Raw genomic sequence first — 72,089 nt, forward strand, 5'->3', positions numbered from 1 at the left:
GAACACAAACTCTTGTCGCTGAATGCAAAACTTATTGCGAGGGAATGCAAACTATAGTCAGGGAATCCAAAACTTATTGTGAGAGAATGCACACACTTGCGAGGGAATGCAAAACTTATTGCAAGGGAACGCAAACTATTGCGAGGGAACGTAAAACTTATTGCGAGGGAACGCAAACTATTGCGAGGGAACGCAAACTTATTTAGAGGGAACGTAAACTATTGCGAGGGAACACAAAACTTATTTAGAGGGAATGTAAACTATTGGGAGGAAATGCAAAACTATTGCAAGGGAACGCAAAACTTATTGCAAGGGAATGCAAACTATTGCAAGGGAATGCAAAACTATTGCGCGGGAACGCAAAACTTATTGTGAGGGAACGCAAACTATTGCGAGGGAACGCAAAACTACTTCGAGGGAACGCAAAACTATTGCGAGGGAACGCAAACTTATTACGAGGGAACGCAAACTATTGCGAGGGAACGAAAAACTATTGCGAGGGAACGCAAACTTATTGCGAGGGAACACAAACTATTGCGTGGGAACGCAACACTTATTTAGAGGGAACGTAAACTATTGCGAGGGAACACAAAACTATTGCGAGGGAACGCAAACTATTGCGAGGGAACGCAAAACTTATTTAGAGGGAACGTAAACTATTGCGAGGGAATGAAAAACTATTGTGAGGGAATGCAAAACTATTGCGAGGGAACGCAAACTATTGCGAGGGAATGCAAAACTTATTGCAAGGGAATGCGAACTATTGCAAGGGAACGCAAAACTATTGCACGGGAACGCAAAACTTATTGTGAGGGAACGCAAACTATTGTCGCTGAATGCAAAACTTATTGCGAGGGAACACAAACTCTTGTCGCTGAATGCAAAACTTATTGCGAGGGAACACAAACTCTTGTCGCTGAATGCAAAACTTATTGCGAGGGAATGCAAACCATAGTCAGGGAATCCAAAACTTATTGTGAGAGAATGCACACACTTGCGAGGGAATGCAAAACTTATTGCAAGGGAACGCAAACTATTGCGAGGGAACGTAAAACTTATTGCGAGGGAACGCAAACTATTGCGAGGGAACGCAAACTTATTTAGAGGGAACGTAAACTATTGCGAGGGAACGCAAAACTTATTTAGAGGGAATGTAAACTATTGGGAGGAAATGCAAAACTATTGCAAGGGAACGCAAAACTTATTGCAAGGGAATGCAAACTATTGCAAGGGAATGCAAAACTATTGCGCGGGAACGCAAAACTTATTGTGAGGGAACGCAAACTATTGCGAGGGAACGCAAAACTACTGCGAGGGAACGCAAAACTATTGCGAGGGAACGCAAAACTACTGCGAGGGAACGCAAAACTATTGCGAGGGAACGCAAAACTATTGCGAGGGAACGTAAAACTTATTGCGAGGGAACGCAAACTATTGCGAGGGAACGCAAACTTATTTAGAGGGAACGTAAACTATTGCGAGGGAACGCAAAACTTATTTAGAGGAAATGTAAACTATTGCAAGGGAACGCAAACTATTGCGAGGGAACGTAAAACTTATTGCGAGGGAACGCAAACTATTGCGAGGGAACGCAAACTTATTTAGAGGGAACGTAAACTATTGCGAGGGAACGCAAAACTTATTTAGAGGGAATGTAAACTATTGGGAGGAAATGCAAAACTATTGCAAGGGAACGCAAAACTTATTGCAAGGGAATGCAAACTATTGCAAGGGAATGCAAAACTATTGCGCGGGAACGCAAAACTTATTGTGAGGGAACGCAAACTATTGCGAGGGAACGCAAAACTACTGCGAGGGAACGCAAAACTATTGCGAGGGAACGCAAAACTACTGCGAGGGAATGCAAAACTATTGCGAGGGAATGCAAAACTATTGCGAGGGAACGCAAAACTACTGCGAGGGAATGCAAAACTATTGCGAGGGAACACAAACTCTTGCGAGGGAACACAAACTCTTGCGAGGGAACGCAAACTATTGTGATGGAATGCAAAACGTATTGCGAGGGAACGCAGCTACTGCGAGGGAACGCAAAACTATCTATCTATCTATCACTCTTTCTGTTCTATCTATCTATCTATCTATCTATCTATCATTCTGTCTGTCATTCTGTCTGTCTATCTATCTATCTATCAGATAGCTGTAACTATAAATTATCTTCATCAGTGGTTATAAAGAAGTTTTCTCTAACAGTCTCATGGGAGCATTTGAAAGTGATGTGAATGATAATTACTGTAATGATACATTACCTTTTAACATTATGACCTGTCCAGAGTGAATGAAGGATGTCTAGAGAGTAGTGAGAGGACAGATGGAGGAGAGATCATGAAGAAGACTGTGGTGCTCCCTGTTTGTGATAAAAGACATAGGCCTATGCATCCAAACATACATGCAATACTACCTGGCAAGTGATATTATTTTGAGACAAGTTTTAGTCAAAAGAAAATTAAGGAATATAAATATATTACATTAGTCAATGCATTAGCATTTATTCAGAAATCCCAAAGCTGTGAGAACTGTGCTCTTGTACTCAAACTTGAACATTTCTTTGCTCTTTGATTTACATGTATCTGTGTCCCTGATTTTGTAAATATGTTTGTGGTATTGAGTTGTCTTTGAATAGTTAAAACAGTTCAAACTAAAACTCAGAACAGGATTGTTTAGAGCAGAATAAGTATGAAATGAGGCCATTTTACAAAGCAGAAAGGATAGAATAGTAGTGTACAACATGGCTAAAGGCCCCGCGGGGTACAAGGCACTTTTGATTTTATTTTCTCCCAAACCTACATAGCAACAAAAACTACCACAGCACTTTCCTAGACACCTGTTTGTCATTATGCACTGCAAAATATTTCTGATCCATGAGATCATTGCATGTAATGTCTAAAATGTGATTATGAGGTAATTTGATCTTATATTTTATCATGTTTAAAATGTTGCAAATTTATGTAGCTAATGAGAATCCCCAAAATTATGACATTTATTTTGAGACAAAATACTTACTTGTCATTTTCAGTTTTGTTCAAGGTGATTCAATCAAAAGGTTTTTAATAACGTTTGCCTTTAGCCCCATTGCACCCTACATTATTCATCCCAAATGGGAAATTGATGCATTACAGCAGTAAACATAAATATAGAATAGGATATAACAATAAAACAATGAATACAACACATTACAGAATCATCCAGCCTTAAATGTTAGGTAGGACTATATTGCAAATGTTTTCAATCTAGTAGGTCTATCTAAATGTTCAGTATCGTTGGGGAGTAATTAACTAAAAGTAGTGATGCTTCTAACATAACTATATTCATCAGTAGCCTAACAGCATTTTAAAAGCAGAAATGTGAAGCTTATAACTTTATAAAAGCACTTACATTAATTATACTGTTACATTAATAAAACTTGTATATTATTTGAGCTGTAAAGTTGTTTAAATTGTCATTTTTGCGGTGGACTACTGTTCTGTGTTACGTCATAATGGCAACGAAGTTAGTAAGAAAAGGTTAGTAAGAGATTTTATCACATTAAAATCATGTTAACACACATATTGTTTACGTCTTGTAGCTATACTTTTGAAACAGTGAGTATTGTAACGTTTACGGATTTGCCCCATTCACTTCCATTGTAAGTGTCTCACTGTAACACAGATTTTTATTTATTTATTTTTTGTGTGATTTTCTCCCCTTTTCGCCCAGATTTGTAATGCCCAATTTCCAATGCGCTCTAAGTCCTCGTGGTGGCGTAGTGACTCGCCTCAATCCGGGTGGCGGAGGACGAATCTCAGTTGCCTCCGCGTCTGAGACCGTCAATCCGCGCATCTTATCACGTGGCTTGTTGACCGCGTTACCGTGGAGACATAGTGCGTGTGGCGGCATCCACGCACAACTCACCATGTGCCCCACCGAGAGCGAGAACCACATTATAGCGACCTTGAGGAGGTTACCCCATGTGACTCTACTCTCCCTAGCAACCGGGCCAATTTGGTTGCTTAGGAGGCCTGACTGGAGTCACTCAACACACCCTGGATTTGAACTCGCGACTCCAGTGGTGATAGTCAGCGTCTATACTCGCTGAGCTACCCAGAACCCCAATTTTTTTTTTTAAAGAAGGAGGGACGAGTCGAAATTATGTGGTAATCAACATTATACCACAAATGCTGTCGATTGAGCTCAACTTGTATTAAACCTGGAATATTCCATTAATCCATCCTCTCTCATGGCTTTGGGAAGTCCATTTTAGTGAATCGGTTTGTTCGGATGGTTCATGTAAATAAACTAGTTCAAGTAAACGAGCCCCTGGACAGAAGTCGCTTTGCTCTATTTAGTGCAAAATTTTGTTAATTACTGCAGTTTGTGTTTATCATTATGTTTTCGAATCAGTTATATAAAATATTGTATTTAGTTGTATTTGTTGTATTTAAAATAAATGTACATTTTCAATTTAATTTTGTCACCCTAACTGAGATATACTTTGTTTTTGTGCACCACAATACAGCATTTAATTGGCACTATTGTTTTTTTTAAATATGTTACTTAAAGGCGCATTCAGTAATTTATTCTGCATTAAAAAAGTTTAACTCCTAAAGACATTAATTGTGATTTTGCAATATATGTAGGAAGTCGTGACGACTCACATTAAAATAAAGACTCCAGTTATATCAGCAACCTTATAAAAGCTGTTTTATTCTACATGGAGGGGGTCCACATATGGGGGCTGCCATATTAGGATCACATGACCAGCTGAGTACAACTCCCTTAATCTCAGTAACCAAAACTATTGATTTTAAATGATGCTGCATCCAAGCCACTAGGTGTCAGTGTAAGAACAAGATGACACAAAGACAAAAGTTACCAAGTGCAGCTTTAAATAGCTTCAATATACAGTAGCTAATTTTTGTTAGAGTACAAAAGAGTATCTTAGTCATTGAAGTTTTTTTTTTTTTTTTTTTTTTACCAATTCTGCACACAGAAAATGTGGCTTTTAAAATATGAGAATGATCATTTTTAGACACCCATTGTCACTGACCAATCAAAGTGAACATTCGGCCCACTGACCTAAGCCCCGCCCACTTAGATAACCTGTATCGTGTCGCTTTTCCGTTCTCGCTTGTTCGCTTTCAGTGCAATGGCAGATACACACAAACAGCACTGATCAGCAGCTCATCCATACCTCTCTCCATGACCGCAGGTGGTGACGCCGTCTGTGCATCGAGCTCCATCACATTCCTCCTGTCTGTGGCGGATAGGATGAGAGGATGGCGCGGAGGAAAGATGCTGATGCTGATGCTGATGCTGCTGCGGGCGGACAGAAGCTGATACACGAGGAGGAGGATGCAGAACTCTCCCTGGAAGAGATTTTACATCTGTACAAGCAGCCCATCAATGAAGAGCAGGCGTGGGCTGTGTGTTACCAGTGCTGTCGCTATTTATTGGAGGAAAATCGCGGTTCCGATGGCTTTGCTGGTTCCGATGGCCCGGGAGATGTGAGGATTTATAAAGACGGAGCTGTGCGGTTACATTCCGGAGGTGACTAATCAACACCATCCGCTTCCATTGCATACACCAACATGGGCTTTGGGTGTTTCTATTGATAATGCATGTTAATTGTCATAGATTTGGGTTGTTTTATGGTTTGCAACATTCTATATACATATTTATTTTTTCCCCACATTATTCTGCATCACAAATTATGTATAGTATTGCATTCACCACCTTATTTGTAGTATTGCATGTACAATGTTTAGGGTGCATAGGCCTATGTGGTATAATCCCCCCCCCCCCCCCCCCGTATTATTCTGCATCACTAAATATTAGAGGTCGACCGATAGTGGATTTAGCCTGTACCGATAACTAAGGTGGTGGAAAAGGCCAATAACTGATTAATCGGCTAATAGGTTTTTTTTTTTTATTTTCTTTTTTTTAATTGATTTATAGAATGATTTCTTAGTCTTTACTTACTATGACAGGCACAGACATTGAGGTTTAGTGCGCAACCAAAATCCCAATAATAACCAGAAAAATTCAGATTTGGTGCATAACACTGGACTTTTAACTATAAACAAGCCCGAAATACACCAGGGACTTGGCTCCGTTACAATGCTCAATATATAAGTATTTACCAAATGAAGCTTTTTATAGCCTATATATTCACCAGATGAAGATATATATATATATATATATATATATATATATATATATATATATATATATATATATTTCCCAAGATGAGGTTTATTGATGAGGAATAAAAGTAAAAAAAACTATCTGTAACTATCTGCAGAGATTTTTGCCAATAACCGATAGTTCCAAAAAAGCAACTATTGGCACCAATTAATCTGTAAAACCGATATATCGGTCTACCGCTACCAGATATGCACAAAATTTAAACCAGCAGGCTATATGCTGTATTGCATGTACAATGTTTGGGTGCATAGGCCTTTGTGTTATAATTTGCATCCCACCTATTATTTTTATTTTTTATCCCTGTTGTAATGCATCACCAACTAATCTTGCATTCACCACGTTCTATGCAGTTTTGCATGTACAATGTATTGTTGCATTTATCTATGTCTTATAAATTGCAACATCCTATATATGTTTAGACTTTTTCCATATTATTCTGCATCACCAAATATGTCATATTATATTAGTCTCATCATGTTATATGCAGTATTGCATGTATGTTTGAGTCCATAGGCCTATGCACTATGTAACATCCTACACATGTTTTTTTTTTTTTACTTTCCCTGTTGTTCTTCATCACAAAATATGCACAAATTTGCATCCACCACGTTATATGCAATAATGTATGTTGAATGTTTAGGTATATAGAATGCAATAATGAAACAGGCCTTTATCACCAGTAGCATCAATGGAATAAATGGAAAACTGGGCATGCATGACTCTAAAATTATTATTAAACATCATAAATTAAGCATAATAGAGTTTAAAGAAGATGTGAGTGGTCTCTGGTGGTCAGATTTTTTCTCCCCAATGCACAGAGGGACAAACATTGTTATGAACAGAAGTCGACCGATAGTGGATTTTGCTGATACGATAACTAAGGTGGCGAAAAAGGCTGATAACTGATTAATCGGCTGATAGTTCTTAAAATCTATTTATAATTTTTTTTTTTTTATTATTATTATTCTTAGTTTTCCTTACTTTTAAGGGCACAGATATAGATGCTACAAGAGTCGAGTTGCAGTTTTTTGTTCAACCAAAATCCCAATAATAACCAGAAAATATTAAGATTTGCTACTTAATGTGGGACTTTTAACTATAAACAAGCACAAAATTCACAGGGGACTCTTATTTTGAAATGACGGCGACTTGGCTGCATTGCAATGCCCTATTTTTAAGTTTTTGCCAAATTAAGCTTTTTATAGCCTATATATTCACCATATGAAGGATTTTGTATATATACATTTCCCCAAGATGATGTTTCCTTTATTATTATTCACAATTATTATTCACAAGATATGAAGTTGGAAACACGATGTACAGTATGTGCTGACGGGGAACCTTTTTTATATAATCGCATTTTACTTTGCATGCCCTCAATTCAATTTAGAACACTTGATTATCTAGTAAAACTATAAGAATAGATTTTGCAGATAACCGATAGGCCCAAAACGTAACTATCGGCACCGATTAATCGGTAAAACCGATATATCGGTTTACCTCTAGTTATGAACACTCATTAATCTATATTTAAGTCATGATCAGGGTCTGAATTTCATATTCGTATTCATAGATTCAATATTAGAGGTAGACCGATATATCGGTTTTAGCGATTAATTGGTGCCGATAGTTTTTTTTTATTTCTCATCAATAAACCACATTTTGTAAAATATATATATCATTTAATTTGGTAATTACTAACATACAGATCATTGAAACGGGGGCTTGTTTAAATCCAGCGTTATGCACCAAATCAGAATTTTTCTGGCTATTATTGGGACTTTGGTTGCACAGTTCTCAGTTTTGTGTCATTTTGTGCCAAGTGTAAACATTGTCTCTTCATTTGCTCTCCATTTAGTCTCAGTGCTGTCTAGGAGATTTCCTATGTGATTTTCTTTCCTGTATAGTATATCATCTGAGGAGTGGGGCTCTGTTGTCTCTAGGGCCCTGGTGTCACAGTAAATGCTTATGTCATTGTTATCTAGTATGAGATGTGGTGTGAAGATTGGATTTGTCTTGTGGAGAAAGCAGGTTTAAGGAGGAGTTGCTGTGCTTTGTGCTTTGTCAAAAATGTCGTGCTGACTCTAGAATGCTCAGAGCAGACAGAGCTGTTTCTTTGAATGTGAAAGGAAGAGTTACTGACAGATGTTTAAATAAAATTTCATGTGAAAGAAAGTGATATAATTTGTTTTTTTAGCCTTTTGATGATATTGCATCGATATAAAAATACATAAACTAGGAATGCTTGATCTATCATGACTATATCGGTTATCAACTGATGTTAATGTTTTTTAAATGTATCTGTATCGTTCGATACCAAAAGGAAATAATACAAAAACAGATTTTCAGCCTTTTGACAATATTGCACCAATTTAACAATACATAGATATAAACTAGGAATGCATGATATATCAGTATTATATCAATTATTGGATTAATTTTATTTATTTATTTATTTATAGGTATCAGTCAGTATTGGATATTAATATTAATATATATATATATATATATATATATATATATATATATATATATATATATATATATTATGGCATGCCATTCAGGAAATTATTGTATTTATAATATGAAGTTTGAGTATATGGAATGAAACTCTGAATATAAGGAATGGAATGAAACAGCTTTTTTGCAACAGCTGGTCATACTCCAAACAACACAAACAGTTTAGAGTCTATATCCCGCCATCTTGAAGATCATATTTCCATTATTGCAACATTCTTAGTGCTTATGAGTAATCATGTTCAACAAAATGTTGCAGAAAGAACATTATGCATCATTGTCGAAGGAATTTACAAATCTCTTAGGGAGATGTTGGCTGAAATAGCACTTCAGGTAGAAGCTGATATACAAGTGCATGGTATGGGTGCACATTAACAACCACACATGATAAACACAAGATGGCGCTTTGATGACGTCAGATTTCATCACGTTTATAAGTTTCATTCTATATATTCTGACTTTCCTTTTCAATAATCTCTGGTTTCATTCCATATATTCCGAATTTTATCCCATATATTCAGACTTCATTCCATATACTCAAACATCATATTATAAATATCATTATTTCCTTTTAAATATTTTCATGTTTCATTCCATATATTCAGAGTTTCATATCATATATTCAGAGTTTCATTCTATATATTCAGAGTTCCATTCCATATATTCAGAGTTTCATTCCATATATTCAAGTTTCATTCCATATATTCAGAGTTTCATTCTATATATTCAGAGTTTCATTCCATATATTCAAAGTTTCATTCCATATATTCAGAGTTTCATTCCATATATTCAGAGTTTCATTCCATATATTCAAAGTTTAATTCCATATATTAAAAGTTTCTCTCATTCTATATATTCAAATTTCATTCCATATATTCAAGTTTCATTCTATATATTCAGTTTCATTCCATTCCATATATTCAGAGTTTCATTCCATATATTCAAGTTTCATTCCATATATTCAGAGTGTCATTCCATATATTCAAAGTTTCATTCCATATATTCAAAGTTTCTCTCATTCTGTATATTGTTTCATTCCATTCCATATATTCAAGTTTCATTCCATATATTCAAGTTTCATTCTATATATTCAGTTTCATTCCATTCCATATATTCAAGTTTCATTCCATATATTCAAGTTTCATCCATATATTCAAATTTCATTCCATATATTCAGTGTCATTCCATATATTCAAAGTTTCTCTCATTCTATATATTTAAGTTTCATTCCATATATTCAGAGTTTCATTCCATTCCATATATTCAGTTTCTCTCATTCTATATATTCAGAGTTTCATTCCATATATTCAAGTTTCATTCCATATATTCAAAGTTTAATTTCATATATTCAAAGTTTCTCTCATTCTACATATTCAAATTTAATTCCATATATTCAAGTTTCATTCCATATATTCAAGTTTCATCCATATATTCAAATTTCATTCCATATATTCAGTGTCATTCCATATATTCAAAGTTTCTCTCATTCTATATATTTAAGTTTCATTCCATATATTCAGAGTTTCATTCCATTCCATATATTCAGTTTCTCTCATTCTATATATTCAGAGTTTCATTCCATATATTCAAGTTTCATTCCATATATTCAAAGTTTAATTTCATATATTCAAAGTTTCTCTCATTCTACATATTCAAATTTAATTCCATATATTCAAGTTTCATTCTATATATTCAGTTTCATTCCATATATTCAAGTTTCATTCCATATATTCAAGTTTCATTCCATATATTCAAAGTTTCTCTCATTCTATATATTCAAATTTCATTCCACATATTCAAGTTTCATTCTATATATTCAGTTTCATTCCATTCCATATATTCAAGTTTCATTCCATATATTCAGTGTCATTCCATATATTCAGTTTCATTCCATATATTCAAAGTTTCTCTCATTCTATATATTCATTTTCATTCCATTCCATATATTCAAGTTTCATTCCATATATTCAGAGTTTCATTCCATATATTCAGTTTCATTCCATATAGTCAAAGTTTCATTCCATATATTAAAAGTTTCTCTCATTCTATATATTCAAATTTCATTCCATATATTCAAGTTTCATTCTATATATTCAGTTTCATTCCATTCCATATATTCAGAGTTTCATTCCATATATTCAAGTTTCATTCCATATATTCAGAGTGTCATTCCATATATTCAAAGTTTCATTCCATATATTCAAAGTTTCTCTCATTCTGTATATTGTTTCATTCCATTCCATATATTCAAGTTTCATTCCATATATTCAAGTTTCATTCTATATATTCAGTTTCATTCCATATATTCAAGTTTCATTCCATATATTCAAAGTTTCTCTCATTCTATATATTCAAATTTCATTCCACATATTCAAGTTTCATTCTATATATTCAGTTTCATTCCATTCCATATATTCAAGTTTCATTCCATATATTCAGAGTGTCATTCCATATATTCAGTTTCATTCCATATATTCAAAGTTTCTCTCATTCTATATATTCAGTTTCATTCCATTCCATATATTCAAGTTTCATTCCATATATTCAAGTTTCATTCCATATATTCAGAGTTTCATTCCATATATTCAAAGTTTCATTCCATATATTCAAAGTTTCTCTCATTCTATATATTCAAATTTCATTCCATATATTCAAGTTTCATTCTATATATTCAGTTTCATTCCATTCCATATATTCAGAGTTTCATTCCATATATTCAAGTTTCATTCCATATATTCAGTGTCATTCCATATATTCAAAGTTTCATTCCATATATTCAAAGTTTCTCTCATTCTGTATATTGTTTCATTCCATTCCATATATTCAAGTTTCATTCCATATATTCAAGTTTCATTCTATATATTCAGTTTTATTCCATTCCATATATTCAAGTTTCATTCCATATATTCAAGTTTCATCCATATATTCAGAGTGTCATTCCATATATTCAAGTTTCATTCCATATATTCAGTGTCATTCCATATATTCAAAGTTTCATTCCATATATTCAAAGTTTCTCTCATTCTATATATTCAAATTTCATTCCACATATTCAAGTTTCATTCCATATATTCAAGTTTCATTCTATATATTCAGTTTTATTCCATTCCATATATTCAAGTTTCATTCCATATATTCAAGTTTCATCCATATATTCAGAGTGTCATTCCATATATTCAAGTTTCATTCCATATATTCAGTGTCATTCCATATATTCAAAGTTTCATTCCATATATTCAAAGTTTCTCTCATTCTATATATTCAAATTTCATTCCACATATTCAAGTTTCATTCTATATATTCAGTTTCATTCCATTCCATATATTCAAGTTTCATTCCATATATTCAGTGTCATTTCATATATTCAGAGTTTCATTCCATATATTCAAAGTTTCATTCCATATATTCAAAGTATCTCTCATTCTACATATTCAATTTTAATTCCATATATTCAAGTTTCATTCTATATATTCAGTTTCATTCCATATATTCAAGTTTCATTCCATATATTCAGAGTTTCATTCCATATATTCAAAGTTTCATTCCATATATTCAAAGTTTCTCTCATTCTATATATTCAAATTTCATTCCACATATTCAAGTTTCATTCTATATATTCAGTTTCATTCCATTCCATATATTCAAGTTTCATTCCATATATTCAGAGTGTCATTCCATTCCATATATTCAGAGTTTCTCTCATTCTATATATTCAAGTTTAATTCTATATATTCAGAGTTTCATTCCATATATTCAGAGTTTCATTCCATATATTCAAAGTTTCTCTCATTTTATATATTCAAGTTTCATTCCATTCCATATATTCAGAGTTTCTCTCATTCTATATATTCAAGTTTCATTCTATATATTCAGAGTTTCATTCCATATATTCAGAGTTTCATTCCATATATTCAAAGTTTCTCTCATTCTATATAATCAAGTTTCATTCTATATAGTCATAGTTTCATTCCATATATTCAAAGTTTCATTCCATATATTCAAAGTTTCTCTCATTCTATATATTCAGTTTTATTCCATATATTCAGAGTTTCATTCCATATATTCATAGTTTCATTCCATATACTAAAACTTCATATTATAAATACAATCATTTCCTGAACAGCATGCCATAATATATATACAGTGTGTATATATATATATATATATATATATATATATATATATATATATATATATATATATATATATATATATATATATACACACATATATATATATATATACACATATATAAGGTATATACTGTAAGCAGTAATTGCTGAAGTCATTGTAATTAGGCACTGGTTGCTATTCGAGGCCAATAATTCTTCTGCACGCTTTAGAGTCACTATCATATGCCTATGAGATTAAGCTGATTCACGGCCATACATAATTTCACATGCATTATCATGCATTTTTTGATTTTAAGTATACTGATATATGCAGGTTGTTGGTAAACTTTTAGAGTGAATTGTCTGCATTAATGCAGTAATAATGGTCGTCCATCACATTTGCACATTTGCCGTCAGTGTGTTTTATGTAAGAACAATCAGCACTGCAGATTGTCCAGTCAATTACATAACTGATACTTGTGTACCGAGTGCTGTAAACTGTGTTGTCTTATTTCTTTATCATCTTTTGCTGATTGTCATTTTTTCTTTTCTCCACAGGTACTCCTAATCCCCTTCGATCGTCAACACAGGTGAGTGATGTATTAGCACTGCTACTCATTCCTCATGCCAGTATGAGTATCAACTATGAATGAACACAAATCCTTATTTAGTTGAGAAAGTCCCCACAATCTCTCTTGACGTGGGACCTGTAATATGTAGAAATCCTTAACACCTCTTAATGTTTTCCAAATGTTTCCAAAGCACCTATAGCCTCCCGAGACCCGATAATGGGTGCTGTGCATTTTCCATTCCCCTTTTTTATTTGTAACTACAATAGTAGCCCCTAAGAGACGTGCACAAAAAAAAAAAATGTTTTTTTAGATCAAATAGTTTTCCTAAAAATGTATGTCCACACATGTGGACACGGGGTCTCAGGAGGATATACATAATTACATGATAACATTAATGAGTGACTGTCCATCTTGCAAAGTTCACTAAATGCCTTAGTGTGAAACTGGTGCAGTAGTGTAGTAGGTTTATTTGTGTGTTTGCCAGAGTGGTTCTGAGTGTGTCTTAGCATGTTGCTAGGGTGTTCTGGTTGGTTTCTAGGGTGTTATGCGTGCCTACCAAATTATTGCTAATGTATTTTGAGTGGGGTTTTTTTTGTAGTGATAGAACGATATATCGGCCAGGCTGATTAATCGGCCGATATTTTCACCATTTTGTGATTATTGGCATTGGCCGATATCCATGCTAGTATTCCCTTGTGTCAGTTCCAAAATCCACCAATATTTTCGTCAATGGATAGTAAACACTTTCTGTTATCAAGGTTTTTTCTTTTCAAGTTTATGCACATTTGAGTAAATATTGCATAAAATAAGTGTTTGTTACACTTGAGAACTTTTGTGCACATCTGATTTGCTGTTGTTAAATTGTATTATGTTTATCGCCATTTATACCTAACCCTCTTGATATATCAGTATCGGCATCGCCCATTGAAATACACATATCTGTCGACCAGTAGTTTTTTGTGATCTGCTGTTTGAGCCATTGCTAGGCTGTTACTATGCAGTTCCTAGGGCGTTTTAGAAGGTTGTTAGAGGGTTGCTTACTGGCCCAGGTGAAAAGAGCCCATCGTTCCCTTTTTCAATGTAAGCCTATAGGATTTTTTCTTCAACTGTTTTATCATCCACCAGGTAAAATTTGTATATCCAGTTGTTAAAAAAAAATATTATCACATCTCTCCTCAGCATGCCGTATGATTTGAGGTATCATTCATGTCTGCAGCAAACGGACCAAACTTTAATACTTTGGGTTTGGGGTTTTTGGGCCCACTTTATATTAGGTTTCTTTAACTACTTTGTATTTAAACATTTGATACAAGGTACTTGTTATGTACATATGTGTTCTTGCATTGTATTTACATTTAAAGTACCTGAATTTAATTGCATCTGTAGTTAGACTGTTAACTTTACTCCTAACCTAATCCTAACCCTACCCTTACCCTAAACCCTAACCCTACCCTTACCCTAAACCTATAGGTTTATATACCCGTACGTACCTCAACTTCAGTAACAGCAAATGTGAATCTTGTGAGAATTTTGCAGAACAACATGTATTTACACAATGAGTACATTGTATTGTCTGTATTTTATTGTTAGTACATAGTAGTTAAAGACACCTAATATAAAGTGGAACCGAGCTTCTTAATTCAATTATGTTGTGGACCACAGATGTGAGCTTTCACCACCAGCTCTCTCTGGTCCGAATCACAGCTGGTGAGCTCTCGGATGGCTGTCTGAATGATAATGTCATAGAAGTCCGTTAATTGGATGTCAACAGCTGGTGACATTTTCAGGGCCAATTAGAGACTTGTAGCAGCTGTAATTCCCCAACAGATTCCAGTTTGCATTCCAAGCACACTTGACCTTTGTACAGTAGATCAAATAGAGCTACATGTGTGATGGATCTTACTTAAGTCTATTTCAAATATGCAGTTTACTGTGATTCCTCAATAGTGGGTTTGTCAATGTCTGTTTCCAATATCAATATCTAGAGAGCAGGTGGCTGGTGGTACCTGTTATTGATTTTTACCATAATTTTAACAGTAAAAAGTACATGTACGGTTAAGTACATGTATGGTTAAACATAATATACAATTTTACCATTAATTGTACTGTAAAATGATACTTTTTACATCTAATTACAACATTTTGCCGTAAAATGACATTTATTGTCTTGTTAAATTTACAGTATTATCATTTTTTACTGTATATTTTAAGGTAACTACCCGTTAACCAATTAACATTTTTTACTGTAGCATTTTTACAGTCTCTTACTGTTAAAATTACTGACGATTTTTACAGTGCAGCAGCTTCCTTCCATAGCAGGACACCACGCTTGTTCAATGTTTTCCGTATAGTAGACTCATGAACAGAGATGTTCACCAGTTCCAAAGATTCCTTCAAGTCTTTATCTGTCACTCTAGGGTTATTTTGCACCTCATTGAGCATTCTGCGGTGTGCCCTTTGAGTCATCTTGGCTGGACGGCCACTTCTAGAGAGAGTACCCATAGTACTAAATCATCTCCATTTATAGACAGTTTGTCTAACTGTGGACAGATGAATATCTAAGCTCTTTGAGATAACTTTATAACCCTTTCCAGCTTTATGCAAAGCAACAATTCTTGGTCGTAGGTCATCTGAGATCTCTTTGTTGTGAGGCATGGTCCACATCAGCAGATGCTTCTTGTGAATAGCAAACTCAAAATGTTAGAGTGCTTTTTATAAGTCAAAGTAGATCTAACCCACACCTCCAATCTCGTTTCATTAATTGGATGCCAGGTTTGTCATCTCCTTCCAATTAGCTTTTGTTGATGTCATTAGCCTAGGGGTTCACATACTTTTCCAACCTACACTGTCAATGTTTGAATGATGTATTCAATTATTATTCCTTTCCGCGCAAACACGCCTCCTTTCTATGTAAATTAGGCTTATTATAGTTTGCGCTTATTTCACATAAAATGCCTAGCACAATTTAGATTGCGCTTTAACTGCTGGTTGAAAGCAGGCGGTACAATAATTTTTATATTTAAAAGAGATGTTAGTGTGCATCATCAATCATATTTGATCAAATGATGGAGAAGAGCATTAAAACTTCCCATATATCCAGATGCGCAATGTAGTCAAGCGCACTTTAATGATGTTAAAGAGATGATTCACATGTCTGAATCACAGGAGTGCAGTGATGCTGTTCAGTCCTGCCAGAGTGTGTCAGGTAACGATGGTCTGCAGCATCCTCCACTGTATAGCGCTCAGAATTAACTCGCAAGATCGAAATTGCACATGCAAATTGCATTCAGCAGCAGTTTTGTGGGCATGTTTGCAATGTTGCCCGATCTCCATAATTTCTTTAGTGAATTGGGTGCTAAACCAGCACAGACAGCACGTGCAAATAATCGGCGCTTTTACCGGGCACAATTTATTTTTAGAGAATTCCCCCCACAGTTTTTAGAGATTTCGAAAACCTACTAATTACTTTCTTATAGTTGTCTCTGCGTATTAAGATGGGATTGGAGAAAGTATTTTAACATAGAAAAAAATTACACAGCAGGCAGACAGGGTAGTGTTTGGGAAACCTGTTTAAAAACAATCATTAATTGTTGCAATAGACTGCACCAGTCTGGTTCCAGAATATATATATATATATATATATATATATATATATATATATATATATATATATATATATATATATATATATATATATATATATATATTTTTTTTTTTTTTTTTTTTTTTCCATAGGGGACTAGAATATTAATGATAACTTATAGGGGGCCTGGGTAGCTCAGCGAGTATTGATGCCAACTATCACCCCTGGAGTCGCGAGTTCGAATCCAGGGTGTGCTGAGTGACTCCAGCCAGGTCTCCTAAGCAACCAAATTGGCCGGTTGCTAGGGAGGGTAGAGTCACATGGGGTAACCTCCTCGTGGTCGTGATTAGTGGTTCTCGCTCTCAATGGGGCGTGTGGTAAATTGTGTGTGGATCGTGGAGAGTAGCATGAGCCTCCACATGCTGTGAGTCTCCGCGGTGTCATGCACAATGAGTCACGTGATAAGATGCACAGATTGACGGTCTCAGAAGCGGAGACAACTGAGACTTGTCCTCCACCACCCGGATTGAGGTGAGTAACCGCGCCGCCATGAGGACCTACTAAGTAATGGGAATTGGGCATTCCAAATTGGGAGAAAAATGGGATATAAAAAAAAAATAATCACTTATAAACCTTTAAAGACAGACCTACTGTGAGCTCTGCGGTTGTTAATCGATGGTATATGCTTCTGGTGAAGACATCAGTCTGCATTATTTCAACTTCATTAAAAAAAAAAATTGTTTAATAGCAGAATTCCTGATGAAGAACTACACTACCCATGATCCTGAAGAGAAAGGTCCACCAATCAGAGAACCGCGGTGAACAAAGCGCGTCAAAAGAGCTCTGCAGCGACAGCCCCTCCCATGATGCACTCTTAATGACGCAATCGAGTCGCTGTCCCTATACTCTCAAACTACTTGTATATCTGAATATTTTGCAGTAAACCGAAAACATATTGTTTCTATACTTACAATAAGCAACTTTAGATCAGTAGTGTATATATTTTTCTATCGGGTTTAATTTGATTACGTCAGTCGCAATGCTTCATGGGATTGTAGTTCATTCCCTCATTAAAGACGTTAAATACAAAGTTTGTTGTTGTGATTCGCCTTGGAGCTGGTTGGTTTGGTTCACTCTCACTTCAGCTGTATGACTGGTCTGGTTAGGTTGTGACTCCTTCTGTACTGATGAATGTTTGTGTTGTTATGCTGCAGGTGATCGAGTCTCTGGGCATTATGATCTATAAGGCTCTGGATTACGGCCTGAAAGAGAACGAGGAGCGCGAGCTGAGTCCTCCACTGGAGCAGCTCATTGACCTCATGACGAATGTTGCCGACACAGAGAGCGACTCCTGCCCTGATGAAGGCTACGCTGCCACTGAGGAAGAAGAGGATGATGCAGAGGAGAATCTCGACCATCCCTGCCGTATCCGCAGTTACCATGACATCATCAAGGTATTAGAGGCAATTGGGCCCCAAAAACACATAAATAACCAATAACACAGTCTATAAAGTATGGCTGTGTGTGGAATGATAAACAAGCTTCCTACCTCTGCAGCATATACTGTATACTACCCATAAACAGTAATCAACCTACTGGAATATCATTAAATCTGTTTTAAATGTATTGTTAACCACCATAATAACATACAGTAAGTGGTAAAACAAAAGGTAACACATGTTACACTAAAATGATGCAATAAACATTTACTAATTAACATAAATATAAAAAAAATAATAATAATCTAAGGTGATGTGTCACGCAGGGCCCCATTATTGTTTTTCACTGTAATTATAACAATAGTTAACTGTAAAAGTAATAACTATATAATAACTATAAGGGAATTAATACTTTTTCCATCTTAAAATGAAACTATTTTTTTACAGTAAAATCACATACAATATATTGTCTTGTTAAATATAATATCATTTGTCACCATATATAGTATGGTAACTACCAGTCAACATGTTACAATTGTTTTTTTACTGCATACTATTTTTACATACAGTTTATTACTTATGCAATAAGGTATTATAGGCCGTTCTACAGCATATTGTGAATATAGTCACATCTAAAGGCTGTTCACAATGGAAATTCACAATATTGCACTGCCTTTTTGCTCAAACATATACTGTAACTGACTGATGCAATTTAAATAGTATTTGAAACAGTGCGCTGTTTGCAAACTGTTTGCAGTGTGTGGTGGGCTGGTCTGGTACACTCATTCACATAATGCTTATTTATGTTTATGTTGAGTAAGGCTGTTTTACTAATAGGCTACAAAATGCACAGACGGACGGTTTGCTGCCATTATGAAGCCAAGAGTGACTCACAACACCTTCTGTCCATTTTATTCATTTATGACAAACTAGGACATGCAAATGCTGCGTTATGGTTCAATATACCTCATTTAATTTTGAAAGCTGTAAAACATTATTAATATTCGAACTTATAACTGAAACTTGCCAAATGAATTTCTCTGTTCTCTGTATCTGTACTGTAGCTGTGCACCCTTCACCTGCCGACCCCTGCAGATGCGCCCGCTCACTATCAGGCCGTGTGCAGAGCTCTCTACACCGAGACCAAAGAGCTCCACACCTTCCTGGAGAAGATCAAGAGTGCCAAAGAGGTGAGAGGTCAACACATAATGGTCTCATTACGAACCAGAGAATGATTTTCCTTATAAACCTTTCCAGATTCACCTTCAAAACACAAAGAGAACACAGAGCACGAAATGATGCCATGTATGTATAGTTTTATCATACTTTGTTTGGGTTTTTATTCACTGTATAGTTTCACTGCTTCAATGCTTGAACTGCAGGTATTTTCTCCCTGTAGTTGAGTCCAAAATGCTGCCGTGATTATGGTGGTCTCGCTGTGGCAGCAGCTTTGTTTGAAAATAACAGACCGCTTCTTGGTGCAGTAACAGTAAACCCTTATGGGAATGAGCAGAACTTGCACAGAGAGATGAATTTGTGAAGGCATAAAGGCTCATCTTACATTTAACCCCTTAAACTCTGGTGCATTTTGGGGCTGCCCCACGCAATTTTTCAGAATCAGAATGAGCTTTATTGCCAAGTATGCTTACACATACAAGGAATTTGTCTTTGTGACAGGAGCTTCCAGTGCACAAACAATACAACAAGACAGAGATAATAATAAAAACAAAAAAAAAAATAGAATAAAAATAAAAAGTGAATAGAAAATAAAAGTATATATAGAAATACATAAGACAAAAAAAAAAAAAAAAAAAAAAAAAAAATATATATATATATATATATATATATATATATATATATATATGTACAAATACAAATCTGTTATACACAGATGCAAGGGAATGTATGGCAGAAGAGGTTATTGCACATAATTATTGCTCAATGGGGGCAGTTTTAACTGTTCATGAGATGGATAGCCTGAGGGAAAAAACTGTTCTTGTGCCTGACGGTTCTGGTGCTCAGAGCTCTGAAGCGTCGGCCAGAAGGCAACAGTTCAAAAAGGTAGTGGGATGGGTGAGTGGGGTCCAGAGTGATTTTACCAGCCTTTTTCTTCACTCTGGAATTGTACAGTTCTTTGAAGGGAGGGCATGGGGCAACCAATAATCTGCTCAGCAGTCCGAACTGTCCTTAGTAGTCTTCTGATGTCCGATTTCGTAGCTGAACCAAACCAGACCGTTATTAAAGTGCAGAGGACAGACTCGATGACTGTTGAGTAGAACTGTATCAGCAGTGCCTGTGGAAGTTTGAACTACCTCAACTGGCGAAGGAAGTGCAACCTCTGCTGGGCCAATGTGGGTCTCCCACTTCAGGTCCTGTGAGATGGTAATGCCCAGTAACCTGAATGACTCCACTGCTGCCATAGTGCTGTTTAGGATGGTGAGCGGGGTCAGTGTTGGGGTGTTCCTCCTAAAGTCCACTATCATCTCAACTGTTTTGAGTGTGTTCAGCTCAAGGTTGTTTTGAATGCACCAGTGACTCAGCCATTTAACCTCCCTTCTGTATGCAGACCCATCGTCATCTTGGATGAGGCCGATGACAGTAGTGTCATCTGCAAACTTCAGGAGCTTGACAGAGGGGTCCTTGGTGGTGCAGTCATTGGTATACAGGGAGAAGAGTAGTGGGGAGAGCACACATCCCTGGGGGGCACCAATGCTGATCGTACATGTGCTGGAAGTGAATTTCCCCAGTCTCAATAGCTGCTGCCTGTCCATCAGAAAGCTGGTGATCCACTGACAGATAGACGTGGGAACAGAGAGTTGGTGTAATTTAGTCTGGAGAATAGCTGGGATGATGGTGTTGAAAGCCGAACTGAAGTCCACAAAAAGGATCCTTGCATATGTCCCTGGTCTGTCCAGATGTTGCAGGATGTGATGCAGTCCTATTTAGACTGCATCATCCACAGACCTGTTTGCTCGATAAGCAAATTGAAGGGGTTCTAGAAAGGGTCCAGTGATGTCCTTCAGGTGGGCCAACACCAGTCTCTCAAATGACTTCATGACCACAGACGTCAGAGCGACGGGTCTGTAGTCATTAAGTCCTTTGATCTTGGTTTTCTTTGGGACAGGAATGACGGTGGAGCATTTGAAGCAGCAGGGAGCTTCACACTGCTTCAGTGATCTGTTGAAGATCTGTGTGAAGATGTGGGCCAGCTGCTCAGCACAGTATTTTAGACAAGTGGGTGAAACACCATCTGGGAACTGTGCTTTCCTTGTCTTTTGTTTCCAGAAGACACGGCACACCTCCTCTTCACAGATCTTAAGTGCAGATTGAGTAGCAGAAGGGGGGAGGAGAGGGGTTGCAGGAGGTGTTGATGTTTGTGTGAAGTGAAGGTCAGAGCGGGAGTGGGGTGTGAGACTGGGCCTTTCAAATCTACAGTAAAACACATTCAAGTCGTCAGCCAGTTGTTGGTTACCTACAGTGTTGGGGGATGGTGTTTTTAAGTTAGTAAAGTCTTTCAGGCCTCTCCACACTGATGCGGGGTTGTTAGCTGAAAACTTGCTTTTTCAGCTTATCAGAATAGCTTTATTTTAGCCACTCTGATTTCCTTGTTAAGTGTGTTCCTGGCCTGATTGTACAAGATTTTATCCCCACTTCTGTAAGCATCCTCTTTGGCCTGACGAAGCTGCCTGAGTTTTGCTGTAAACCATGGTTTGTCATTGTTGAATGTTAAATAAGTCCTAGTAGGAATGCACATATCCTCACAGAAACTGATATATGATGTAACAGTATCTGTGAGCTCATCCAGATTGGTGTCTGCAGCTTCAAAAACACTCCAATCAGTCCAGTCAAAGCAGGTTTGTGGTTCCAGCTCTGCTTCATTGGTCCATCCCTTTACAGTCTTTACTACAGGTTTAGCTGATTATAGTTTCTGCCTGTATGTTGGTAGAAGATGAGCCAGACAGTGATCAGAGAGTCCCAAAGCTGCTCTAGGGACAGAGCGATATGCATCCTTTAATGTGGTGTAATGATGATCCAGTGTATTTCTGTCTCTGGTGGGGCATGTAATGTGCTGTCTGTATTTTGGCAGTTCACTGGTGAGGTTGGCTTTGTTAAAATCGCAGAGAATAATAATAAGCGAGTCCGGGTATTGTTGCCGTGTGTCTGTGATCTGATCAGCTAGCTGTTGCAGCGCTGCACTCACACACGCTTGTGGAGGAATATAAACACTCAACAGAATAAACGAGGAAAACTCCCGCAGCGAATAGAAAGGTTTACAGTTGATAAAGAGCGCTTCGAAATTAGGACAGCACATTTTCTTTAACGTTGTTACATCTGTACACCAACTTTCATTGATGTTAATCAATGAATTAACTCCGCAATGCGATCCACTCTGAACAGCTGAAAGCCCGGCAGATGTAACGCGCTCTCCGGAATGGCTTCACTCAGCCAGGTTTCTGTGAATCACAAGGCAGCAGAGTTTGAAAAGTCCTTGTTTGTACGGGTGAGATGTAGGTCGTCTGTTTTGTTAGGGAGAGAGCGGAGATTCTGTTTACACTTTAAACACTCAAATTTAAAAGCTCACCATTTACACATACTGTAGTCTAATTGCAAATTTTTTTTAAAGTTCACTCTGTTCTGTTCACTCTACCTCACTTTGAAAAGTCTAATTTTATTCCACTAGATGGCAGAAAACTCTTGAAATTTTTTTTTCTATATCACATTCCATCACAATATACAGATCTGAAATGTAGGTGGCGCTCTAACGTATATTAGCCCTCACAGATGTGCTCGTCCATAGACATTCAGTCTAATTTTCAGTTCAAGCACCACCCTCATTATTTCATCGAATATCTCGGCCTCTGAGTGGACTAGAAGCTCAATCTAGGTGTCATTAGAAAGCTTAGATCGCCTTTGCATTGATATATAACATTTTATCATCAGTAATCGAAAAAGTATTTTTATGATGATTTGTTTAGCATGCTTTTCCTTCTGGATGTTCTGGACATCTAAGATATAACATTGGTTTATTTGGCCAAGCAAGCACACAGACAAGTAAATAATGATTCATTTTTTAGAAAACTTCCTAATGTAAAAGTATATATAAAGTTTTTGGCCACTTGGTGCTTACAGCAGCAGTTATCAGCTCATAAAAGAGAGGTTTGTATTTGATGGCTTACAGAAATCATTTTTCAGTTGTGATTCTTTTGAAAATCTTTCGAACTGTGGTATTAGGGCAACAAAATTACTAAGCCACGTTCCTGAGAATGAGAGCTTTCATTTGATATATGACTTGTTCATTTATGTGCTATGCGAAATACCTTTATTTTTAGATAAATATTTCTACCCCATTACCTCTAGGGGGCACTAATTTTCAACAGAAATGTTTTGAGGCCTTATTTTATTATTTTAATTAACATAAATGCAGAAGAGATGTTGTCTTTGAAAAGTTCAGATTCTAAGCTTTCAAATGATACTACACATGCCTGACTTAAATATTTTTTGCGATTTAGCGCCCCCCTTTGGTAGGTCCATAGAGTTTGATAAAGAGGTTTCAATTGACGCACTGCACACAGAGTAGAAACTATAAGCCTAAAGAGCACAAACAATGCCAAAACTACATTAAACACCTTAATACATGAAGGCAGGATATAAAGGTGTCACACACAGGGCTCAAGTTGAGTTGCAAGAAATACCAAAAAGCGTCCCCCTTGTAAAACTACCATACCCCCTCACCATCCCCTGTAGATCAATTGTGTCATGTATTACTTAGAACTAATAATGCAAGTAAAATATTAAATTTTCTACATTTGATAAATAGCAGACTTTAAATAATGGCGATTTGCCGGTCAGATTTTATTTCGATGTGTGAGGTTGCCAGATTTCTATAGGTGAAATCCCCCAATCAGATCTTGACACTTGTATAGTTTGGATATATTCTGCCAGGGTGACGCTTTAGTCACGCAATCTGGCAACCTTTTGAGTGCATGAGCTCTCTCTCCACTGCGGAAAGACAGCAGTTTTCTGAAAACACTGGCAGGTTTGTCGGAGTTTATTGATGGGTTTATTTGTCCTTCCCAGTGTTCACGTGAAAGTTACGCCACTGAAGGTAATGCAATTTTTCAAACATTTCACACACTTTCAAAAATGGCCAAGAGAACAGTACAAGGAAAATCTTTCTTTAAAAAAAAAGGAGAACAGTTATGTATTGAACTTTATTTGATGCTACGCCTGCGAAAGTTAATGTTAAATTATACTGTATTTTCTTATACTGTATCTTTTTACACTGGAAGAAGTCTTTTTTTTTACAGACATATTTTTACAGACATCTCTGGTTAAAATTACATTTCACATATGAAAACATGATGTTTACCTTAATTTAAAGGAGAATGCCTGTTTTTTTCAGTAACACATATACAGTCATGTGAAAAAATAAGTACACCCCATGGAAATTGCTGGCTTTTTTGACATATTTGGACAAGCAAACATTTGATCCTCTTTGAAACAGCGCCTATTAATAAAGTTGATATACTCAAACAAATGACACATAAAATTGACGTTTTGTAGTCATTTTCATAATTTAAATAAACAAACAAAAAAAAAACAGATCAGTCACATGGAAAAATAAGTACACCCCTACATTTATCACGCCTTCAAATCCATAAAATTAGAATCAGGTGTTAAAAATTGGGTGCCAATGATTAGAACCTCTTTAGGGAAGCTGTCTTAATTAATTAAATTTTCTTTTTTATTTATCACACATATACAGTGAAATTATTTTTTTCACATATCCCAGCTAAGCTGGGGTCAGAGTGCAGGGTCAGCCATGATACGGTGCCCCTGGAGCAGATAGGGTCAAGGGTCTTGCTCAAGGGCCCAACAGTGGCATCTTGGCAGTGCTGGGGCTTGAACCCCCAACCTTCTGATCAGTAACCCAGAGCCTTAACTGCTGAGCCACCACCTAATTAAACCACTCACAGCTAGTGTCTGGTGTTCTCTTTGCTATGAGGTGTGTGATGTCATCATGCCAAGATCTACTTTTCTTAATACCTTTCTTTTAACAGGGTAGATATGAGCAGAGCTGCATTTTCAATCTAATAATGTTTGATTATGTTAATAAAAGTTATTATAAGGGGATATCTATGGTTTATAATGAAGAAATAAATGTACAGTAGGTCCATTTTGAACTGTCAACAAAACCAGTTTTAGCTTGTTTCAATAGGCCTGTGCACTGAAAAAAAAAAAAACGCAGGTTGTCCAATTTACTTGATTATATTATTTGTGATCTACATAACTAAATTGTATTTCTCTTCTAAACTTGTTTTAAACTGTACTTTCAATTGATTAAATTCTGGACCTCCTGGACCGCTTGCCATCAATGAGGGAAAAATTATCCTACAGGATAATATCAGGGTGACTGTGTGCCAGCTGAAGCTCAGTAGAAGTTGGGTGATGCATCAGGACAATGACCCTAAACATCGAAGTAAATCCACTACAGAACGGCTTCAAAAAAAGAAAATCAACCTTTTGGAGTGTCCCAGTCAGAGCCCAGACCTTAACCCAATAGAGATGCTGTGGAATGACCTCAAGAGAGTCGTTCACACCAGACATCTGAGAATATGGCTGAGCTGAAGCAGTTCTGCAAGGAAGAACGGTGCACAATTCCTTCTGATCGTTGTGCAGGTCTAATCAGCAGCTACCGGAAACGCTTGGTTGAGATTATTGCTGGCAAAGGAGAATCGACCAGTTATTAAATCAAAGGGTTCACTTAATTTTTCCACAGCACTGTGAATGTTTAACGGGATGTGTTCAATAAAGACATGAAAGATTATAATTGTTTGTGTGTTGTTAGCTTAAGCACATTGTGTTTGTCTATACGTGTGACTTTGATGAAGATAAGATCGCATTTAATGACCAATTAATGCAGAAAAACAGCTAATTCCAAAGGGTTCACATACTTTTTCTTGCCACTGTATATAGGTTTTAACTGCTGCATCCTTTAATAACAGCCTCTTTGTAATGCTGCATTACATTGTGACAGATTCATAAACAATAAGTGTTAAAATGTGTCAGTCAAACTGTTCAGATCAGACTGAAATGATCAGGGATAAACTTCAGCCGCCAGTTTGTAACGTTGGGATTTTTCAGGAGCTACACAGCGGCAGGTGCTACACACAGACACAAACAGCATATGTTTTGACAGACTTTACCACATTTTTACTCTTATCGTTTGTTCTTCTAATGTTTAGGAATAATAGTATCTATCCTACCATTATTACCTCACTGTGACTGGACGGGACATTTTTTGAATACTTAATAAGTATCATTGACATGCAAATGTGGGAGGTCAGGGGTTAAAGTTACAGTATGTTTGAATTGCACAATAACATTATAATGGGAGAATGAAGTCACTTTGTTTTTAGAATGAATGTCAAAGTCACTTAATCTATAGTTTTATATAAGCCAAGTTACTTGGCTGATACATGTAAATGTCATCATAACATCTAAGGTCAGAGTGCTTAACTGCCTGCAGTAAAATCAGCAGTGACTCCATCAACATATGGAATCATAAAATCACAATCACAGCTCATGTTATTAGACAAAGGCCCAGCAAAAATGTTAAGTCTTGGATGTAAATGTTTCTTCTTTCTTCAGTGGAACACAAAAGGAAATTATTTTCTTACTGAGTATTTTTGTCTTGTTTGCCAGTAAAAATATCTAAACATTCCTAAAGCAGGATACATTTACTTGAGAAGCAAAATTACAAGATATTAAGTCTTGTTTTCAGAGAAATCTAACACAATTAAGTAACGTTTATGCATGTAACAAGAAAAAGCTATTTGCCAATGGGGTAAAACAAAAGTACTTTAAAGAAAAAATAAAAGTTTTAACCCCTTTGGAAAACCCCCTTTTTTTAAGCATAAACATTACTACATTTTGTTAGATTTCTCTAAAAACAAGATTTAATATCTTGTTATTTTGCTTCTCAAGTAAAATGGTCTTGTTTTTTTTTTAATTTTATTTATTTTTTATTTGATCTCCTTTTCTCCCAATTTGGAATGCCCAATTCCCACTACTTAGTAGGTCCTCGTGGTGGCGCGGTTACTCACCTCAATCCGGGTGGCGGAGGACAAGTCTCAGTTTCCTCTGCTTCTGAGACCGTCAATCCACGCATCTTATCACGTGACTCATTATACATGACACCGCGGAGACTCACAGCATGTGGAGGCTCATGCTACTCTCTGCGATCCATGCACAACTTACCACACGCCCCATTGAGAGCGAGAACCACTAATCACGACCACGAGGAGGAGGTTACCACATGTGACTCTACCCTCCCTAGCAACCGGACCAATTTGGTTGCTAAGGAGACCTGGCTGGAGTCACTCAGCACACCCTGGATTCGAACTCGTGACTCCAGCGGTGATAGTCAGCGTCAATACTCACTGAGCTACCCAGGCCCCCAAAATGGTCTTGTTTTAAGAATTTTTTAGATATTTTTACTAGAAAACAAGACAAAAATACTCATTAAGAAAATTATTTTTGCACTGAAGGCATAATGTTACGGACCAACAGGCTCAGTCACTATTCACTTTCATATGTAAAAAAGATGCAAATCTCATTTTGTGTTCTACAGAAGAATGAAAGTCATTCAGGTTCGAAACAACATAAGGGTCGTAAGGGATGACATAAGTAAATAATGACAGAAAATGTATATTTTGGTGAACTATCCTTTTAGGATTTTTTGCATTTTTTAATTATTTTCAGGACAATAAAGCAAACACTCTTTCAAAATTCTCATTACATTAATTTGAACCCTTTAAGCTTGGATGAAAAAATCATGAGAAAAAAATAGTCGTCAAAATATGAATAACTGCAGTCTTGACCAACACAAAATAGGCATAGTTTGAAAGCTTAAAAGCTCTACTTTCCAATGCATGTATGCATTATGACCAAAACTGAACAAGTGCTTTGAAATTTGCAGATTAATCAGAAGTGTTCTGTTTTGATCATTTATAAATGATTTTGCACTGTACATATTATCGTAATAAGTAAAAACATCAAACTGATCAAATATCCATGCATCATATGTTGCTGGAAAGCTCTCAGAGAGTAGAATACAACCAACTTTGTTTTACTCACAGACAAAAATATAGCGAGTAATAGGTAAGTATATATCTTTGACAATTATGTTGGTGTTGCTTATATGCCGCGTTTTCACTTATTACTTCAAGAAAAATAAACGGAACATAAAATATCACACACCATTACTTAGAGGAGGTGATTATCTTTCAAACGAGTCCACACACAAGATAATCAGATGCATAGATCATTAGATAATCCACATGAAGCACAATGTTACATATGACCACCAGCAGATGGCGCCAAAACCATGACACAGACTCAGTGATGACTCAAATGACACAGAATGAAACTCATTCTGTGAAATCTCATTACTAAAATCATGTCTGCATGCCATGCAAACCTTTAGTCATTGTTGTGTTTGCATGTGTAATTAGTTCTTATGTACAGTTATTATGTTTTATTTGTTTGGAGACGTTTTTGGACACTAGGATAAATTATATTTGTAATGCCATAACTTTTGATTGCTTTGTTGTATCAACACAACATTTTTCTCAGATACAGCTGACATGATTGGGAACTAAATAAAAGTAGTTTTTCAGAGCCACCTTATTTACACCCAGAGATATATAATGTCAAATAAGAAAAAAAGTTTTTGTGTGATTTTTCAGGAGTTTCTTAGGCTGAGAGTCTCAGTATGTATCATAATCTATATCATTAAAACATTTGAAAAGTTTTCTTTACAATGATACCAAACACTTGAAACACTTATAAGCCTTTAATTATGGGTATGGCACTGAAACCATCTTTAAAAACATCTTCAGAGCTTAAAGAGTTAAAAAGTCTTAGTTGTAATGAAATTATTTTGTGATGAAATGAGTCGGATTTGTGAGATTCACCCAATTGTTAGGAGTAATAATACAGTGAAATGCTGCTGCATCCTTAGACTCTAGAGAATTCTGATTGGCTCTGCTGGTATTTGAAATTTTGTGTCTGATTCTGATTGGACAGAAACTGCGTAAGATGGAGGGTGACACAGTCGACCATCCGGGCAGGGAGCTAAACGAGTTGCAGAATGCTGATTGGGTAAGTGAGCTGTCTTTCAAAAGAATGGAGACATTTGATTGGCTCTCCTGTCTTTGCTCTCTTCTCAATCACTGCGTTTTTATTTTCACTTTAATAAGTATTATTTCATAGACTCTTCAGACATCTTTACAGGAGATTCCAGCATATTTTTACAGACCGAGGGGTGACTTTTCAGAGATCTCAATATCATGAACCCCAACATTTCTCAAATTATTCCAAAAATAAATGATCTGAGCTACGTATATAATCCACATTCATTTTATAGCTTTGTATTCTGTATGTCAACAATTGAATTATTTGTGTCAGATAAGTTGATACTTAAAAGAAACATACCTGAGAGCTCATTTAATCTTTTACTGTTAATAGAAATTAAAGGAATAGTTCACCCAAAATTGAAAATTCTCTCACGCGAGAGTTAGGTCATTTCAGACAGCATCCCAGCACTGGCCAGAAGTAACGATTTAAAGCTAAAAATATTTTATTATCGATTTGCTTCAGAAGACATTAATTGATCGACTGGAGGCATGTGGATTACTTTTATGCTGCCTAAATATGACTTTTGGACCGTCAAACAGCCAGCAGCATGATGGCATCTGTTTACTTGCATTGTATGGACAAAAAGAGCTTGAATGTGCTTATAAAAATCTTCACTTCGGTTCTACTGAAGAAGGAATACGCATCTGGGATGGCTTAAAGGTGAGTCAATCATGAGAGGATTTTCATTTTTGGGTGAAGGAACACTTTCAGTAATAATAAAAAATAAAAACAACCTGGAACAGTCTTTAAGGAAAGATCTGACATACATTACAGAGGTCTGTTTGAATGACACGCATTTCTGCTGTGGCCAGGCGTGCTTCTGGGTGCAGGTCATGCGAGATTTGAGGAACGGCGTGAAGCTGAAGAAGGTTCAGGAGCGGCAGTTTAACCCGCTGCCTATCGAGTTCCAGCTGACGCCTTACGAGATGCTTATGGATGACATTCGCGCTAAACGCTACAAACTACGCAAGGTCATGGTGGGTTCAGAATGCACATCATCGCTGCATTTTTGTGCGACCTATGAAACAGTGTGGTATTCTGAAATGTATATATGCCACAGTCGTAACTTTTGCAACCATTTTTGCTCAGTGACTTTCAATCAACTGGTATCAAGGTGATATTTAATGGATGTATGAAGTCAGTATTGCTTGAAAGTGTGCTTGTGCAATATTTCACACAAAATAAATGTCACTTGCTTTGATATTTTGGTATCTAATGCTGTGAATGACTTTTTAAGCGTTCTAAATACTCAGATCTCATATGTATTTTGTCTCTTTCTCTCTGTTTGTCAGGTGAATGGAGATATTCCTCCCAAGTTAAAGAAGAGTGCTCATGAGATCATACTGGAGTTCATCAGGTCCAGACCCCCCCTCAACCCCGTGAGTGTACATCATCTTTACACCACATTTACCAGCCATACATACTGGTCATGAAGCTGTATTTTACAACATTTTAAAAATATATGCTGTATATTTTTGTCCCTATGACAATTTGATATAATAATATATATAAGTGATAAACAACGCAGGTCATTATGCCACTCGCAGATTCATATAGATAAACTGTCTCTTAGAGCGGGGTTTTTTAAATTGGGGTACAGGGGGCCGCAAGGGGATGCTTGGGGGTCTGGCAAAATTTTTTTGGCATTATTTGACATTACCATTTCATTCTGAAATCATCTGAAAAATCACGATTAGTTTATTGTATTGACAGCTACTGTAAGAAATTCACTAATTTCTGTAAAGCTGCATTAAAACAATATTTTTTGTTTTATTGTATACTTTTACAATTGTACTTGTATAGCGCTTTTCACAATAAATATAAATATTTAAAATAAATACTATTTTTAATACATTATTTTTCAAAATATATAAGCCAATTATTTTGATTTTATTGAAGTGTTTGGTATAATTGGGCAACAAACTGTGTTGTTTATATGGTTCGAGGGCAAAAAGCCCTCGCAAAGTTAAAAATGTCACTGAATGCTGAGTGACTCCAGTCAGGTCTCCTAAGCAACCAAATTGGCCTGGTTGCTAGGGAGGGTAGAGTCACATGGGGTAACCTCCTCGTGGTCGCTATAATGTGGTTTGTTCTCAGTGGGGCGCTTGGTGAGTTGAGCGTGGTTGCCGTGGTGGATGGCATGAAGCCTCCACACGTGCTATGTCTCCGTGGCAACGCGCTCAGCAAGCCACGTGATAAGATGCGCGGGTTGACTGTCTCAGACGCGGAGGCAACTGGGATTCGTCCTCCGCCACCCGGACTGAGGCGACTCACTATGCGACCACGTGGACTTAGAGCGTATTGGGAATTGGGCATTCCAAATTGGGAGAAAAAGGAGAAGAAAAAAAAAAATGTCACTGAAAATCAGTTCCAGTGGGCAAAAATGGCACATTAATTCACATTAAGTGTTTTGGCAGAAAATTCCAAACAACTGTTCTGGTCTGGTCAAAAAAGCCCTGATGCAGTACAGTAGATATACAACACATCTCCCTTCTGATTAAAAACATAAACATTGACACTGGCTTATTTTTCACACTGAAAAAACAACATTATTGTAACATTTCATCTGGAAAGAGCGCCACTTATATGTCAGTGTCGTTACAATTTAACAGTAGACAGTTTCACAGTAAACTCTTCGTTTTGAGTAAAAAAACCTGATCACTGGAATACTTTACACAGTATTTGAAACAAATACTATAGGCATCCCAAATGGCATTTTAACCAAATACAACATTTAAGATGAGTTTTTCACTGTTTTAATTCCTAAACTGGTCAAAAATGACACAAACATCACAGGAGTGTTAATAAAAGTTCATTTCAGATACTGGTCAGTAGAGGCTGACCGATAGTGGATTTTGCCGATACCGATAACTAAGGTGGTGGAAAAGGCAGATAACTGATTAATCGGCCAATGGTTTTTAAAATCGATTCATAGAATGTTTTCAGTTGGCACAGACATAGACGCCAGAGTACAAAATAAAAAAAATCCCAGATGTAGTTTATTTTTCAACCAATAATAATCAGAAAAAAAAGAAGATTGGGTACATAACATTGGACTTTTAACACTAAACAAGCCTGAAATCCACACTGGGGACTCTTATTTTGAAATGACGGAGACTCCGTTACAATGCTCTATTTTTTTATATTTACCAAATTAAGCTTTTCATAGCCTATATATTATTATTATTATTCACAATATATTGGAGACATGATGTATGTGGTACAAGGGACGTTTCCCCTAACTAAAGTCAAGATTTTCTTTGCATGTCCTCGCTTAAATTAAAAAAACGTAATTATCGGGGGTCTGTGTAGCTCAGCGAGTGTTGACGCTGACTATCACCCCTGGAGTCACGAGTTTGAATCCAGGGCGTGCTGAGTGACTCCAGCCAGGTCTCCTAAGCAACCAAATTGGCCCGGTTGCTAGGGAGGGTAGAGTCACATGGGGTAACCTCCTCGTGGTCGCTATAATGTGGTTCTCGCTCTCGGTGGGGCACGTGGTGAGTTGGGTGTGGATGCCGCGGAGAATAGCTTGAAGCCTCCACACATGAGCTATGTCTCCATGGTAACGCTCAACAAGCCACGTGATAAGATGCGTGGATTGATGGTTTCAGACGCAGAGGCAACTGAGATTCATCCTCCAACACCCGGACTGAGGCGAGTCACTACGCCACCACGAGGACTTAGAGCGCATTGGGAATTGGGCATTCCAAACTGGGGAGAAAAGGGAGAAAATCCCCCAAAAAAACATAATTATCAAATGAACATAGAGGAATAAAAAGATTAACTATCGGCATAGATTTTTGCTGATAACTGATCGTTCCAAAAAGCAACTATCGGCACGATTAATCGGTAAAACCGATATATCTACCTCTACTGCTCAGCGATGTGTCGTTACATAGACTTCTGAAAAAATATAAAAAGCAACTTTTGGAATCTAAGATAAATGTCTGATGGTAAGCCTTCCAGCAAAGGTAAAAGTAATCAGAAGACATGAGACTTGTGACAGATGTTTCAGATTGTTAATAGACAGGTTTATTTTATTTTATTTGTATTTATTTTTTATCCCCTTTTCTCCCAATTTGGAATGCCCAATTCCCACTACTTAGTAGGTCCTCGTGGTGGCGCGGTTACTCACCTCAATCCGGGTGGCGGAGGACAAGTCTCAGTTGCGTCCGCTTCTGAGACCGTCAATCCGCGCATCTTATCATGTGACTCGTTGTGCATGACACCACGGAGACACACAGCATGTGGAGGCTCATGCTACTCTCCGCTATCCACGCACAACTTACCACGTGCACAATTGAGTGCGAGAACCACTAATCACAACCACGAGGAGGTTACCCCATGTGACTCTACCCTCCCTAGCAACCAGGCCAATTTGGTTGCTTAGGAGACCTGGCTGGAGTCACTCAGCACACCCTGGATTCGAACTCCAGGGGTGGTAGTCAGCGTCAATACTCGCTGAGCTACTCAGTCCCCCATAGAGGGGTTCATTTAAATCACTCTTGTCACTTACATTAGTGTGGGTCAGACTATCATTCTTATCATTCGATTTCAGAAGTTCACTGGTTCATAAAGTCCTAAAGCGCATTAAGGTAAACAGATTTGGTGTGCTGTCCATACTGTCAGGGAGATGGAGGGAAGCAGCTCCTTTTATATTCTTGGGTTAGGATTAATAGGCCTAGATGTGCAAGCTCCTTCTAAACTTTAGTTTGGAATATAATTTAAATAAAGTGTGACTGATTACGTGTGATTTCAGGTAGCGGCACGCAAGCTCAAGCCGCAGGCTGAACGTCCTCCCAGCCTTCATGAACGCATTCTAGAGGAAATCAAGTCAGAGAGGAAGCTGAGACCCGTATCGCCCGATCAGATCCGGAGGAGTAGATTCGGTGAGATTCTAACACACATTATTGACATAAACAACACTTTATTCAATTAATTCATTGATGCTGAATAAACACCATGCATCATGGATAAAGGTCACTGCACATGGTTTGCTCTGTTGCAGCATGTAACAGAACACTTATAGCTCGATGTTGTAATCAAACTTGTGCTCAATTGACAATATTCAATTGAGATAAACGACCACAGTAAATCTGTCTTAGCTGACATTTCCTGCGATTACAACACATCATCCAATGTGTTGCATATACTGTCTACACTTCATACATGGCTGACTTTATCATGATTGTCTTTTTCTTATTTAGTCTTAAATGCAAATCTAATCTTGCTATACATGCGCTGGAGTTAACAGATGCACTTTTTGTGTGAAACTATCCCATTATGACAATTATTACACTGATTTTTGAATGCTCAAGATCTAAATACTTGCCTGCTTAACGTCCTGCTTGTTTTCTTGCAGTAATGCGACCTCTTAGCATGTCTCAGAGTTTTGATTCATCAGGTAAAAGCTGTCTGTGATTTGATGCATTAGTGTTGTCTGTGATGATCAAAACGTTCTGTACAGTAGCTCATCTCATCTCATTTTATGCTTTATAATTGGTTGCTGTTCATATGAGAGTCATGCTTTGAGTATTAATATCTAAATTTTTGTTTGATTTTATGCCATATTTGGTGTTTTATATGGCCATAAAAGAAATAATGTGTTTTAAAGTCCATTAAATCCATGCAAACTATGGATTTTCTTTATTAAATAATATTTTTTCAATTTTGATTATACTTTTACCAGAAAGTACTGTACTGTAACAGTACCAGGGTACAGTGATAGTATCAGATGCTGGTACTTTGATACATACCATAGTACTTAAAAGTATACCATGGTATTACTACATTAATAAGTTAAAGCAACCTCACAATAACATGGCAATATTGGGTCTTATTTTTAGTGTAGATAGTTGCCCTTCAAATGAAATTTGACCAATTTAAAATCCATTTTGACATTAACTTATTCATACAATTTATTATTATTATATTACATGATGACAGGAACACGTTCAAGAAAAACAACATATGATCAATCATAGTTTCATTGCAATTAGGGGGCTTAGCACACCAATGGCGAACATTTTAAATGAATTTAGAATTCCGGTGATTATTTTAAGCAGAGTGGTGAAAAAATAAAACATTCGTTTAATGACTTATTGTGTTATACAAGTGCTTATAACTTTTGACCAATTGATGGCACTGTCACCAAATTGATATGGTATTTTCAGGGCTTGGTCACAATGCCACATAAGAAGTTTCATGTCAATACGCCAAAGCGTTCATGAGATACAGCTTCAGATCCTTATTGGCGTCTTGCCATATAATTCGTTTATGTGTTACACGAAAACATTTTGGTCTATCAAAAAGATTTTCATGTCTTTTTATCATGAGTGTCCCTAGATAATACACAACAAATTTCATGCATATCGGATGTACAGCCTAGGAGGAGTTTGAAAAAGTATGTTTTGAATGAAATTCAAAATAGCGGAAAGGAGGACTATGGCAAATTGGGTATCATTCAAATCCGTATGCCCCAAGGAATCTAAAGAGATAAGTCTCATGATTTTAGGCCAAACTGTTTAGAAGTTAAAAGCAAAGATAGCCATTTTTCATATTTCTTGACCACTAGGTGGCAAGAAACTCTGCAGGTACCCACATGCTTGTGATGACAAAATGCTAAAGCGTTGCGAAGATACAGCCTCATGTCCATTTTGGTGTGCTTGCCATCAAAATCGTTGATGCCATATACGAGAACGGTTTGGTCTATCATCATGAATCTCATAACTTTTTATCATGAGTGTTTCTTGATGATACGTGCCAAATGTCGAGCGAATCAGACATACGGTCTAGGACAAGTTCGAAAAAGTAGGTTTTTCAAAATGGTGGAAAATCTAGCGGGCTGAGCTTAAAAACGGTGCGACCCATTGGGAGTCGGCATGACCCAATGAATCAGAGGAAAAAAAATTGTTTTGTTTCTACGACTTAAGGTTCAAAAGTTATAAGCCGAAACATAAGTGAAACGTTGAACTGTTGGTGGTGCTAGAGAGTCTGAGTTAGAGACCCCCCAAAAAAATTGTGTGGATGCTAGTCAAACAAACCCCTATCAGTATGCCAAATTTCAGCATTTTCCATCATACGGTTCTATGGGCTGCCATATACTTCAAGAGCGGAAGCAGAATAATTAAGGTGCTACTGTGGGGGTACCATGGTACAGTGATAGTGTCAGATGGCAATACCATGGTATTTTTTTACTGAATGATTACCTTATTCATATAGCATGGTATTTACATAGTATTTACGTGGTACTTCCATGCATTCCACACACCATGAGGCGTGCAGCAGCAACAACAAAATGATCAAATAAATATCCCAAAGTATTAAATAATAATTGTTGGAATAGTTTGGTTTAGTTATTTTGTTTCTAGTCTTTATGTAGCATGCTCATTTACATGTGGAGTCGTATCCATGATTTTCAAGATATTAAACATGTAAAACGCAAGAAGTGTTAGAGTTGTATTCTGTATGAATTGTGTACTCCATTCTCTTTGTCTTTATTCCTTTTTTAAATATGCTGTTTAGATGTGTCATCTTCTGACAGTGCGAGGAAAGCCTCCAGCATGCTGTCATTGGCCAACGGCGTGTCGCTTCAGCAGAACAGCTCGGGCGGTTTTCAGAGGAAGCGGCTTCAAGCACCGACGCTGTCTGAGCTCACCAGCTCAGATTCAGATGTGAGGATTTGTGTACATATCGTTTTTCATTTTTGTAAGCCAGCTTTTTTCAGTAATGTGTTGTCTCGTTTAGGATGAGACCATAGGTCAAAGGACAGCCAGCTGTTCCAGCATGTCTACATCGATGGTTGACGACACATCACCAGAATCTGTCTTGGGAAAAAAGAGTGAGTCAGCATGACAGATAACACACGCTTGTTTAAATTCACTGCAAGAAATCAGATGTTTTCCCATTAGAAATATCTAAACAACATTGAATCTTGAATTAAAGTAATATTCCTGGTTCAATACAAGTTAAGCTCAATAAACAGCATTTGTGGCATAATATTGATTACTGCAACGATGTGCTGGCAATGACAAAGACGATGATGATGGAGTGAAGAACCCAAGTGCAATTTTATTAACAAAAGTGAGATCCAATAACCCTAACTATAAACATGAACTAAACAAAACATAAACTTTGACAATGTTACCAAACATAATACCTGACAAAGGACAATGGAAAACATGAGGACTTAAATACATGGACAAGGGGTAAAACAATGACGAGGGAACCAATGAACAGACAGAACTGATAACAAGATAACAAGACAATAACCCAATGAAAACAAGACACAAGAACATGGAGGGAAACAGGAATCACATGACTAGGGAACACATGACATAAAACAGGAACTAGATTTTCAAAATAAAAGACATGAAAAACATGAACAACCACATCATACATTACATATGTTCCACATATGTACATACATATCCCCCCCACTAGGGGTGGCTCCCGACGCCCCAAAACATAGACAAACACATTAAACATGACATGTGGGGGGGTGGTCTTGAGGCGTGGCTTGGAATGGCATGGCCATGCCGTGGGACTCCGGCTCGGCGGCCATGGCTCCGGCTCGGCGGCCATGGCGTGGGACTCTGGCTCGGCATCCACCTCCCCAACAGTGAACGTAGAACCAGTTATTTGCAGGGCTGAACCAGATTGAGGGAACTGCGACTGCCAGGCATTAAAGAGGAAATTGGCTCACTTAATCCAAAACGGAAACAGTCTTTGAGGGCGACCTCATTAAAGTCCACCCGGCAGGCCACAGCGCAGAAATCCTCCACATAATCCTCCAGGGGACGATTCCCCTGACGTAGGTGTAGGAGTTGGATTGCTGAGTTCATGGTTAGGTCAGGTATTCTGTAACAATGCGCTGGCCCTGGCAATGACGAAGACGATGATGATGGAGTGAAGAACCCAAGTTCAATTTTATTAACAAAAGTGAGATCCAATAACCCTAACTATAAACATGAACTAAACAAAACATAAACATAAACATGGACCTGACTTTGACCTGACTTTGACCTGACTTTGACCTGACTTTGACCTGACTTTGACCTGACTTTGACAACGTTACCAAACATAATACCTGACAAAGGACAATGGAAAATATGAGGGCTTAAATACATGGAAAAGGGGTAAAACTATGGTGAGGGAACCAATGAACAGACAGAACTGATAACAAGATAACAAAACAATAACCCAATGAAAACAAGACACAAGAACATGGAGGGAAACAGGAATCACATGACATAAAACAGGAACTAGATTTTCAAAATAAAAGACATGAAAAACATGAACCACCACATCAAACATTACAATTACTACAAAAATTATTTCGACTAATCCCTCCTTTTCTTAGCCCTCCTATTGTGTTCGGGTCATTTTTGACCCGTGAGAGGTAGATAATAATTTTTATATACCACATAATATTTGTACGGGAACCAAACTTTGGGACTTTGTCAAGAATATCAAAATACATATAATACATTTTTTTCAGATTTTTTATAAAATTGTTTGAGATATAAAGTAACCATTTACACTTTTTTTTTTTTTTTTTACATCTTTTGTGTTTGCGGGTCAATTTTGACCCAGGCATCAATTGTGGCTTTACACATGATAGTATGTAGATTTTTTTGTACATCTATGAATTAGATTTTTACTTATAAACACTTCACTTACATTTAACCTCTTTCCCAAACTCTCTCACACACTTATTTTGTCTCTCACTAGGACTGCACACACACATTCCTGTACAAAACAGACATGACAGATGTAACAAACATAACAAATAGACTCAAAATCAAAGGTACTACTGTCTAAAGGGGGTGTGGCGAGAGCAAAAGTTCATGCACACATTAGTCTAAATAGGGATTGAAAGCGGAAATTATTCATATTTTTTACTCTGCAGTCATCTGATGCAGAACCAGCTTACAGCAATTTTCAAAAAATGTTGTCACTAAGATAAAGGACATCAGGACATCCTGTATCTCTACTTTATCATTTGATCACTTGGTGCAAACAACCTCATCTAGCTGTCTAACCCAGTTTCAACCAGTGTCTTCTTTAGAATTATGTGAAATTGTCTCTCACATGAAACCTACAAATTATCTCTTGGACATTGTACCCTCACTGCTTTTTCAAGAAGTATTTTCCGCTGTAAGTTCAGTTGTTATGGCCATTATTAATAACTCTTAACAGATGGTTTTGTCCCGTCTAGTTTTAAACATGCTGTAGTCCAGCTTTTGTTAAAAAAGACTCATCTTGGGGCCTGGGTAGCTCAGCGAGTAAAGACGCTGGCTACCACCCCTGGAGTTCGCTAGTTCGAATCCAGGGCATGCTGAGTGACTCCAGCCAGGTCTCCTAAACAACCAATTGGCCCGGTTGCTAAGGTGGGTAGAGTCACATTGGGTTAACTTCCTCGTGGTCGCTATAATGTGGTTCTCGCTCTCGGTGGGGCGCGTGGTGGGTTGTGTGTGGATACTACAGAGAATAGCGTGAAGCCTCCACATGCGCTAGGTCTCCACGGTAACGCGCTCAACAAGCCACGTGATATGATGAGCGATTGACGTCTCAGATGCGGAGGCAACTGAGATTCGTCCTCCACCACCCGGATTGATGAGTCACTACGCCACCACGAGGACTTAGAGCACATTGGGAATTGGGCATTCCAAATTGGGGAGATTTAAAAAAAATAAAAAATAAGCCTCATCTTGACCCAGGTGCCCTTGAGAACTATTTTGGAAAAGGTTGTTTTTAACCAGCTCTTATCTTATCTGAATTATTTTAAAATTTTTTACTAATTTCAATCTGGATTTAGAGCACTGAATCCGCACTGTTGAATGTGACAAATGATATTTTTATTTTCCTCGACTCTGGATCAAGTGCTATTTTAATACTACTAGATCTTAGTGCATCATTTGATACAACTGACCATGACATTCTTTTAAAGCACCTCGAGTGTGTGGTGGGCATCAAGGGTGTTGCTCAAAAATGGTTTGCCTCATATCTCAAAGAGAGAACTTTTTCAGTTAATATCGGAAGTCATCACTCATTGCCCGCATCTATTAATTATGGTGTCCCACAGGGTTCCATTTTGGGGCTTCTTTTGTTTTCGTTATACATGCTACCACTGGGTTCAATTTTCTAAAAGTGTAATCTTTCATACCACTTTTATGCTGATGACACACAATTTTATCTGCCAATTAAATCAGACTGTAGTTTCTCCCTTGGTAATCTTTTTAATTGGTTTTCTGAAGTGAAATCTGGATGAATTTACATTTTCTTCAGCTCAATGAAAACAAAACAGAGGTAATTATTTTCAGTTTGCCTGCCTCTTTTACTGCTGTTGGACATCTGTTAGGTCCCCTAGCAGCTAATCTGCACGAAAATGTAAAAAAATGTTGGTGTCATTCTGGATTTGTCCTTGGCTTTTGAAAAGCAGGTTAGTACTGTTGTTAAGGGTGGCTTTTTCCAACTATGATCAATCTCCAAGTTAAAAACTTTTCTTACTCGGCAGCCATATCACCCTGCAGCTCTCGCCTGAAGCTAAGCAGGGTTCAGCCAGGTCAGTTCCTGAATGGGAGAACTCCTGGGGAAAACTAAGGTTGCTGCTGGAAGAGGTATTAGGGAGGCCAGCAGGGGGTGCTAACCCTGCGGTCTGTGTGGGTCATACACTATACTGTACTGTATATACTATAGTGTAAAAAGGCACCATCCTTCGGCTGAGATGTTAAACTGAGGTCCTAACTCTCTGTGGTCATTAAAAATCCCAGGGCACTTCTCGTAAAGAGTAGGGGTGTAACCCCTGTTTCTATCCTGGCCAAATTCATCCCATTGGCCCTTATAAATCATGGCCTCCTAATAATCCCCATCCCTGAATTGGCTACATCACTCTACTCTCACTCCACCAATAGCTGGTGTGTGGCCTGGCGCACTATGGCTGCGGTTGCATTATCCAGGTGGATGCTGCACACTGGTGGTGGTTGAGGAGATTCTACGTAAAGTGCTTTGAGTGCCTAGAAAAGCGCTATATAAATGTAAGGAATTATTACACAGAAGGATCTTGAAATAGTCATCCACGCACTTATTTATTTTCGCTTGGACTACTGTAACTCTCTATATTTTGAAATGTCACAGTCTACCCTTTCTCACCTGTAGTTGGTTAAAAATGCAGCAGCTAGGCTTCTAACTGGTCATATACGAAAAGAGATCACATCACCCCTGTGCTGGCCTCATGAGCGTAAATAGAATAGATTTCCCTTAAAAACACAGTAAAGAAGTATTAATGTTGTATACTTGAGTTGTACAGTTGTTTTAATGAAGTTTAGTTGAAAATGAATATGTTGCTTTCATAACTTTTGACCACTGAGTTGTATTGAGCAGTTATGAGTAACAGGAAATTCATTTAAATTACTAGTAATTCTCGCATTAGATGTTCATATAAATTGTATATTATGTTATATTTTGATAATATTTCACAGAAATGTTGATAAAAAATATGTTTTCACATGTATCACACTGGTTTAGCTGTAGTTAATGTATATTTCTACATTATATTATTTCTATAATAAATGGAATATTAATTAATAACTTTTATATTTGACAGTTAACATGCCAAAATATCAATCTTTTTACATGTATGAACAGTTAAGAACTTATTAATGACTTACAATATAGTTTTAGATGAAAACCATCGGGTTATGAATCATTTATAAGCTTGAATTCTACTGGGTCAAAATTGACCCGCAAATGCAAAAGGTGAATGCAGATTCTGTCAAAAAGCGAGGTTACAGTGAGACACGTACAATGGAAGTGAATGGGGCCAATTTCTGGAGGGTTTAAAGGCATTTACATTCATTCTTCTGTTAAAAGTCTTGTACTATTTGAGCTGTAAAGTTCATTGGATCATTGTTTTTAGGGTTTAAGGGTTTATGGTGTTATGTTGTCATGGCAATGAAGTTGTAAAGTTGGATATAAAAGGTTAGGAAGTGACCTTATCACACTAAAATCATGTTAACACACATATTGTGTACATCTTGTGGCTATACTTTTGAAACAGTGAGTATTTTATTGTTAACGGATTGGCCCCATTGACTTCCATTGTAAGTGTCTCACTATAACACAGATTTCTGATTTTTTAAAGAAATGGAGGGACGAGTCGAAATTAATTTTTGTGTATTATGCCACAGATGCTGTCGATTGAGCTCAACATGTATTGAACCTGCAATATTCCTTTAGTCTCATCTCTCAGTGAAAGTGCACCTGTATCATGTTTTTGTTCGTCATGTTTCCGTTACGGTGGTTTAATGTGAGGAATATTCCACATAAATCATTGTCAGTGTTAACAAGCCTTTACAGAAATTTATGAATATCATTCCCTATCACTTTCAGCTCCGCCCATGTTCCTGCCCATCTCATCCACCCCGCAGCCAGAGCGACGGCAGCCCGCCCAGAGGCGGCACTCCATAGAGAAGGAAACGCCCACCAGTGTACGCCAGTTCCTGCCGCCTTCCAAAAAAAGCTCCAAATCTTTAGTAAGTAAATGGGTAACGTTTTTCTCCATGAAACTTCTGTAATATTTATAATTTTTGACATTCAGTCTACATTTTAATCGAGTGGCATGTTGCGACAAAACTAGATTTTTCCTATTCTACTACAAGCGTAGCAATGTTGCACTTCAGGTCGTGGTTTCAAAATATATTCATTTACAAAAGAAATCATATGTATTATGGTAATTCCGAGTTCAATGTGAATGAATGGCTTCATCTTAGAGTGTATATGTACTAAAGGAATAGTGTCATGGTTTACTCACTCTAATGGAGTTCCTAAATGGTACAACTTTTTTTCCATATGTCTTTTCCAAATAATGAAAATGAATCATGACTGGAGCTCCTAAATGACAAAAAAGCACCATAAAAGAATCATAAAAGTAGTCCATGTGTGACGTGCTCCATCTAAATGAGTTGTGAGTCACAATGGCCAGTTTTTGGAAACTGTGAAATTTGGTCAAAAACTTGAATTTTGATTGTCTTGGGTTTTCAATTGTTTTTGATCAAACAAAGTCTCAGCTTTCAAATTATGTGAATGTTATCATGAAATTCAAACTCTAAATGTTTTTTTTTTTTTTTGGTTTGTTTTAAAGGGGTCATGAAATGTTATTTTTTATATAGTTTTATTATCTTCCTTGAGGTCCACTGGTAATGTTAGTAACACTTTTTGCATTAAAACATTCATAATTTACTAATATATGATCATTTTCCAACCTGTCTCTGGCCCTTTGTCTGAAATGCTCAGTTTTGGCATAAGCACCCCCTTAAAACTTCAACGTATACGCCCACTGTTCTGATTGTTTAACAGCATGCAGCCCCTCAAATACAGCCATATTTGAAACTCAATCGGAAGAGAATGAACAAGCACCACAACATTATAAAACTAAATTTCAGGGGTTACACATAAACCACATCCAACACATCTGAATATATTAAACCGTTCATCTCAAGCACAACTGTTAACACACACCCTGTCTACAATAACAATAACAGTTCCTTTGCAAAGCTTGAATCATATTATGACTGGTTCACAAGCAATCAACATTGATATAAGCCAAAAAAACATGCAATCCACGCTGAAATACGCTGAAGACACATCCAGAATCATCATGCACTGACATACATATCACCGGAAATGCATCTAAAAGATCAAAGACTTCCATCCAGCACGTTTTCATACACCAGCAATTAAAAATAGTGCAGATGGGCTTAAGAACGCGTCCATGATGCGTTTGTGCTCAAAACAGCAAGAGGCAGCAGCTGAATGACAGCGAATAGATTCTCCTCTTCAAAGTTCTAACTTATTGTAACTTAACTTGATATGTATAAAGTATTTAAAGATGTCTGTCTGTGCATGTTTAAATACACAAATAATTAAAAATAGTCCGGATGGGTCTCCTTTGGTGTTCAGGAATAGTTAGGCCACAGTAGGCCTTGTTTGTCCTTCTCTCTCAGTTTACGAAATGAAGCACCAGTGGGACTGACTGCTCATTATCTAGCTTATTACACTGCTACTAACCAAATAATTAAATAAATGGACATCAAACATTGATTTGCATTTAAATTATGTTACTATGTGAGAAGAAAGAGAAAGAGTCTCCAGACTGCTCATTATCCAGCTTATTACAAGACTAATGAGCTGCGTAAATCTGCGTAAAAGTCCGTCAATCTCAAAATGTGATTCTGGGTCAATGCGACACAACATGATGAGGTAGGTCACATATGACTCGTGCACTATATTCCAAGTCTTCTGTAAGTCAGTAACATCTGTGTGTCGTGACAGGAGGAATTTTTTTACCCGGTCGAGTGTCTGACTCTGACGGTTGAGGAAATCATGCACATTCGGCAGGTTTTGGTCAAGGCAGAACTGGAGAAGTTTCAGCAGTATAAAGACATCTACAATGCTTTGAAGAAGGGGAAGGTGGGAACTGCAACCTATAAACCTCTAGTGCACTGGAATTGTTGTGTAATCTGAGATAAAGTTAAATGACTATATGACATATGCTTAGTACATACTCTGTATGCTTAATTTTGCGCATAACGAGTCGTCTAAATCCTGATTTACCGTCTCATTTTTCACAGTTGTGCTTCTGCTGTCGAACGAAAAGATTTTCCTTCTTTACGTGGTCGTACACCTGTCAGTTTTGTAAAAGGTAATAAACAGCCATCCAACTTTATTTCTCAGTACTGACTAGAGCTGAGCGATATATTGAATATTCACAACTTATTCACAATGTAATTAAAGTAAACATTATTTTGTATCATGATTAATAATATTCATTTTTAAGGCTATTCATTTTCCAAAAGAGCGTGTTATTTATGGACGATGAAACCTGCAAAAAAATAATTAATTAATTAACTGAAAAATACATGAATAAATAATTAAAAATACACATATTTGTGCATAAATAAATAGATAAAATAATTAAATGTGCGAAAAAATAATGTAACAAATAAATAAATAAATAAATGCACCCATCAATAAAAAAAAAAAAAATTTAGTTTCTTTAATCATTCATTTATTTCTTTATGTGGTTCCTTTTTTTTCCCTTCTCGCAACATGCTAATGAGAGGATGTCAAAAGCCGTTTAGGCATCACAGTCAAACTGTCGAGTAATCCTTGTCAAATGAAGCTGCCTTAAATCGTCTTTGCATATTTTATTAGCATCTATTAGCATGTTGTGTGAAGAAAAGATAAATACGGATCTACATACAGAAATAAATTAATGATTAAAAAAAATGTAGAAATATAGAATTTAAACAAATTTCAGTATTGTATTTCCTTTCAAAATGTTTGCATTTCCGCATCCCCAACCATTTATTTACTTTTTATATTGTGCTATTTTTGCATTGATGGGTGCATTTATTTATTTATTTATTTTATATATCTCCTTGCAAATGTAATAATTTCCACATGTATTTATGTACGAATATGTGTATTTATTTAATTATTTATTTACGCATTATCTTCGCAGGTTTCAGTCATCAGACTAGTTTTACAATACATTACTGTCTGATTCATTTCCATGAATCAGTTCAAATGTTTCAATGAATGAATGTTCTTGGAGTGACATTTTTCATGTATTAAAATGTTTTGGTAAAATATACATGTATGTAAATATTGCTGTTTATTTCTATGTATTGTTATATTGGTGCATATAAATGAAAATAATTAAATATTATTCTTCCTGGTGCTAATTTGAGAGAAACTTGATTTTTATCCATCAGTCTTGATTATTTTTAAGAACACTTGTAACTTTTTTTGTTGAAAAAAATGGTTCCTCTGAATTGAAAAATATACCATTCTGAGCCATTTTAAGTACAGAGCAATTACATAAATATCTATATATTTATATCAAATATTGTCAAAAGGCGGAAAAATATAGATATATACATTTTTAGCGGTTTCGCCCAGCCCTGTTACTGACTGTAATAGACATTGAAGTAGGTCATATTGAAATCACGGTATCATGGGTGCTGTGTCATCTCTCTCTTTCTTGATTTTGCAGGCCCGTGTGTTCACAATGCTGTAAAAAAGTAAGTCGTCATCTGTATGTACTGACTGTTCACTGGAGAGTCATTTTACAGTATTTGTGGCCAACACGACTAATCATAGCTCCATTTCCACAGTCTAAATGGACCAGTAAATCAGTTCATCACATTCTGTTCTCTTTTCTTGATGTAAACTAATTTCAGTCCTTTTCTGTTTATATTTTAGATGCGTCTGCCATCGAAGCCCTACGCCAGTCTACCGATTTACTCACTGGGCCCGTCCACTTCCACTCTAAAACGGGATAAAGCGTCCCACAAACCAGAGAAACCCAGCACGAGCCATCGTCGCCCCAGCCTGCAGAGAACTATGTCCAGGTAGCCGAGCGTAGCATCTGTAAATGCTGTTTCTTATAATGGGACCCTTGTACACAAAGGAATGTTCCACTAAAGCAATAGACCACACAAGGTCAAGATTTGACCACAGGTAAGAGGTGTTTTTTAGGCACAGCAGAAGACCTAAAACTAAATGTAAGGAATTATGATTAGACAATTTGATTATGATTTCAATAAAAGCGGTATAAAAATTGTAAGTAGAATTGCTTATATTACAATACAATTAATAATAACTTTGACCAATAGGTGGCGCTGTCACCAGATATATATGGTGCAGTCAGGGTGTGGTGACAATGACTCATACAAAGCTGCATATCAATAAGCCAAAGCCTTCCCGAAATACAGCCTCAAATCCTTTTAAGAGTCTTGCCATCTATTTTGCTGATGTGTTATTCGAGAACCGTTTGGTCTATCAAAAATCGTCTGATAACTTTTTGTCACGAGTGTCCCTAGATGATACATGACAAATTTCATACGAATCGGATTGTACGGCCTAGGAGGAGTTTGAAAAAGGTTGGTAGGTTTTCAATGAAATTCAAAATGGTGACAGGAAGTTATGGCCAAACATGAAAAATTGTGTATCATCGTACTCGGCAGGATCCAAGTAAGCTAACGCACAAGTCTCATGACAATAGGCCTAATTTTTCGAAAGTTATAAGCATTTTATTATATCATTTGATCACTAGGTGGCGCTGTCCCCAAATGTTTTTAATACATTCAGGACATGGCCTGATGACACATACCAAATTTTGTAATGATATGCCAAAGCGTTTCTAAAGTACACCAATTTAAGACAAAATTCTAAATGACAGATGCCCAACATGGCCGACATATCAAAATTGGATATCATTCGACTCGGTATGACCCAAGGAATTTAAAGTGACCAGTCTCATGATTTTAAGCCAAACTATTTAGAAGTTACAAAGATAGCCATTTTTAATATTTATTGATCACTAGGTGGCGCTGTGCCGAAACTGTGCAGGTATCCTCAGGTCATGCTTATGATGACAGTTGCCAAGTTTTGTTCCAATACTCCAAAGCGTTGCGAAGATACAGCCTCACGTCCATTTTGGCGTGCTTGCCGTTGAATTTGTTGATGTGTTATATGAGAACGATTTGGTCTATCATCAATAATTCCATAACTTTTTGTCATGAGTGTCTCTAGATGATACATGCAAAATTTCGAGCGAATCGGACATACAGTCTAAGAGGAGTTTGATAAGTAGACATTCTAAATTTCGTAAAGATATGCCAATGCATTTCTAAAATACAGCAATTTAAGGCAAATTTCAAAATGACGGATGTCCAACATGACCGATATGGCAAAATTGGGTATCATTCGACTCGGTATGACCCAAGGAATCTAAAGTGACCAGTCTCATGATTTTAGGCCAAACTATTTAGAAGTTACAAGCAAAGAGAGCCATTTTTAATATTTCTTGACCACTAGCTGGCGCTGTGCCGAAACTGTGCAGATACCCTCAGGTCATGCTTGTGATGACAACTGCCAAGGTTTGTTCCAATACGCCAAAGCGTTGTGAAGATATAGCCTCAAGTCCATTTTGGCGTGCTCGCCGTTGAATTTGTTGATGTGTTATACGAGAACGACTTGGTCTATCATCATTAATTCCATAACTTTTTGTCATGAGTGTCTCTAGATTGTACGTGCAAAATTTCGAGCGAATCGGACATAAAGTCTAGGAGGAGTTCGAAAAAGTAGACATGCCAAATTTTATCAGATGATATGCCAATACGTTTTTAAAATACAGCAATTTAAGACAAAATTCAAAATGACTGGTCTAGGAGGAGTTAAAAAAAGTAGGGGGGGGGGGGTGTTTCGTAAAATTGTAGGTGGAGCTTTGAAACTATGCAACCCATTGGGACGTGGCATAACCAAAGGAATCAGAGGAAAAAATACATTTTTGTTTCTAGGCATTACGGTTCAAAGGTTATTGGCTGAAACGTGTGTGTAATTTTGATCAGTTGATGGCGCTAGAGCGTTGGAGTTAGAGACACCAAATTTGGGTAAGTTACATTTCAGAGTGTCCCCTACAACTGGGCCAAATTTCATAAATTTTCTATGTACGGTTCTGTGGGCTGCCATAGACTTCAAGAGTGGAAGAAGAACATCATAATGGATACAATAGACATAACAGACTCCTTCTGTGCTTGGCCCCTTATAATACTTAGATTTTTAATACTTTTTAGTGTTGTAATATCCATCGACCACTCAAAAGAATGTCAAGAGAGTCAAAAGTTGTGTTGGTTGCATATTATGTTTAATCACGAATGCGAGCAAACTGTCGCATTGTGTAGCCCTGCACATATTTGTAAATAATTAAGCTTTATTTTAGATGGGGGAAATATTTACTCTTAGCCTTTCCTGACGTGTTTTTTATTTCACTTTTTCTGTCTATTTTAAGATTATCGAAGCATACGCGACAGTCGTCCTCATCACAGGAGGAGATGGAGTTTCCGAAAGAGCTGACAGAAGACTGGAACGCCATGGAGGTTTGTGTCGACTGCAAGAAGTTCATCTCTGACATCATCGCGTCCAGCAAGCACAGCCTCTCTCTGGCCAACAAGCGTGCTCACTTTAAACGTAAGACTCAGTCCTTCATCGTGTCCTCTGAGAAGGGTGCAGAATACCGGCCGTCGGAGAGAACGATCCATGAAGTTTAGACAAGCCACGCTCATGTATAGATTTGGACAGGTTAATCGAGAGATCGGTCTGTTGTACAGAGCCAATTATCAGCGTGTAGCAGTTCTTTCGTGCACTCAAAGACGTGGTTAGTTTTCTATTTTGTGCTCTAACTATTGTACAATGTGACTTTCTCTGTATCTGCTGTCTTCATACAGGAAGGACGTGTAGTTTGTTAAAGTCAACATGAAATTACATTTGCGACCCATTTTACTTGCAGGGTTCCCAGCTTGTGCTACATGTACAAAAACATATTAATGTTCGGGACTTGGGATGGGTGTCAAATACACAAATTTGTATCGTTTTGTCACTGCTGGCGGCTGTGCATTGTGAAACATCAACGGTTGACTGTCATGAACGAAGCCGTGTCACGTACATTCAGTGATGATGGTGGAACGCTGATTTTTTTTATGAATTCACATTTCCCAGGACATTTTATGTGCCCAATGAGTGTAATATTTAAGCAAAATCACATGAGAGGTCATGATGCATATCTGAATTATGTATTTGACAGTTTAATTACATTTTATTATCAAAATGGTGTTTAATCAGATTAAAATGGAAAAATTACTTAATTATTTACATTTTTCAACATAACATTGCATTATTTTTTTTCAAATGAAGTGCTTTTAAACAACATATATTTTTGTCAAATTAAGTGCTGCACAACAGAACATCACAGATGTGAAATATTGTTTTATTATTATTAGTTTTTACATTTAGAGTCCCACAGCCACTGGGGGTTGCATCAGGAAGGGCATCCGGCGTAAAACCTGTGCCAAGTCAAATATGCGGATCACGGATGGCGACCCCTTAAGGGAGCAGCAGAAAGAAGAAGATTATTATTTAATTACAGTAAACATTACATTACTATACTATACATGTTTCACCATTTCACGCATCCATTTATATCAAGCTTTTATTTTTTGAATAAGCAGTTCGCTACATGGCCCCTTGTCATTATAAAACCCTCCAAAAATGTGATTTAATTAAATAAATATATAGTCTGTATGTGCTGCACGCTTCATAGTGCTCTGCTTTCTGTCTTCTATTAAAAACACACACAAGAGCGTGTGTGATGATCATGAGGTGTTTTTTGTGTATGAGCGACCAGCTTCACACATTCATTTTGAAGCGTGCAGCACATGCAGATTATATTTTTATTAGGGCTGTTGATTTTACATGTTAATTCGGTGCAAATAATTATATAAAAAATAATGCATTAAAAAAATTTACGCAATCATGTCCCCGGACCGTAATAAGGAATATTCCTTCCATATAAGCAATTCAAGCTTCTCCAGGGGGCAGTAAGCGAAACTCAGCTAATACAGAAAACAAACCACACTTACCGAAAGCAGACGACACAAGATAAGAACACATTCTTGCGTACTAACACAGCTTGATGGAGCGCAAATCCGAACACAGGGATCTCAAGACATGTTTTTCTATGTTTCAAACTTAATTTAACTTGACACAGCGGCCCAAAAACGGCATGTTTATGACGCGACACAACCAAGACGCTCCAATAGCATCCGTCAGACACAGATGTACATTGACGGGTCCTTAAGCATGCACTTATTAATAAATCTCGGACTGATTGACAAATCCAATTGCAAAATGGATTGCTGTGAACTGTAGGCCAATGATTGGCTTATGTTCAATAATATGGAATTAGAGTGACTCCAGTCAGGCTTCCTAAGCAACCAGTTGGCCCAGTTGCTAGGGTGGGTAGAGTCACATGGGTTAACCTCCACGTGATTGCTATAATGTGGTTCTCGCTCTCGGTCGGGAGCGTGGTGAGTTGTGCGTGGATGCTGCAGAGAATAGCATGAAGCCTCCACATGCACTAGGTCTCTTACTGCGCTCTAAGTCCTCATGGTGGCATAGTGACTCTCCTCAGTCCGGGTGGTGGAGGAGGAATCTCAGTTGCCTCCGCATCTGAGACCGTCAATCCGCGCATCTTATCACGTGGCTTGTTGAGAGCGTTACCGCGGAGACCTAGTGCATGTGGAGGCTTCACGCTTGGGAATTGGACATGCTAAATTGGGGAGAAAATATTAAATAATAATAATAATAATAATGATAATAATATGGAACATAATATGCAATATTAAACAATATATTGCATTCTAAACACACTTTTTGTATTATCTTTTTTAAAGCGTCACTTGTGTGCCTAAATAATGTTATGCATTTTAATTTGCTGTTTTATTATTTTTTTAAATATATTTTTTATTTATAATTATTTAAATATAAATATTTATAATTTAATCATTATATATTGAATTATTGTTATTTGAAGGGCTTTCTCAACAAATATTTATGTATGTGATTAATTGCGATTAATTCGATTAATTAATCGGCATTCCATGTAATTAATTTGATTTAAAAAAAATTATTGATTAACAATAAAACCCTAATATTTATTCAATTAAATCGCAGCATTTTGCGGTTTAATAATCATACTAGGTTATACAGTTGTGCTCAAAAGTTTGCATACCCTGGCAGAAATTGTGAAATTTTGGCATTGATTTTGAAAATATGACTGATCATGCAAAAAAACTGTCTTTTATTTAAGGATAGTGATCATATGAAGCCATTTATTATCACATAGTTGTTTGGCTCCTTTTTAAATCATAATGAAAACAGAAATCACCCAAATGGCCCTGATCAAAAGTTTACACACCCTTGAATGTTTGGCCTTGTTACAGACACACAAGGTGACACACACAGGTTTAAATGGCAATTAAAGGTTAATTTCCCACACCTGTAGCTTTTTAAATTGCAATTAGTGTCTGTGTATAAATAGTCAATGAGTTCGTTAGCTCTCACGTGGATGCACTGAGCAGGCTAGATACTGAGCCATGGGGAGCAGAAAAGAACTGTCAAAAGACCTGCGTAACAAGGTAATGGAACTTTATAAAGATGGAAAAGGATATAAAAAGATATCCAAAGCCTTGAAAATGCCAGTTGGTACTGTTCAATCACTTATTAAGAAGTGGAAAATTCGGGGATCTCTTGATACCAAGCCAAGGTCAAGCAGACCAAGAAAGATTTCAGCCACAACTGCCAGAAGAATTGTTCGGGATACAAAGAAAAACCCACAGGTAACCTCAGGAGAAATACAGGCTGCTCTGGAAAAAGACAGTGTGGTTGTTTCAAGGAGCACAACACTTGTTGACCCCTCTCCAAACATAGCACTTATGGTTGTGAACATAAAGCTCTATTTTGGTCTCGTCACTCCAAATTACAGTGTGCCAGAAGCTGTGAGGCGTGTCAAGGTGTTGTCGGGCATATTGTAAGCGGGCTTTTTTGTGGCATTGGTGCAGTAAAGGCTTCTTTCTGGCAACTCAACCATGCAGTTCATTTTTGTTCAAGTATCGTCGTATTGTGCTCCTTGAAACAACCACACCGTCTTTTTCCAGAGCAGCCTGTATTTCTCCTGAGGTTACCTGTGGGTTTTTCTTTGTATCCTGAATAAAATAATTGCGTTATCAGCTGAAAATCAACATTATTATGTTTTGATAAAATAACTTATTTTTTAAACTTGAAACATCATTCAAAATAAGACCAGGAACATGTGTTAAGAAAGTAAATAATGTCAATTTCATGTTGACTTTAAATGTAAATGTTTGTGTGATGATGCCGCTGAAATTCATTCTGTGTGTCTGATTTTGGTTGTTCATACGAACAAACAGTCCTTGTATTTAAACCGATAAGCACAAATACGCCACTGAACTCACGCTGAGTGAAAATTAATGAGCAGGAAGATGATAAAGGACGTTTAGGCCTCCTACAAGCAGAATAAAATGTTGTTTGTTATTGACTTTAATAGGTTGGCAGTGTGTATATTTGTACAGTGTATGTTGCCCATATCTAGGTGAGATTTGACTGTAAATAACGCGTCTGCCCCACAAGTCATATGTGCCCAATTTTATTTATTTATTGACAGGTATGTTAAGGTTAGCCAGAGTTTATAAGCATAAAGATTTGCATTTATTTGTATTTATATTTTTGGTGTAAAATGCTTTTTAAGTTAGGTAATATGTACAGCTTTTAAATTAGTGTTTAAAATAGTTTGTTTGATGATGATGATCGTGATGAGCCGTGGTACCAAAATCTCATTCCAGAATTGTGAAGCGTTCAGACAATGAAATAATACGTTATTGTGTGTGGTCAAATGGCTTTGTGTTTTTCACTCATCATCCCTCTAAATATCTTTAAATATCGTCTAAATGCGTCAATTACAATGTTACGTGCACCAAATATAGATTTACATTCAACGACATCATGCTGTATGTAAAAGAGCTGTTTTTCTATTTTTTAAATCTATTTTGATTGTATAATTGTGTTACTATGTTTATAGCTGATATCCAGCAACTTTCTTTTTTATAGTTTGTTTCATTCATTATACTGTTGTGGTAAAATAAAAATATAAAAGTGCACTCAAAAAATATATTTTAGCCTATTTTTAAAATTTACACATTTATATATATATATATATATATATATATATATATATATATATATATATATATATATATATATATATATATATATATAAATCCATCAAATTGAATTGTGTAATGTAATTAATAAACCATAAAATATTTAGTTTTTTTTATTTTGTTTATTTAAGATTGCTCACTTCAATTTGATGGAGTTTTATTATGAAACTGAAATGTGTAAATCTTAAAATATATATTTTTTTTAGCGTATTATAATGCAAGTTTTTCAAGAAAACCACCTCATGTGTGTTCTTAATAATTTTGCTAATTGTTTAAGTACTTTAATTTATTTTTTTTCTGTTTAGTCTTTAACACAGGATCTTGTAAAGATGCATTTTTCCTGATAATAATCCGATATCAAATGAAGGACAGACTTGTGATATCAGTATGCATGAGTGTTTCACTTGAGGATGTTATTAGTTTGATTCATTTCCTCTGGGGAAACATTTGTTTATATTTACTAGCTGTGAAGTTTTGTCTTTTGAATCCTTATGTAAACATGTATGCCTTAAAAACACTGCCTTTTTAAGCATTGCAATATTTGTCCAATTAATTTATGATGCAGTAGATTTAGGATAAATCCTGAATATTCACAGGCAAATTAAATTGCACATGTATTGCAACATCTGCACAAATACATTTTAAGCCCAAGATGAAGTGTCATAAAATGGACCAGTGAGGTTTTTTGTGGAGGTCACTGAAAGTGACTCGTTCAGAACGTGTAAATAAACGTGTGAAAAAAACAGCTGTGATGTGCATGCTTGTGAATGCTGTCCATAGGTTGTCCCTTTGGTCGTATGGCTTGTGATTTTCTGTTTTTGAGATCTCAGCCAGTTATGATTAACAGAATAAAATAATAATAATAATAATTGTTGTGGTGTGAATTTATGCTCTGCACATAAGCCTGTTTTAGGAGCATTAAGATAAAATAAAATTTAAAAAAATAGAGAGGAAAAAACAGACAAAATTATGTTTGAATATTTAATTTGCTCATTTGTACACTCACAGCCTGAGACATGTATATATGAGCACTATCAAACAGAATATCAATCCAGCACAATACAGATGCAGTTTCACAGTGGAAATCGCACTCGTCAACATATAATACCAATGCATGAATTTAAAATAACAAGTGTTACAGCATGTAAGAGTTTGAATGTTTACATGCAGATAGGCATATGGTAATTAGATCTGACCGTAGCAGATTTAGTATATCCAGTTAATGATAATGAAAGTGTCCTCATTAGACTTTGTCTCGGGTGCAGTAGCGGTTCTAGCTTGTATGGCGCTCTGGGCGAAACCCGCTTCAACACGCCCCCAAAGTTGTTGACCGTTTGGGGGTCTGTGTGGGTGCCTCGTGCCGCCCCCGGCAAGATGCCGCCCTATGTCGCCCATGCCTAAATCTGCCACTGCTCGGGTGATTGTGTTTGACAGCGAAGGTTCTTCCACAAACTCTCATTTCAAGCCAAACGTCTCAAGACATCATCTTCTTGTTTAAAACCAGACAGACACTCTTAACCACTTCTGTAAGAAAAAAAATCATATTTAATTCATGCTGATTTAACCCTTGTGCGTCAATTTAAATAAAGTTACTCAGAGGTCCTTAGAGGACAAAAATGTCTGTCAAAAAACTTCCATAATAATATTATATATTAATATTATTTTCCACTTTCACTTAGTTAATTTTTTTAACCAACATCAGTCCTGATCATAACTACCAAATATTCATTCATTTTCAGGATTTTAACCCTTTAAATGCCAGTTTGTTTACATAATGCCACTGTTGTTTTTCACACACACACACACACACACACACATTTCTCAATACACACATACCAACACACACACATCATTTTAGCTGCATCATTTATTCAATTGGCCTGTAGTGCTCTATAATACAGCAAACAGAGAATAGGGAAAAAGCATGTATTTACTCCATAGGCTAAACATGAGTAAAATGGCGCCATCTGGTGGAAAATATTAAAATGTACATTTTGAAGTCAGGGCTCCGTAATGAAAGCATAATATCATAGAATTCATGATTTTATGCTTTAATGGCACTGGGATCAAATATTGCAGTTTTAATGGGTTTCAATGGGGATATTTTTGTCCTGAAGGTCCTGAGTGTAACTACTTTGTGTACACAGTGTATTATAGATGTATTATAGGAACTGAGGTTGAAATATAGAAATTCCCCCCAAAATACACACCCAAAATTTATGCCGTTGGCATTAACACAGCCAAAATGATCGAAAAATTATTATTATTATTATTGTAATATACTGTCATATAGTAAAAAATAATATATATATATACTATATTTACATTTTAAAATATATTTAGGCTATATTTTATATTTGTATTTTAAATAAATTGACATTTGACCACACTATATAAAATTCTTATTTTATTGTTATTTTATTTTATTATTATTTGGGGATAAAATGTGACCTGGACATGTTTTCGTGAAATTCACGTTCATATGCATCCGTTGTGAAAGACATAAACTTCCAGTATCTCATGTCATCTCTGCGCTGGTCTCCTCTGATTGCTGCTGGTGAGGGTGAAGTGTCTCGCGCACTGTGTGCCAGCGTTCACCAGCTTCCTCTCTTTGGCAGAAGAGCTTTTGGTCACTGATATGGGCTTATCTTCTCTTTTACTTTTAAAATAACATAGCAAATACTTCAATGAAAGTAAATGGTGTTTTTAATCCAATATTCACTGATATTTTCTCGCTATAGTTCTTTTATTTAATTAGTTTTTCTGCATATTCGAGCTTGGCGTGAGGCAATCAGTCACGTGTCACTAAGAACCAGTCACATTCGATATCATTAGTGGCATGCGCTGTGCAACATCTTTAAATTTGTGTCTTTTTCTCACACAAAGCTATGAAGACATTGCATGGGCGCAGATTTGGCTTGAACATTGAGGAGGTTGCAACGTGAAGCATTTACATGTTTCCATTGATCATGGTATAGATACTGGGTTGGACTTGCTTGTTTTGATTATTGGGGGGGGGGTTACCTCCCCCCATCCCCCCCGGAATCTACGCCCATGCACATAAGTAATTGGCAGTTCAGTGGATAAGCTCCAAAATCATTCACTAAGATATAGAGATGTGAGAGTGGAATACCAGCATTAATTTCACACTGAAGAAGACCAGAAGTAGTGATGTCTACCCAAGTTACTGAAATAGTTCTTGTAAAATAATTCCAGGCTTCCTTCAGCATTCGAAATATGCAGGTAAGCTCATTTTTACACCTTGAGACTTTGCGTTAGTCGAAAGGACTATTTATATGATATGTTTATGACACTTTTATGGTGCCTTATTTGTGATCTTTTTGGAGCTTGGTGAAACATTAATAACCATCGAGTTTCACTGATTGGAAAATGACTTGAACATTCTGCCTAACATCTCATTTTGTGTTTCAGGGAGGAAAGAAAAAATTCATACGTGATTGGAAAAATCATGAGGGTGAGTAAATAATGGCAGAATTTACGTTAAGCCTTGTGTAACCTTCGGGACATTTTTGTCGTTTTCATTTTAGTTTTTTCGATCATTTTAGCTGTGTTAATGCCAACGGCATAAATTTTGCCAAAGGTTTTTGATATTTCAACCTCAGTTCCTATAATACATCTATAATACACTGTGTACACAAAATAGTTACACTCAGGACCTTCAGGACAAAAATGTCCCCATTGAAACCCATTAAAACTGCAATATTTGATCCCAGTGCCATTAAAACATAAAATCATGAATTCTATGATATTATGCTTTCATTCCAGAGCCCTGACTTCAAAATTTACATTTTAATATTTTCCACCAGATGGCGCCATTTTACTCATGTTTAGCCTATGGAGCAAATACAAGCTTTTTCCCTATTCTCTGTTTGCTGTATTATAGAGCACTGCAGGCCAATTGAATAAATGATGCAGCTAAAATTGTGTGTGTGTGTGTGTGTGTGTGTGTGTGTGTTGATACAGATGTCAGAGTGTGTTTTGTATGTGTGTATTGAGGAATGTGTGTGTGTGTGTGTGTGTAAAAAAACAACAGTGGCATTATGTAAACAAACTGGCATTTAAATGGTTAAAATCCTGAAAATAAATGAATATTTGGTAGTTATGATCAGGACTGATAAAAATTAACTCATTGAAAGTGGAAAATAATATTAATATATAATATTACTATGGCAGTTTTTTGACGTGGAAATTTTTGTCCTCGAAGGACCTCTGAGCAACTTATTTTTATTGACGCACAAGGGTTAAATTAAAACTAAAAAGTTCCCACCAAAAGTCACGAGAAATCAGTATTAAGGGGCCGTTCACACAGGAAATGTGCTACGTCTGTCTGCGCTGGTCTACATGCGTCAACTGTTGCGACACGTTTTTAAGATGCTGTGTTAACTTTTAACAAAGTCTTTCTAGCAATACACGTTCAAGAACCGTTAATAGAACCGCAAGTCATGAAAATTACAGTTCTGGTGTTTTTTTTTTTTTTTTAATGGTTCTCCAAATAAGAACCAGTTCTCACCTAATAAACATTCAAATGAGAAAAAAACAATGCTACACAGTTTTGTATACTCATATTAATGTATATGTTGATTCCATGACATACAGTAATTTTGCACATACAACTCTTTTAACACCAAATGTACATAACATCACATTTATATTGCATCTTTGTAACACCTTTGTAACACCTCTCATTTTGTTTGTTTAAATGGACCACTGGTGCATTTTAAAGAATAAGAGATAAAAACACAGTTGTCCGCACACAATATCTATCACTAACATCAGATGGCACTACTACAGTACACTTCACAAAACATAACTTAAAAATGCATCATTTCTTTTACTTGCACGTATGATAACACAATGACATTCTTTAAAAAAAAATGTAAACAAAATACTAAAGACAGCAGATATAGATACTCTCCGACCTTCATTGATTGAAATGCATTAGAGAAGTATCTTTGAATATGAATGAGCATACATGACGGGGCGACTAGAACCAGAGAAAGAGTGCAGCAATATACAGTTCAATTTAACTTAGATTTATTCACAAAGACAAAACAAAAGGACGGTGGAAGCGATTGAGAATGACTCTTCTATTTGAAGTCGAGCAGGTTGCAGTCGATTTTGTAGTACACGTATGGATAATACTCCTGCTGGCTGAGGTTCAAGCCAGGAATATCCATGGCAGATTGCTGAAACAGGAAAAAGATGACAACTTACTCAAAACATGTCACAACAATAGAGCACATTTTTCAGCCACTTTGGCATTTCAAAACATTCATCAATAAAGTGTTTTAAGCATCAAAACAATGAGCTCTGAGATTAATTACAACATTACTTTGTTCCAAAAATGTATTTGAAAAAAAAAACAAAAAAACACACAACACAAAAATAACAGTCTCGGGCCAAATGGAGACTTACGTCGATAATGGCGGCCGCGCTGCTGTCCAGGTGCTTATAAAGATCGTACAGTACTTCCCTCAGTTTCTTCATATTCTTCTTGTTGGGCTGGAGCAGCATCGCTTGGAAGTTCACCGGCAATCCATATCTGTGTATTTACAATAAAACATTTTGTATTCAGTCAAATAAAAACACTTTAATGTCTTGACTCATCATCACAATACTTTAAAGGGATCACTTCATCATTTTTCTTTTTTTGTTTTTTATGAATCTGCTACCTGAGGGACCCAACCCATTTATTTTTTTTCGGGTCACTTCCAATAAAAAATATTATTATTATTATAAGTATTTTAGTCTATAAAAATAATAGGCTACATTTAATATTACATTATTTGTTTTTAAATTTTAATATTACGGGGCCTATTTTAAGAGCACTAGCAATATGCCTTAAGTCATAAGTGCAAAGTCAGTGGGCATGACTGTAAAGCCTTTGTATTTTCGTGCAAGCATGTGCTAGGTCTAGGCGCAAGTGGGTTTGGCGAAATTGCACGTGCAAAGCGCTAATGGGCTGAGTAAAGTGCATTTTAATTCTGAGGTTCTTCTCCGGTTATTCCAGAGTCTGCGCCCTATTATACAGTCCATTCCCAGTCAAGCACCAGTGATATAAACAAAGACAGCACATTCATAAGAAGTTGGTAGTCTAAATGGACTGTATGCATTATATTAGAAGAATAGATAATTACGTTTTTTGTGCATTAACTGCATTCTTGCATATTTCTATGACAGTGACACGCTCCTTTTATACACACGGAAAATGCGATTCTCGTCAGGATTTGGATGTATGTTCCGTTAAATTATAGAGGATGTAAGTAAATATGAATCATTTTCATCTACTGACACAAATCATGGATAGTATTATCAGTGATTGTATCAGAACGCACTTCACTTCTACTATAGTTTGACTGTATTCATTTATTGTAACATGAAAAATTAAAACCGAAAATATTTCTAAATTCAAACGACACTTTAAACTAAACGAAAATATAATCAAAATAACGAAGTGGTCCAAAATATCATACCAAATCCAAAATTTTACTCTCTCCAACTTCTTCCACCGGCCCCTTTTGCAGAAACTTAAACTCACTTTACGGGCCTGGGTAGCTCAGCGAGTATTGACGCTGACTATCACACCTGGAGTCACGAGTTCGAATCCAAGGTGTGCTGAGTGACTCCAGCCAGGTCTCCTAAGCAACCAAATTGGCCCGGTTGCTAGGGAGGGTTGAGTCACATGGGGTAACCTCCTCGTGGTCGCTATAATGTGGTTCTCGCTCTCGGTGGGGCGCGTGGTGAATTGTGCGTGGATGCCGCGGAGAATAGCGTGAAGCCTCCACACGCACTACGTCTCCGTGGTAACGCGCTCAACAAGCCACGTGATAAGATGCGCGGATTGACGGTCTCAGACGTGGAGGCAACTGAGATTCGTCCTCCACCACCCGGATTGAGGAGAGTCACTACGCCACCACGGGAACATAGAGTGCATTGGGAATTGGGCATTCCAAATTGGGGAGAAAAAAGAAAAAAAAACTCGCTTTACGACAACAAGTGGAAAAATACCAATACAAATTAGATCATAAATACAACTGTAAAAATAAACATAATAATAATAATAATAATAATAATTGAAAGATAAACCATGACCTATAGAAAGTTAAACACAAATCTCACTAATATTTGTTTCATAAAATGGCTACAACGGTGATCATCAGGAACATAATTTGAGACATGGACTTTATTACCACCTGCTGGCGGAATCTTTAAACTGTAAATGCAGGAACTAAGTTTAGACTTTGCACTGAAAACAAACATGCTTCTCAAATGTCTTAGCGTAATGACGTATTTCTCAGGAAAATAGAAAACTGCGCTTTGCGCCACTTCACAGTTTGCGCGCCTACACCCACAGACTCCCACCCACGCCCACTTTTGCTGGCACGAAAATTGCACTTTAAAATGTGTGCACTCATGAAAACAGCCCTACTTGTTTTGTGCACGCGCTCTCACTCGAGAGATCAGTTAGGGGCTGTTCACACGAGAAGTGTTTTTAGTGCGTCTGCACTGTTTGTCCACACTGGGCGGACGTCTTTGAACGTTGTGCCGTTTCTCACAGTTTTTTCAACGTCTTGTGCAGAACCGCTGCATTTCTTAGAAACCGTGACAAGTTAAAAAGAACATAGTTTTATAAACGCATCACAAGACACCTGCGTTACGCTTCATTTGTTGGGGCCAATCGGCAAACGTTTCAAAAGTAAAGCTACAAGACGTAAACAATATGCATGTTAACATGATTTTAGCGTGATTAAAATCACTTACTAACCGCATATGTGTGAAGTTTACAACTCTGTAACCCTAAAAAGACTGTAAAAACGACGATTTAGATGCCTCATCTTTCAAAACAAGCTTCTTTGTGTGGCTGCATTACATTGTGACACATTCATAAAACAATCGGAACTGAAATGTGCCACTCAAACGGAGCTCATGATGTGACCCCTTCAGAAACTAAAGAGATGTTGTGTGTATTGCTACCTCAACACAGACTCCACAAAGACCCTCAGAGCCTTGATGTGGATCCAAGCAATGAACGCCTCGCTGAAGTTCACTTTAAGCCATCGGACGAGTGGCCCCTGCAGAAAACACATGGGTTTAGTTACAAATACCCAACACTGATGTAGTAACATGCGACGATCCAGTCGAGCAGTCACATACAAACTGCTTTTTCTTGTCAGTAGAGAGTCGTGTCATCTCCTCTTTATCTGCTTTCATTTCCTCTTCGTTGTACTGGAAGTCTCGCACCGTGAACCTGTGAGGTGGACACAGAGTGGACTACGATGTGAGATCAAAAACGGTCTAAGTGACACGAACCAAAGACCTGTGACATCACCGTGGAGTTGTTTACTTGTTCTCTCTGGCCTTGTGTCTGAAGTCATCGATGGCCTTTCTGAAGAGTGTGACAGAAAACAGGCCGCTGTCCTGATCCTCAAACAGCAGACTGATGGGAGAAAGAAGAGTGTGGTTAGAGGTTAGCAACCTGTCAAGAACATGTCCGAGTCACATTTGACCCCAAAATCAATAGAATTACGTAACATAATTGTGATTAAAGAAAATGAATCCTATTTTAGGACCATTATGTTTTTTGTGATACTTTCAATCACTGGAATCCTTATTATTATTAGACAAACAAAATGTATATTTCTGATTTCATTTCCATCATGACAATTTTCCGTCACATTGGGATTTCGCTAAATCTACTTTTCGAGCTCGTCCTAGTCCGTTCGCCCAATTGGAACCAAACCAATGCAGAAAGATTCTCTGGAGTCCCAATATCAATGATAATCGAAAAAAGGTTTGTTCTTTCTGCACGCCAAAAAGTAAGTGGGCATTGCCACTTTTACTTAAATGGTTTTACTTAATGGTTTTTTTTTCTTTTTCTCCCCAGTTTGGAATGCCCAATTCCCAATGTGCTCCAAGTCCTCGTGGTGGCGTAGTGACTCGCCTCAATCCGGGTGGCGGAGGACAAATCTCAGTTGCCTCCGCGTCTGAGACGTCAATCCGTGCATCTTATCACGTGGCTTGTTGAGCGCGTTACCGCGGAGACCTAGCGCGTGTGGAGGCTTCACGCTATTCTCCGCAGCATCCACGCACAACTCACCACGCGCCCCACCGAGAGCGAGAACGACATTATAGCGACCATGAGGAGGTTACCCCATGTCACTCTACCCTCCCTAGCAACCGGGCCAATTTGGCTGCTTAGGAGACCTGACTGGAGTCACTCAGCACACCCTGGATTCAATCTCGTGACTCCAAGTGTGGTAGTCAGCGTCAATACTCACGGAGTTACCCAGGTCCCTAATGGCTTTAACTCTTGAACAGAATGAGATATTATCACCAAATTTGGTACACTTATGTATGGGGTCAATCTGAGGACACTTTAAAAAAATTGCATGCCTCGGCCTCTTGGTGGCGCTATATCATTGACAAACTTAAAAATAGCTCTAACTTTGGAACTAGTAATAGACCGACATATCGGCCTGGCTGATTAATCGGCCAATGTTTGGCCATTTTGCGATTATTTGCATCAGCCGATAACGGTCGTTGCTTAGCCAATTAACAGAAGTGTTAACTCTCCCTTGTGTCACTTCCAAAACTACCAATGGTTTTGTCAATGAATAGTCAACAGTTTCTGTTATCAACGTTTTTTCTTTTCAAGTTTATGCAAAGTTGAGTAAATTTTGTGTATATCTGATTTGCTGTTGTTAAATTGTATTATGATTCCTGCGCATTTATATCAGCCATCCTGCTCTCTAGATATCGGTAATGTCATCGGCTATTGAAAAACCCATATCGGTTGACCATTATATGGAACCATTGGTCCGACCGATGAAATTTTGCATGCACTGTCTTTGTCTAAGGTGCCATCAAGGTCTATGTCATGGCCGCCATCGACCAATCAAATTTCAGCAGCTATTTGACAAGGTTAACAAAGGCCAATCATAACGAAACATGGTAGGTCTATTTGTCTCTTGGCCCAAGAGGTCTGTGCAAAATTTGAAAAGAAATTGGCCACCAGGAGGCACTATCACGTTCTGCTTGGTGTAAATAGTTGTATACTCTGCTGTGTTTCACACAGACACACTTTATTCATATCACATGATAGATCTCCTCATTCTGAACAACTCTGACTCAAGAACCATTGATATGAATCAAATAATTTGTTAAATATATTATTTAAAAAACCTACTTTTGCAAACTAGTCCTAGGTTTTTTTTACCTGACATCAACAAAACCTAGAAAGAATTTGTGAACAGACTAGATCAATAGTTATTTAAACAACATGTTCAAATGTTTTACTTGGCATGGCTACAACAGGTTAAATAACAAATATGGGCGTGGCCTAGTTGACCAAAAGCCTATAACTCCTGAACGATGAATCCGATTTTTATCAAATTAAGTACACATATGCGACCTGTATTTTTGAAGAAGCGTGCAAAATGTAGTGGAGATTGGACATTAGGTGACACTATAACGGTCAAATGGGTCAAAAAGGGCATATCTCTATGGTCCTCAATCTGATGGTTCTGAATATTATGGCAATTTATCTCTATTTTAGGTGCTAAAGGATTGTCTTATTAATATTTATATCTTTAAACGCATAAGTCCTAAAGTGCTTGAACCTCATTAATTGCTGCTTGCATCTATATTTTAATTTGTATTTAGTATTTATACATCAAGGTAGTGTTTGTTATACTACCTTTAATTTATGCAGACTGAAATGTAAAAAATATTATTATTACAGTCATTTTTTATGGTAATACAGTAAATATTTACTGTATTACAGTAATAAGACTCACCATTAAGAATAATAAGAAATACAAAAACTCAAATAAAACATCTGGATGCACAGCAGTAATGTAAATACGGTGAAAATGTGCTTAATTTTCATTAATATAATATCACAAAGTAAAAATTCATAACAGTTCTAAAAATATGCGTCATTTACTTTGTGATTTGGGGGTGAAATTTGACCGTTCAGGATGTTTTCATGAGATTCACCCTGCATTTTCTAACCCTAACCTAACCAAACCTTCATTCAAAGAAATTATTTTAACACTAAAATCATAAAACAAAAATGGACCCTCATAAGTGACTGATTTTCCATGTTTCTAATAGTCTAAAAAACATAGAAGTACATAACACATACAAATATGGGGTAAAATAGTCCATTGTTAAATAGACTGAACTATTTTTAAATACATTTTTCAGTACCAATTAAATTATGTCCATAATATCTCTCGTTTCCACTTTTCTCCACAAAAGATACCTGCAATGCTGCCTAAGAATTTGGCCAAAAGTTTTCTTATATGGAAGTATATTAGTGACAAAAATCTTTGATAAAAAAATAAAAAAAATAAAAATAAAAAAAAAAACACGCTGAGTTGCACAAATTGAAAAATAAATGCATTGTATGCACAGTGCTTGCATTTTTGGTGGATGCAATTTTATATGGTTGTATATTTAAGCTGTGAATATTTCAATTGAAAACATTTTGTACAATATTTAATAATTTAAAAAAAATTCAATAATAAATTTTTTTTTGGAACTGAATTTTGGAAGATAAAAAAAAATATATATATATATATAATTTTTTTTTTTTTTTTTTTTTTTTAAATGAAAATGTATTTTTATTATTCAACAAGATACATTTGTTCCGTTATATTTATTTTTACAAATTTGCCTCTTAAATTTCAGTGGTTTAAACTGAGTTGGGAATTCAACATTCCAGCAATGACAGGATGTTCCAGGTTGAATTTCCAACCGAATTTGAACCACTGAAATTTAAGAGGTGAATTTGCAAAGCGAAATATAAATGGACCAAATATTACCTGTCAAATACTAAAGAGAAAAGAAAAAAAAAATTTCGCTATATTTTCGAAATGAACTTTGGAACGTGACAATTTTTTGTTACATTTCTAATTATGAAAATGTGTGAAATATTTTTAATTAAAATATTCACAGCTTAAATATACAACTATATAAAATTGCATTTCTAAAATATACATGTGCTGTTAATGCAGTGGTTTTATTTTTCAATTAGTGTAATTAAGTAAGCTTTTCATTTCAAAGACATTTGTCATTAATGTACACTGGCAGCCAAAAGTTTGGAATAATGTACAGATTTTGCTCTTATGAAAAGAAATTGGTACTTTTAGTCACCAAAGTGGCATTCAACTGATCATAATGTATAGTCAGGACATTAATAATGTGAAAAATTATGATAATTAATGTTCAGAACTACTTAAACTACTTCAAAGAGTTCTCATCAAAAAATCCTCCACATGCAGCAATGACAGCTTTGCAGATCCTTGGCATTGTAGCTGTCAGTTTGTCCAGATACTCAGGTGACATTTCACCCCACACTTCCTGTAGCACTTGCCATAGATGTGACTGTCTTGTCGGGCACTTCTCACGCACCTTACAGTCTAGCTGATCCCACAAAAGCTCAATGAGGTTAAGATCCATAACACTCTTTTCCAATTATCTGTTGTCCAATGTCTGTGTTTCTTTGCCCACTCGAACCTTTTCTTTTTGTATTTCTGTTTCAAAAGTGGCTTTTTCTTTGCAATTCTTCCCATAAGGCCTGCACCCCTGAGTCTTCTCTTTACTGTTGTACATGAAACTGGTGTTGAGCGGGTAGAATTCAATGAAGCTGTCAGCTGAGGACATGTGAGGCGTCTATTTCTCAAACTAGAGACTCTGATGTACTTATCCTCTTGTTTAGTTGTACATCTGGTCTTCCACATCTCTTTCTGTCCTTGTTAGAGACAGTTGTTCTTTGTCTTTGAAGACTGTAGTGTACACCTTTGTATGAAATCTTTCAAAGCATTGTATAGTCTTCATTCCTCAAAACAATGATTGACTGATGAGTTTCTAGAGAAAGCTGTTTCTTTTTTGCCATTTTTGACCTAATATTGACCTTAAGACATGCCAGTCTATTGCATACTGTGGCAACTCAAAAACAAACACAAAGACAATGTTAAGCTTCATTTAATGAACCAAATATCTTTCAACTGAGTTTGATATAATGGCAAGTGATTTTCTAGTATCAAATCATCAATTTAGCATGATTACTCAAGGATAAGGTGTTGGAGTGATGGCTGCTGTCTAGATTTGATCAAAAATGACTTTTTTCAAATAGTGATGATGCTGTTTTTTACATCAGTAATGTCCTGACTATACTTTGTGATCAGTTGAATGCCACTTTGGTGAATTAAAATACCAATTTCCTTCTGAAACAGCAAAATCTGTACATCATTCCAAACTTATGGCCACCAGTGTACTTCCATAATCTTAGAAGTTAGCATAGCATGTTGCACGTTGCTTACTTTGTGGATCGTGGCACCACCATTTCAGCGAGAGTCTCGTAAGTGCGCTGCCAGTCTGCGTAATTCGTTCTGAAGGGTTTGAAAACATACTGTCAGTACGCGTGTGAGGAAATCAACAAAACAAGCTCAAATGTGTTTATAAAACTTTTAAAAGGAGATTCGTTTTGTGTTGGAATATGTCACTTACTTTGGTACCACCACCAGCATAGTAATGAGATACTCAGAATCCAGCACAAAGTCATCTTTCTTGACAATATCAGCCAGACTCCTGGTGAGCAGACTCCCTCTGGCGAGAAAACGTCAGTGTAAACACTCAAATTCACAATGTAAATTACTGCCGTCCCTCTTATAGTAATTCTTTCAATTCTATGTTCTGTGACTTAAAGGAATATTCCACCAAAATGAAAATGTGTCACTATTATTGAAGCATTTACACACACATCTTTCGCATACTACGACAGTTCATAGTGACCACATCGGTCAAGCTCCTAAAAGGACAAAATAGCACCATAAAAGTAGTCTAAGACTATTCTAAGATTTCTGGAGTCATACAGTAGCTTTATGCGTGGAACAGACTGAAATTTAAGTTGTTATTCACTGATAATCTTCCTTCTTGCTGCAGCTCTAAAATATAATTCTCTTGCACTTTCGAATTGGCACATCTTTATTTGGTTACTACACACACACACATCGACATGAACCAAAAGTGTTTAGTATCATTGATTTCAAACATGTCATTTATTTAGTCTGAACATAAACATGAATGAGATTTTAGAGTGTCCGGATTTTCAGTGAATAACAACCTCAATTTCAGTCTGCTCCTCACACAAAGCCATCGTATGACTTCGGAAGATTTGAAATACAGCGCACAAGTCATATGAACTACTGTTATGATACTCTTTAATTTTTGCAGTATTTTTGGTCACTATGAACTGTTGTTTTATTCTTCAAAATGTCCCCATTGTGTTCCACAGAAATATAACTGCATTAAAAATGACAGAATTCTAATTTTGCATGAACTATTTCCTTTAAATCTGGAAGTTTTGTGCTTGCATAACATGTATAAGATTACACAGTATAAAAAAAAAAATTAAAAAAAATCATGTCAACAACATCCTAGCAAAGAAAGTGTTCCCAGGTTTTTAAATGTACAATTAAAGGAATATTCCGGGTTCAATACAAGTTAAGCTCAATCGAAAACATTTGTGGCGTAATGTTGATTACCACAAATTAATTTTGACTCATCCCTCCTTTTCTTTAAACATAAAAGCACAAATCTGTGTTACAGTGAGACACTTACAATGGAAGTGAATGGGGGCCAATATGTAAACGTTAAAATACTCACTGTTTTAAAGGTATAGCCACAAGACGTAATCAACATACGTGTTAACATGATTTTAGTGTGATTAAATCACACACATTTTCTGAGTACAGATACATCCAATTTTACAACCTCGTTGCCATGATGATGTAATGCCAACAAACCCTAAAACCCTAAAATGATGATTTAAACAACTTTACAGCTCAAATAATACACAAATTTTAACAGACGATTTAATGTAAGTGCTTTTATAAAATTATAAGCTTCACATTTCTGCCTTTAAACCCTCAAAATTTGGCCCCATTGACTTCCATTGTAAGTGTCTCACTGCAACCTCAATTTTTGCTTTTTAAAGAACAGGAGGGACGATTAAAAGTTATTTTTTGTCTACCACCCCTGGAGTCGCGAGTTCGAACCCAGGGTGTGCTCAGTGACTCCAGCCAGGTCTCCTAAGCAACCAAATTGGCCCGGTTGCTAGGTAGGGTAGAGTCACATGGGGTAACCTCCTCGCGGTCATGATTAGTGGTTCTCGCTCTCAATTGGGCACGTGGTAAGTTGTGCGTGGATCGCGGAGAGTAGCATGAGCCTCCACATGCTGCGAGTCTCTGTGGCGTCATGCACAATGAGTCACGTGATAAGATGCACGGATTGACGGTCTCAGAAGCAGAGGCAACTGAGACTTGTCTCCGCCACCCAGATTGAGGTGAGTAACCGCGCCACCACGAGGACCTACTAAGTAGTGGGAATTGGGTATTCCAAATTGGGAGAAAAGGGGATAAAAAGAAATGATTTTTTGTGCCAATCAATATTATGCCACAAATGTCGTCTATTGAGTTGAACTTGTATTGAACCCAGAATATTCCTTTAAGAACAGCCCAAATATGATGTCATATAAAAGCCCTAAAAATGAAAGTTAAACTGAACAGGTCTTGCATGCCATCTGAACACAAGGGTCGTTACTTACGCGTTCTTCCTCTCCAGGTTTTGTAAGTTTCCCTTCAGGTTGTTGTAAGCTGACGCTCGAGCCTTCAGGTCATTATCAATCTGTGATACTTGCTATTGACCAGCAGGGGGAGACAGCAGGACACACAGTTTGTTTACAACAGAGACATGACTTAAAATCAGAAACCCCAATCACCCAATCAGAAACAGCAGAAGAATTCCCCTGATTATTAAGGCAGGGTGATACATTTAACCATTCAGACAAAAAATTGTTCATCTCATCCTGCAGCAGTAACTACAAAAGGGTCAGCTGCAGATTTCAGTTGTGTAATTCACATAGAAATGATGGCATCTGATGACTTGCCTTCGATATGATCTCAGAAATGTTCTTCAATGATTGTTTAATGGGGTATTTGGCCATATCCCACTGGAATCGTGTGACGTAGGTGACCAGATCAACTGAAACACAGTTAAAATAAATGTAAAAAAAACAGCAACAGTGTAACGTCTCATTTGCTGTCATAGACGCCAGTGATTCTTCTAGCGGTACCTCCGTTAGCGAGCAGGTTCTCCTGGACTTTGTCTCGGCTGTCCTCCAACACATCAGTCATGTACTGAGCAACCTTCTTCACCACACTGTGAAGAGCATCAAAGACATCACACTGTACTGAAACAACCCTCTGAAAACTCACAAAGATTATCCAATTCATCAAAACATCAAACACGACAGATTAACCACAAACCCTGAGGCATCCAAGAAACCTCGCTGCATCTTAGAAATATGATTTTTAAGATTATTAAAGGAATAGTTAACCCAAACGTCTGTCAAGCTCTGAGAGGGCAAGTACGTTTTTTTTTTTTTTTAACCTTTTAGTAACTCGACATTGTAAATCACCATCAGTTTTCGTTGTATGGAAAAAGAGAAGCAAATACTGAATAAAACACTGGGTTGACATTACATGACTATTGTTAACTATTCATTTAACTGCAATAAACATCTTTAATTAACATGTTAACTTTGGCAGTGCTAGATTAAATGTAAAAATCGTCTATTTGGAGAACTGTTACTGTAGCACGCTTTGGCACATTTTAATGAAAGATCCCGATTCAACAGAGCTGAAACCGCTTGACTGCAGGAACGAGCCTTTCAAACAAGAAAACGTGTAAAAATAGATTCTCACGTCTACAGATGAGACATTAGTCATGAGATTTATATATATTTGTATAAAGAGAAGCTAGCACGTCACCAAACTGCTAATAACTCATTTTAGGCGGAGGCCACTGTAACATCACGTCTCTATGAGATTCCACACTAGAGTAAAGAGACACACGTAAAGCATTGACAGAACTTTCACCATTAATCAATCGAATCTAGAAACCACAACAATTAACAAAATCTGCATTTAAGCTGTTTTATTTGTTTATTCATATTAATTACAGTGCATTCGGAAAGTATTCAGACCCCTTTATTTTTTTCACATTTTATTATGTTGCAGCCTTATGCTAAAATGCTTTGAATTACTTTTTTTTCCCCCACATCAATCTACACTATTCAAACCCTTTGCTATGACACTTGAAATTGAGCTCAGGTGCATCCCATTTCTCTGGATCATCTTTGAGATGTTTCAACACTTTGATTGGAGCGCACCTGTGGCAAATTCAATTGATTGGACATGATTTAGAAAAGGCACACACCTGTCTATATAAGGTCTTATAGCTGAAAATGCATATCAGAGCAAAAACCAAGCCATGAGGTCAAAGGAACTGCCTGCAGAGCTCAGAGACAGGATTGTGTCGAGGCACAGATCTGGGGAAGACTACAAAAAAATTTCGGTTGCATTGAAGGTTCCCAAGAGCACAGTGGCCTCCATAATTCTTAAATGGAAGATGTTTGGAACAATCAGGACTCTTCCTAGAGCTGGCCGCCGTATCACGATTGCTGTAACAAAGTGGATAGCCACAGTCTGCCGGCAGATTTATATTGTGGAGGATGAGAGTTTAAGAGATTTAATGCCCATTGCAATAAAATGCAACCTATATGGGGACTAGTTCTTTCAATTAGTCAAACTCCCACTTAGACTTTGGGAAACATTTAATGTTACTTGAATTGGTGCTATTTTAGTGCATTTCTATCTTTATACTGTGGAAGGCTTTGTTTGGATAATGTCAATTAAGCATTATATTGCTACATATAATATAAGTAAATA

The 72,089-nt window shown here is 36.8% G+C and overlaps 2 protein-coding genes across 3 annotated transcripts in view; one reads left to right on the plus strand and one right to left on the minus strand.

Moving 5' to 3' along the window:
• Positions 1 to 5,155: 5,155 nt before the first annotated feature.
• Positions 5,156 to 54,238, plus strand: LOC127453929 (protein spire homolog 1-like). Its single transcript, XM_051720730.1, has 17 exons — positions 5,156 to 5,544; positions 13,389 to 13,420; positions 18,200 to 18,439; positions 19,489 to 19,614; positions 29,516 to 29,590; positions 30,439 to 30,603; positions 30,919 to 31,005; positions 34,386 to 34,515; positions 34,989 to 35,030; positions 37,151 to 37,299; positions 37,373 to 37,466; positions 43,019 to 43,161; positions 44,960 to 45,097; positions 45,259 to 45,329; positions 46,686 to 46,713; positions 46,895 to 47,043; positions 49,485 to 54,238. The coding sequence occupies exons 1-17, from the start codon at positions 5,274 to 5,276 to the stop codon at positions 49,741 to 49,743; spliced, it is 2,199 nt and encodes a 732-aa protein (XP_051576690.1). The 5' UTR covers positions 5,156 to 5,273; the 3' UTR covers positions 49,744 to 54,238.
• A 4,603-nt stretch (positions 54,239 to 58,841) lies between these two features.
• The window catches only part of LOC127453931 (V-type proton ATPase subunit C 1-A-like), an 18,783-nt gene continuing 5,535 nt past the window's right edge, over positions 58,842 to 72,089 (minus strand). For both annotated transcript variants that reach the window (XM_051720735.1, XM_051720736.1), the window contains 10 exons: positions 70,433 to 70,518; positions 70,247 to 70,341; positions 69,905 to 69,996; positions 67,807 to 67,905; positions 67,620 to 67,688; positions 62,636 to 62,728; positions 62,446 to 62,539; positions 62,266 to 62,363; positions 59,707 to 59,833; positions 58,842 to 59,477 (listed from right to left, as the gene is read on the minus strand). In XM_051720735.1, coding sequence (XP_051576695.1) covers positions 59,379 to 59,477; positions 59,707 to 59,833; positions 62,266 to 62,363; positions 62,446 to 62,539; positions 62,636 to 62,728; positions 67,620 to 67,688; positions 67,807 to 67,905; positions 69,905 to 69,996; positions 70,247 to 70,341; positions 70,433 to 70,518 — 952 coding nt within the window. In that variant the 3' untranslated portion in view covers positions 58,842 to 59,378. The remainder of the gene's footprint in view (positions 59,478 to 59,706; positions 59,834 to 62,265; positions 62,364 to 62,445; positions 62,540 to 62,635; positions 62,729 to 67,619; positions 67,689 to 67,806; positions 67,906 to 69,904; positions 69,997 to 70,246; positions 70,342 to 70,432; positions 70,519 to 72,089) is intronic.

The sequence above is a fragment of the Myxocyprinus asiaticus genome, chromosome 16, assembly GCF_019703515.2.
Source record: "Myxocyprinus asiaticus isolate MX2 ecotype Aquarium Trade chromosome 16, UBuf_Myxa_2, whole genome shotgun sequence".
NCBI lineage: Eukaryota > Metazoa > Chordata > Actinopteri > Cypriniformes > Catostomidae > Myxocyprinus > Myxocyprinus asiaticus.

Coding starts and splice junctions, on each gene's coding strand:
- LOC127453929 (XM_051720730.1), top strand. CDS start 5,274: ATGGCGCGGAGGAAAGATGCTGATGCTGATGCTGATGCTGCTGCGGGC. Junction 18,440..19,488: donor GTTACCATGACATCATCAAG/GTATTAGAGGCA, acceptor TCTGTACTGTAG/CTGTGCACCCTTCACCTGCC. Junction 29,591..30,438: donor AGTTGCAGAATGCTGATTGG/GTAAGTGAGCTG, acceptor TGCTGTGGCCAG/GCGTGCTTCTGGGTGCAGGT.